Source organism: Spea bombifrons, chromosome 3 (genome assembly GCF_027358695.1).
Source record: "Spea bombifrons isolate aSpeBom1 chromosome 3, aSpeBom1.2.pri, whole genome shotgun sequence".
Taxonomy (NCBI): Eukaryota; Metazoa; Chordata; class Amphibia; order Anura; family Pelobatidae; genus Spea; species Spea bombifrons.
Genome location: NC_071089.1, coordinates 120,766,322 through 120,838,410, shown reverse-complemented (window position 1 = coordinate 120,838,410; position 72,089 = coordinate 120,766,322). Strand labels below are relative to the sequence as shown.

Sequence of the window (72,089 nt, the reverse complement as noted above, 5' to 3'; positions counted from 1 at the left end):
AGCAGTGAGGATTATGACTTTAAACCTTCAGCATTCCAGAGGGCTTAGTGACCATAGCAGAAGAATTGACAGTTGTATCTCAACTGTTTATACATTATATCATGATGGTGAGAACTTGTACTCCTAAATTGTCTTTACGAATCTTGAAGAAGAGATTTGGGAAAAAAAAGTCAGATATTCATGGTTTTTTATCATTTGGGAAGAAAGTGGCAAAAAGTTGGCACTTTCGAAGCTTGAAGAAGAGATTTGGAGAAAAAAAGTCAGGAATTAATGTGTTTTTATCATTTGTGAAGAAAGTGCCGCGAAAAGCAGAGTGGCGCAGCGGAAGCGTGCTGGGCCCATAACCCAGAGGTCGATGGATCGAAACCATCCTCTGCTAGATGTCATTTTTACATAGGGTTAATAACTTCTGTCATTGATGATATTGCATGAAAACAGCATTCTCCCCTCGGACAAACAGCTGTACAGAAAGCAGAGTGGCGCAGCGGAAGCGTGCTGGGCCCATAACCCAGAGGTCGATGGATCGAAACCATCCTCTGCTAGATGTCATTTTTACATAGGGTTAATAACTTCTGTCATTGATGATATTGCATTAAAACAGCATTCTCCCCTCGGACAAACCACTATACGAAAAGCAGAGTGGCGCAGCGGAAGCGTGCTGGGCCCATAACCCAGAGGTCGATGGATCGAAACCATCCTCTGCTAATTTTGTTTTCATTATATCACTTTTCTGTTTAAGCACAACTGGCGTTGCATAAGATTATTTGGCACGTAGGGTTAACAACTTGTGTCATTTATGATATTGTATGAAAACGGCATTCTCCCCTTGCCAGCCACTATTTTGGTAACGGCTGCCCGAATTATTAACAACATGTAGTATTGTAGACGTGGCCTAAGTTAAAAAACAAAAAATTAATAATAATAATCTAAGCATTCCAAAATTGGCACTATGCCAAGAAGTTTTTCCTGTGTTTTTTCATGGAAGGATTGGCATGCTTTGTCTGGAAAATAACTTTCCACAAGTGGAATAAGAAGATTTAGCTTAATGTTGGAAAGCTTTAAGGATTTTGCATTTCTGTCTTTCAATGTAATCATTAGCTCATTGGTGTTGCAAACACAGGAATGAAAGTTTTCAGGAAAACATCCCACTCGTCCCTGGGTGGGCTTGAACCACCAACCTTTCGGTTAACAGCCGAACGCGCTAACCGATTGCGCCACAGAGACAACCACATGTGAGTGTTTTCAGAGAAGCAGTGAGGATTATGACTTTAAACCTTCAGCATTCCAGAGGGCTTAGTGACCATAGCAGAAGAATTGACAGTTGTATCTCAACTGTTTATACATTATTTCATGATGGTGAGAACTTGTACTCCTAAATTGTCTTTACGAATCTTGAAGAAGAGATTTGGAAAAAAAAGTCAGATATTCATGGTTTTTTATCATTTGGGAAGAAAGTGGCAAAAAGTTGGCACTTTCGAAGCTTGAAGAAGAGATTTGGAGAAAAAAAAGTCAGGAATTAATGTGTTTTATCATTTGTGAAGAAAGCACCATGAAAAGCAGAGTGGCGCAGCGGAAGCGTGCTGGGCCCAGAGGTCGATGGATCGAAACCATCCTCTGCTAGATGTCATTTTTACATAGGGTTAATAACTTCTGTCATTGATGATATTGCATGAAAACAGCATTCTCCCCTCGGACAAACAGCTGTACAGAAAGCAGAGTGGTGCAGCGGAAGCGTGCTGGGCCCATAACCCAGAGGTCGATGGATCAAAACCATCCTCTGCTAGATGTCATTTTTACATAGGGTTAATAACTTCTGTCATTGATGATATTGCATTAAAACAGCATTCTCCCCTCGGACAAACAGCTATATGAAAAGCAGAGTGGCGCAGCGGAAGCGTGCTGGGCCCATGACCCAGAGGTCGATGGATCGAAACCATCCTCTGCTAATTTTGTTTTCATTATGTCACTTTTCTGTTTAAGCACAACTGGCGTTGCATAAGATTAATTGGTACGTAGGGTTAACAACTTGTGTCATTTATGATATTGTATGAAAACGGCATTCTCCCCTTGCCAGCCACTATTTTGGTAACGGCTGCCCGAATTATTAACAACATGTAGTATTGTAGACGTGGCCTAAGTTAAAAAACGAAAAATTAATAATAATAATCTAAGCATTCCAAAATTGGCACTATGCCAAGAAGTTTTTCCTGTGTTTTTCCATGGAAGGATTGGCATGCTTTGTCTGGAAAATAACTTTCCACAAGTGGAATAAGAAGATTTAGGCTAGGTTTCCACTTGGTTTTTTTTTGCTAAAAACGCCCATAAAAACGCCAATAGCGCCACCTGGCGTTTTTTTAGTGAAAAACGGCTGCAGCCAGATGTTAGCTGTTCTTCAATAGGAAATCGCAAAATGCCATTTCCACTTGGCCTTTTTCTGTTTGGCGTTTTTTCAGTCCTCTTTGGCGTTTGTCTGCTTTTTTGGGCTCTGTGGCAGTTTTTCAAAATCGCAGCATGTTGACACTCTGGCGTTTTTTGCAAGGAAATCTTGGCGTTTTTCTCCAATAGAAGTCTATGGGAGAGAAAAAACGCCATGAAAAAGCCATGTGGGTTTATTGCCTTGGCGTTTTTTATGACGTTTTTTCCACAGTTACAATGCAGAGGATGGACCCAGTATCCGTGTGTCCTACGAGAAATAGGCTGAAAACAAACAGTTTCACACAAAACAAAGTCCTGGACTGGTTCATATTGAATTTTACACCATTTGGAACAAACATGCCATTACAAACAAACATACCCGACGCATCAACTGGATCCTGCGTGCCAAAAGCAACAGCAAACAATTTGCACCATCATTTGGGGCCAATCTTCCCAGAGGAGCAGACATTCGGAATAAAGCATGCCTTACAAACCACAGAAAAGAGACAAAAGGGTCTACCAAGTAAATGACATCAGGAGGGGGCAGATACTTGCCATTTATCCTAATCCCTTTTAGCTGGGTGAAACTTCTAACTTGTAAAGGCTGGAAAAACTGCCTAAGGTCAAAAAAAGCAATTTCCACAGAAAGGCTAAAACGCCAGAAAAAACGCCGAAACGCAGGTAAATGCAGTGGCAGTTTTCTTGGCGTTTTTCCTGGCGTTTTTCATCAAGAAAAAAACGCAGGACAAAAACCCAAGTGGAAACCTAGCCTTAGCTTAATGTTGGAAAGCTTTAAGGATTTTGCATTTCTGTCTTTCAATGTAATCATTAGCTCATTGGTGTTGCAAAGACAGGAATGAAAGTTTTCAGGAAAACATCCCGCTCGTCCCTGGGTGGGCTTGAACCACCAACCTTTCGGTTAACAGCCGAACGCTCTAACCGATTGCGCCACAGAGACAAACACATGTGACTGTTTTCAGAGAAGCAGTGAGGATTATGACTTTAAACCTTCAGCATTCCAGAGGGCTTAGTGACCATAGCAGAAGAATTGACAGTTGTATCTCAACTGTTTATACATTATTTCATGATGGTGAGAACTTGTACTCCTAAATTGTCTTTACGAATCTTGAAGAAGAGATTTGGGAAAAAAGTCAGATATTCATGGTTTTTTATCATTTGGGAAGAAAGTGGCAAAAAGTTGGCACTTTCGAAGCTTGAAGAAGAGATTTGGAGAAAAAAAAGTCAGTAATTAATGTGTTTTTATCATTTGTGAAGAAAGAGCCACGAAAAGCAGAGTGGCGCAGCGGAAGCGTGCTGGGCCCATAACCCAGAGGTCGATGGATCGAAACCATCCTCTGCTAGATGTCATTTTTACATAGGGTTAATAACTTCTGTCATTGATGATATTGCATTAAAACAGCATTCTCCCCTCGGACAAACCACTATATGAAAAGCAGAGTGGCGCAGCGGAAGCGTGCTGGGCCCATAACCCAGAGGTCGATGGATCGAAACCATCCTCTGCTAGATGTCATTTTTACATAGGGTTAATAACTTCTGTCATTGATGATATTGCATTAAAACAGCATTCTCCCCTCGGACAAACAGCTTCACAGAAAGCAGAGTGGCGCAGCGGAAGCGTGCTGAGCCCATAACCCAGAGGTCGATGGATCGAAACCATCCTCTGCTAATTTTGTTTTTATAATGTCACTTTTCTGTTTAAGCACAACTGGCGTTGCATAAGATTAATTGGCACGTAGGGTTAACAACTTGTGTCATTTATGATATTATATGAAAACGGCATTCTCCCCTTGCCAGCCACTATTTTGGTAACGGCTGCCCACATTATTAACAACATGTAGTATTGTAGACGTGGCCTAAGTTAAAAAACAAAAAATTAATAATAATAATCTAAGCATTCCAAAATTGGCACTATGCCAAGAAGTTTTCCCTGTGTTTTTTCATGGAAGGATTGGCATGCTTTCTCTGGAAAATAACTTTTCACAAATGGAATAAGAAGATTTAGCTTAATGTTGGAAAGCTTTAAGGATTTTGCATTTCTGTCTTTCAATGTAATCATTAGCTCGTTTGTGTTGCAAACACAGGAATGAAAGTTTTCAGGAAAACATCCCACTCGTCCCTGGGTGGGCTTGAATCACCAACCTTTCAGTTAACAGCCGAACGCACTAACCGATTGCGCCACAGAGACAACCACTTGTGACTGTTTTCAGAGAAGCAGTGAGGATTATGACTTTAAACCTTCAGCATTCCAGAGGGCTTAGTGACCATAGCAGAAGAATTGACAGTTGTATCTCAACTGTTTATACATTATTTCATGATGGTGAGAACTTGTACTCCTAAATTGTCTTTACGAATCTTGAAGAAGAGATTTGGAAAAAAAAGTCAGATATTCATGGTTTTTTATCATTTGGGAAGAAAGTGGCAAAAAGTTGGCACTTTCGAAGCTTGAAGAAGAGATTTGGAGAAAAAAAAGTCAGGAATTAATGTGTTTTATCATTTGTGAAGAAAGCACCATGAAAAGCAGAGTGGCGCAGCGGAAGCGTGCTGGGCCCATAACCCAGAGGTCGATGGATCGAAACCATCCTCTGCTAGATGTCATTTTTACATAGGGTTAATAACTTCTGTCATTGATGATATTGCATGAAAACAGCATTCTCCCCTCGGACAAACAGCTTTACAGAATATTTCACAGCCAAGATTTGTCTCAGTCATGCTACAATCACCCTTCGGTTACGACGCAGACATGTTGCATTAAATTGCACTGGTTGACATCAAGATACCGTAAGATGAACAGATTTTAAGCTACTGAGACATAAAACTTTATCTATCTGCAACAAGCTGATTAAAGATGTACTAAGCTATATTAAAGCTGTGCCAGGTACATCTACCTATTAATCTGCACTAAACTGTACCAAATTGCATAAAGCCGTACAAGACATACTGAGATGCTTTAAACTGCCGGTAAGACAAAACTATATTTCTGCACCGTGCTGACCGCAACGATAATATTGGCGATATTTTGCACTAATATATCAAAAATTTACCGTATTGCTGCAAGCCTATTTGAAATCTGTAAAACACATAGCAGAAAGGATATCGCTGACAGCTGATTTCTAAATGACTTATGATTGATTGGTGAGCTATTTATCTCTCCTCTTTGAACAAGAAGGTAGAAAAGAGAAAATAAACTACTATATCTATATTCATTATTTTTTTATTTTTACTTTATTGCCAATATTATATAAGAATGCCTCCTAAACAACAGACATCCAAAAGCCGGGAAAAGGATAAGAAAGAGCTAAAATCCAATAAAGGAGGAACTTCCTTCTTTTCTCCCAGGCAATTAAAAGAGACTCTAGATTATTCACAAGCTGAGTCATTATCCTCTATGGAAGACACATTGTCTAGTCCGGTAAGATCTGACTCTATACTAGTTACGAAAGACATTCTGAAAAATGCCTTGGATGATTTAATGCAAAATATAAAACAAGAGGTACACAATAGCTTCAAAGAAATTAAGGCTGATATAGCTACTCTAACAGAAAAAATTATAAAGATTGAAACTAAACACGAGGAATTGGAGGCTAATCAGAAAAGGATCATAGAGTCTGTCACCAATTTAGAAAATAAATATCAAGCTCTACTAATTAAAACATCTGATCTTGAGGACCGCTCACGAAGATTTAATTTACGGTTTAGAAATATCCCAGAGACTTATTTCAACGATAAATTACAAACATTCATACTCGAATTAATACAAGATATGCATATAGAAGATAATCCTCCAGCTAATATAATTGATAGATTTCATCGTTTGCGGAAACCAAAGGAGCTAGCAGAAGAAATTCCAAGAGATGTTATTGTATGTTTTTCTTCTACCTATTGGAAAGAGTCTATACTAAGATCCAGAAGAAATAAAACTTCAAATGACCCAAGATTTGCAGAAATTCAAATATTTGCTGACCTTTCACCGACTACAAGGAGCTGGAGAAGATCCTTTCAATTAGATTTAAAAATACTTCGTGATAAGAACATTAGATACATTTGGATTCTTCCGAGAGCGATAAAAGTTTTTTGGAACAATGCTGCCGAATCATTTACAAATTCAATTCAACTGAGAGACTGGATCAAAAAGAAAGAGATATAAGCATTTTTTTTTTCTCTCTTAAAGGAGTACTATCACCGCTTAACAAGGATATAGTTAGACTAATTTCATGATTGACTGATACATATGTATTAGTATCTTTATATGATCTGCACTATCTACGGCACATGAATTGTAAAATATGTAATTTTTTTTTTTTTCTTTCTTTCTTTTCTCTCTTTCTTAAAGGAGTATTATCACTGTTCAACAAGTATTTAGCTAGACTAATTTCAGGATTAACTGATACATATAAATTAGTATCTTTATATGATCTGCACTATCTATGACACATAAATTGTTAAATATGTATCTTTAATTTTTTTTTTTTTTTTTTAATTCACGATTATTTGTTTCACACTCATTAGTATGTTTACATTTTTATACAACCCACATGAAATATGGCGCAGTAACGTTTGAACACGTAGTTTTTTTTTTTTTTTTGTTTTTTTTTTGTTTGTTTTTTTTTCTCTTCTTTTAGAAATCTTCACATTTTAGCTCCACTAGAAGATATTTAACACTTTATTATGTCTTCTTATAATACAAGCACTTTAATATTAACACTTGGACTTTATCACAATTCTCTGAGATAGAATCCTCACTTTTTCTGAATAGAAATTAACACATATGGAATATGACGCATATCAATCAGTACACTAGACTTCATATAAATACACTAGATACTGATATAGATACACTTAGAATATATATACACAGATTATGATGTATATCATAATCAGTTAGTTTATTAGAGTTTATATAAAGACACAAGATATTGATATAGATACACTTACACCTATAGATTAAGTGGTTTAAATTTTTTTTTTTTTTTTTCCTACAGTCACTGGTGGATTAGAATTTACACACATGGAGTATGATGTATATCAGTTAATACACTAGACTTCATATAAATACACAAGATACTGATATAGATACACTTACACTTATAGATTAAGTGGTTTATGTTTTTTTTTTTTTTTTTTTTTTTTTTTTATCTATGTTCACAGGTGGAATAGAATTTATATACACAGATTATGATGTATATCATAATCAGTCAGTATATTAGAGTTTATATAAAGATACAAGATATTGATATAGATACACTTACACCTATAGATTTATTTTATTTTATTTTTTTTTTATTTTTTTTACACTAAAGATGGATATATTAATTCTTTATATTTCTCTATGACATTAATTTTTATTTTCTATATTTTTTGGCTAGTAATATTTTTATTATTATTTTGAGTATGAGTATTATATTATGTTTCTTATAGATATAGCTTCCGACTCGAAGATATTTATAGAATTTCATGAGAAAGTTATGCAGAATATATTGTTGTTCAAAAATCTTAGCGTTAAACTGAATGTCTGTTTAATATATATTTATAGACCTTTTATGAATTTTTTTTTTTTTTTTTTTTCCTTCTTCAATAAGCATATGTATAGTTATTCTATATAATATATTGGTCTATAACTATGTATTTTAGTATTATTATATGGCTGTCAGGAGGACTGTTGAAACAGCAATGCACTCCTTTATAAATAATTGAACTTATATATGCTAATAATTTAATATAGCCATGTATCAGAATAATTACTAATTAATTCTCTGAACAGATTTTTTTTTTTTTTTTTTTTTTTTGTCTTTCTCCCTCTCTGCAAGAATGTCATCTAAGGGGCTCTCCCTCACTCCTCCTTTTGGTTCATTATGAACCTAAGTATGTATTTAGATACTATGTGCAGCTTTAAAATACATAAGTCTTGTTTATTTATGTGGAGATTAACTCCTTTTTATGTCTGTTTTATGTTTACCTTTGTATACGAGAGTATTCGGAATGGAGTCATAAGCTTTGAGGTTAAGAATTTATATTTTGATAAAGTGCGGGATACAGCTCCTGAAGTAAATCGATCTAAAGATAAAAAAGATAGCCTTCATATAAATGGGGGTTAAATGCATATCAGTTAATACTCAGGGGCTGAACTCGCCAACTAAAAGAAATAGGGTTTATGCCTGTTTACGAAAAGAAAAAATTGATGTCGCATTTTTCCAAGAAACTCATTGGAGGGATACTGATAAAATTAGATGGGGCGGTAGACTATACCCACACACATTTCAAGCCTCAATGCCAAATAAGAAAAAAAGAGGGGTGGCAATTACATTTTCCAATAGGATACAAATTAAAATGAAGTTTTTTGAACAAGACAAAGAAGGTCGTTACCTTATCTGGGTTGGCACACTAAATGATATAAAATATACTTTAGTCAATATCTATTTTCCTAATACAGAGCCTCTCTCGCATCTCCAATTTATTTTGGATAGAGTTGATAAAGTGAAAACAGGGGCCCTTATAGTGGCCGGAGATTATAACTGCTTTCTTGATGATAAAATGGATAAAGAAATAGGTAGAATTAAATCTATCACCAAAAGTTTAAAGAATAGAGCCAAGTCCTTTTGTAAAATAATACAAAGAGCTAATCTCTATGATTTATGGAGAATTCATCATCCTACAACAAGAGATTATTCACATCTATCAAGAGTTCATAATACTTTTTCTAGAATTGATATGGTTTATGATAAGACACTAAAACAACTAGTACAAATTAATATGAGGGAGAACTTCTGGTCAGACCATAGTCTTATTCACTTCGAACTCCAGGACAAGTGGGATCCACTCCCTTTTACAACTTGGCGCCTAGATGACTCTATTCTCTACTCTGAGGAAAATAGACAATACATCTCGGAGACTACTAAGAATTTCTTTGTAGAAAATACAATAGGACAAACATCATTAGCTACTAGATGGTGTGCTTATAAAGCGGTTATAAGGGGACATTTTATCAAATTAAAAAAAAAGATGAGATTGACTATGAACAACCATTGAATGATCTATATATTTCATATTATAACCTAGCCACAAAAGCAAAGCTTGACCCCACTCAAGAATATAAAAATCAGCTTCAACTTCTCAGAGAAAAAATTAATCAAAAAGAATTAGAAAAAACTAAGTATTCCATGCAAAAACTGAGAGTAAAATATTATTATAAAAGCAACAGACCCGATAAAATAATGACTAATCAGTTAAAAAAAAAAGAGCTAACGATAAAATTATTAAAATTGTGTCTGATGACATTATACGAACGACCCCAGAGACAGTGGCAGATGGCTTTAGATTATACTATGAAAAACTGTATAGCATCCCAACAACAACTAATGATAAAGCTATAGAGGAATATTTGGAATCTGCGAATCTGCCAGCTCTAACAGACGTCCAGAAAGACACATTGTATAAACCAATTGATAAAAAAGAACTTAGTAGGGTTATTGATAAACTCCAAAAATATAAAACTCCAGGTCCGGATGGATTTACTAACTTTTTTTATAAAACCTTAAAAACAGATATAATAGATCATCTACTGGGAATGTTTGAGGAAATTACGGAAGTAGGCCACTGCCCTAAAGAGATTTTGCATTCAAATATTATCCCAATATTTAAAAAAAATAAGAACCCAGAGGACCCAAAAAGCTATCGCCCTATCTCATTAATCAATGTCGATATCAAACTGTTTTCTGCGATATTGGCAGAAAGATTAAAACCCATGTTAAACACTTTGATCCACCCGGATCAAGTGGGCTTTATCCCTGGTAGAGATTCTACCAATAATACTAGACGATTAATTGATGGACTCCATTACGCTGAAAAAGCGGGATGCCCCCTACTGACCCTGTCACTAGATGCCGAAAAGGCTTTTGACAGGGTCAGTTGGGGATTTCTTAAAGCTACTCTTAGATCCTTTGGAATTACCGGTTGGTTTTATAAAGCTATTTGCTCGCTATATTTAAATCCAAGTGCACGGGTTGTCGGTCAAGGACTATGCTCTAGTTGGTTCAATCTAGAAAATGGCACTAGACAAGGGTGCCCTTTATCACCTATTTTATACATCCTTACGCTTGAATCCTTTGCCAATAAAGTAAGAAATAATCAGAATATAACGGGCATTAATATTAACAATGAAGATTTTAAAATATCATTATATGCAGATGATGTGATTATCTCTCTATCCAATCCAATAAATTCAATGAAAAACTTTCTTCAAGAAGTGGATAAATATAGTATAGTCTCTAATTACAAATTAAATCTAAATAAATCTATAGCTCAAGTTAGAAATATTAATCGAGGGACTATTGATAACTTACACGAATGTTTTTCTTTAAATTTAAATCAAAAGGAATTCGAATACCTAGGAATCCTTATCCCTGAAAAAATTGGAAATGTTGTGGAGAAAGATTTCCTCCGTCTTTTAAGAACATCAAATGAAGCCATCAGAGAATGGCGTAAACTTAATCTTTCTTGGTGGGGCCGGGTCAATGCTCTCAATTCTTATTTGATGCCGAAATGGATTTACCTCTTTAGAATGCTCCCATTAAAGTTCCCCCAAAACTGGCTTGATATTGCACATACGTGTTTTATCAACTTTGTCTGGAGAGGAAAGGTTCCAAGAACCAATGGCAGATTGATGGGAGCTCGAATCAGAGATGGTGGTATGGGTTTTCCTCAAATAAAGCAACACTATGAAGCCAGCATAGTGTACCATATCACTAAAACCTATCAAGAATCATCTAAGCAAGAGGTTTGGTATAAAATAGAACAAAAAACTACTGAAACTAGTAGCTTAAACAAATTTATTTGGTCTCTAAAAGATAGAGACATAACAATTTATATTAAAGATAAAAATATAGTGCTACAAAATATTATACCAGAATGGCTAAAAATCAAAAAGCGATTGGGTATTAAGGATAGTTTAATCGAGTCCTTAAATTTTAAGCTACTTGAAGATGTTATAGAAGACATCTCACTGATAAACTGGACACAGGCTGGTGTTAATGTAATCTCAGATATCTTGTTATATGGTAAGATGTCTCCTTTTCCTACTCTAGTAAATAAATTTGGGTTAATGAAAACAACTATCTTCAATTATTTAAGAGTTAAAAACTGTATAAATAAACATTTGGTTGGATCACAAGATGCTATCCTTCAGAAATTAGCCCAAATTTTTTGTCCAAATCCCCCAATAAAACTTTTCTCCAAATGTTTAGAGTTAATGAGGCTAAAAGAAGGAAATAAGGCAATTAAAAAAGTGATAACAAGATGGGAAAAGGAATTAGACACTCCAATCTCGTCCGATGACTGGTTAAAGGAGATTAGAAAATTATCCTCTAGAGTGCATGACCTCTCCCTTTTGGAGACCCAATTTAAAGTCCTAAACAAATGGTACTTAGTACCAACTAGATTGGCAAAAATGTCCTCAGATAAATCTAATGTATGTTGGCGTTGCCACCAGGCAATAGGGTCCTACCTACATATTTGGTGGTCCTGCCCCAGGGTTAATAACTTTTGGAATGAGATTTTGTGTTTTTTGAAATCTATAGATAATATTATTATACCAGACTCTCCTCTTTCTCTGTTATTTCATTTAGGTTGGCCCTCTATGACTGAGGCACAATTAAATCTAAGTATTCACACATGTTTAACAGCCAAAAGATTGATAGCCAGGGAATGGAAAAATGATAACCAATTTAATATGTCTCAGTTGATAAATCAACTAAAATTTCAGGTTATAATGGAGAAGGAGGTCTCCCAAATTTTGTATACTTCATTTAAAAAACCCAAATATGGGAAAAATGCCTCCAAATAATAAATAAGATAAATTAGGCAGCCAAATCCTCTTTGCATAGACTTACCTCTTTTCCTTCTCTCCATGACCGAATACCTCATTGTCTTTTTTTTTTTTTTTCTATTTTGTATTTGCTGTACGTATTTATTCGTTTAATTATGTGTATGTAAATTTGTCTTCCATACCTTTTATATAAGAAAATAAAGAATATTTAAAAAAAAAAAAAAAAAAAAAAAAAGAAAACAGCATTCTCCCCTCGGACAAACTGCTTTACAGAAAGCAGAGTGGCGCAGCGGAAGCGTGCTGGGCCCATAACCCAGAGGTCGATCGGTCGAAGCCATCCTCTGCTAGATGTCATTTTTACATAGGGTTAATAACTTCTTTCATTGATGATATTGCATTAAAACAGCATTCTCCCATCGGACATAACATAATACGAAAAGCAGAGTGGCGCAGCGGAAGCGTGCTGGGCCCATAACCCAGAGGTTGATGGATCGAAACCATCCTCTGCTAGATGTCATTTTTACATAGGGTTAATAACTTCTGTCATTGATGATATTGCATGAAAACAGCATTCTCCCCTCAGACAAACCACTACATGAAAAGCAGAGTGGCGCAGCGGAAGCGTGCTGGGCCCATAACCCAGAGGTCGATGGATCGAAACCATCCTCTGCTAATTTTGTTTTTATAATGTCACTTTTCTGTTTAAGCACAACTGGCGTTGCATAAGATTAATTGGCACGTAGGGTTAACAACTTGTGTCATTTATGATATTGTATGAAAACGGCATTCTCCCCTTGCCAGCCACTCTTTTGGTAACGGCTGCCCGAATTATTAACAACATGTAGTATTGTAGACGTGGCCTAAGTTAAAAAACATAAAATTTTAAATAATAATAATCTAAGCATTCCAAAATTGGCACTATGCCAAGAAGTTTTTCCTGTGTTTTTTCATGGAAGGATTGGCATGCTTTGTCTGGAAAATAACTTTCCACAAGTGGAATAAGAAGATTTAGCTTAATGTTGGAAAGCTTTTTTAAATAGGGTTAATAACTTCTGTCATTGATGATATTGCATGAAAACAGCATTCTCCCCTCGGACAAACAGCTTTACAGAAAGCAGAGTGGCGCAGCGGAAGCGTGCTGGGCCCATAACCCAGAGGTCGATGGATCGAAACCATCCTCTGCTAGATGTCATTTTTACATAGGGTTAATAACTTCTGGCATTGATGATATTGCATTAAAACAGCATTCTCCCCTCGGACAAACCACTATAAGAAAAGCAGAGTGGCGCAGCGGAAGCGTGCTGGGCCCATAACCCAGAGGTCGATGGATTGAAACCATCCTCTGCTAATTTTGTTTTTATAATGTCACTTTTCTGTTTAAGCACAACTGGCGTTGCATAAGATTAATTGGCACGTAGGGTTAACAACTTGTGTCATTTATGATATTGTATGAAAACGGCATTCTCCCCTTGCCAGCCACTATTTTGGTAACGGCTGCCCGAATTATTAACAACATGTAATATTGTAGACGTGGCCTAAGTTAAAAAACAAAAAATTAATAATAATAATCTAAGCATTCCAAAATTGGCACTATGCCAAGAAGTTTTTCATGTGTTTTTTCATGGAAGGATTGGCATGCTTTGTCTGGAAAATAACTTTCCACAAGTGGAATAAGAAGATTTAGCTTAATGTTGGAAAGCTTTAAGGATTTTGCATTTCTGTCTTTCAATGTAATCATTAGCTCATTGGTGTTGCAAACACAGGAATGAAAGTTTTCAGGAAAACATCCCACTCGTCCCTGGGTGGGCTTGAACCACCAACCTTTCAGTTAACATCCGAACGCGCTAACCGATTGCGCCACAGAGACAACCACTTGTGGCTGTTTTCAGAGAAGCAGTGAGGATTATGACTTTAAACCTTCAGCATTCCAGAGGGCTTAGTGACCATAGCAGAAGAATTGACAGTTGTATCTCAACTGTTTATACATTATATCATGATGGTGAGAACTTGTACTCCTAAATTGTCTTTACGAATCTTGAAGAAGAGATTTGGGGAAAAAAAGTCAGATATTCATGGTTTTTTATCATTTGGGAAGAAAGTGGCAAAAAGTTGGCACTTTCGAAGCTTGAAGAAGAGATTTGGAGAAAAAAAGTCAGGAATTAATGTGTTTTTATCATTTGTGAAGAAAGTGCTACGAAAAGCAGAGTGGCGCAGCGGAAGCGTGCTGGGCCCATAACCCAGAGGTCGATGGATCGAAACCATCCTCTGCTAGATGTCATTTTTACATAGGGTTAATAACTTCTGTCATTGATGATATTGCATGAAAACAGCATTCTCCCCTCGGACAAACAGCTGTACAGAAAGCAGAGTGGCGCAGCGGAAGCGTGCTGGGCCCATAACCCAGAGGTCGATGGATCGAAACCATCCTCTGCTAGATGTCATTTTTACATAGGGTTAATAACTTCTGTCATTGATGATATTGCATTAAAACAGCATTCTCCCCTCGGACAAACCACTATATGAAAAGCAGAGTGGCGCAGCGGAAGCGTGCTGGGCCCATAACCCAGAGGTCGATGGATCGAAACCATCCTCTGCTAATTTTGTTTTTATAATGTCACTTTTCTGTTTAAGCACAACTGGCGTTGCATAAGATTATTTGGCACGTAGGGTTAACAACTTGTGTCATTTATGATATTGTATGAAAACGGCATTCTCCCCTTGCCAGCCACTATTTTGGTAACGGCTGCCCGAATTATTAACAACATGTAGTATTGTAGACGTGGCCTAAGTTAAAAAACAAAAAATTAATAATAATAATCTAAGCATTCCAAAATTGGCACTATGCCAAGAAGTTTTTCCTGTGTTTTTTCATGGAAGGATTGGCATGCTTTGTCTGGAAAATAACTTTCCACAAGTGGAATAAGAAGATTTAGCTTAATGTTGGAAAGCTTTAAGGATTTTGCATTTCTGTCTTTCAATGTAATCACTAGCTCATTGGTGTTGCAAAGACAGGAATGAAAGTTTTCAGGAAAACATCCCACTCGTCCCTGGGTGGGCTTGAACCACCAACCTTTCGGTTAACAGCCGAACGCGCTAACCGATTGCGCCACAGAGACAACCACATGTGACTGTTTTCAGAGAAGCAGTGAGGATTAGGACTTTAAACCTTCAGCATTCCAGAGGGCTTAGTGACCATAGCAGAAGAATTGACAGTTGTATCTCAACTGTTTATACATTATTTCATGATGGTGAGAACTTGTACTCCTAAATTGTCTTTACGAATCTTGAAGAAGAGATTTGGGAAAAAAAGTCAGATATTCATGGTTTTTTATCATTTGGGAAGAAAGTGGCAAAAAGTTGGCACTTTCGAAGCTTGAAGAAGAGATTTGGAGAAAAAAAAGTCAGGAATTAATGTGTTTTTATCATTTGTGAAGAAAGTGCCAAGAACAGCAGAGTGGCGCAGCGGAAGCGTGCTGGGCCCATAACCCAGAGGTCGATGGATCGAAACCATCTTCTGCTAGATGTCGTTTTCACATAGGGTTAATAACTTCTGTCATTGATGATATTGCATAAAAACAGCATTCTCCCCTCGGACAAACAGCTGTACAGAAAGCAGAGTGGCGCAGCGGAAGCGTGCTGGGCCCAGAGGTCGATGGATCGAAACCATCCTCTGCTAGATGTCATTTTTACATAGGGTTAATAACTTCTGTCATTGATGATATTGCATGAAAACAGCATTCTCCCCTCGGACAAACAGCTGTACAGAAAGCTGAGTGGTGCAGCGGAAGCGTGCTGGGCCCATAACCCAGAGGTCGATGGATCGAAACCATCCTCTGCTAGATGTCATTTTTACATAGGGTTAATAACTTCTGTCATTGATGATATTGCATTAAAACAGCATTCTCCCCTCGGACAAACAGCTATATGAAAAGCAGAGTGGCCCAGCGGGAGCGTGCTGGGCCCATGACCCAGAGGTCGATGGATCGAAACCATCCTCTGCTAATTTTGTTTTCATTATGTCACTTTTCTGTTTAAGCACAACTGGCGTTGCATAAGATTAATTGGTACGTAGGGTTAACAACTTGTGTCATTTATGATATTGTATGAAAACGGCATTCTCCCCTTGCCAGCCACTATTTTGGTAACGGCTGCCCGAATTATTAACAACATGTAGTATTGTAGACGTGGCCTAAGTTAAAAAACGAAAAATTAATAATAATAATCTAAGCATTCCAAAATTGGCACTATGCCAAGAAGTTTTTCCTGTGTTTTTCCATGGAAGGATTGGCATGCTTTGTCTGGAAAATAACTTTCCACAAGTGGAATAAGAAGATTTAGGCTAGGTTTCCACTTGGGTTTTTTTTGCTAAAAACGCCCATAAAAACGCCAATAGCGCCACCTGGCGTTTTTTTAGTGAAAAACGGCTGCAGCCAGATGTTAGCTGTTCTTCAATAGGAAATCGCAAAATGCCATTTCCACTTGGCCTTTTTCTGTTTGGCGTTTTTTCAGTCCTCTTTGGCGTTTGTCTGCTTTTTTGGGCTCTGTGGCAGTTTTTCAAAATCGCAGCATGTTGACACTCTGGCGTTTTTTGCAAGGAAATCTTGGCGTTTTTCTCCAATAGAAGTCTATGGGAGAGAAAAAACGCCATGAAAAAGCCATGTGGGTTTATTGCCTTGGCGTTTTTTATGACGTTTTTTCCACAGTTACAATGCAGAGGATGGACCCAGTATCTGTGTGTCCTACGAGAAATAGGCTGAAAACAAACAGTTTCACACAAAACAAAGTCCTGGACTGGTTCATATTGAATTTTACACCATTTGGAACAAACATGCCATTACAAACAAACATACCCGACGCATCAACTGGATCCTGCGTGCCAAAAGCAACAGCAAACAATTTGCACCATCATTTGGGGCCAATCTTCCCAGAGGAGCAGACATTCGGAATAAAGCATGCCTTACAACCCACAGAAAAGAGACAAAAGGGTCTACCAAGTAAATGACATCAGGAGGGGGCAGATACTTGCCATTTATCCTAATCCCTTTTAGCTGGGTGAAACTTCTAACTTGTAAAGGCTGGAAAAACTGCCTAAGGTCAAAAAAAGCAATTTCCACAGAAAGGCTAAAACGCCAGAAAAAACGCCAAAACGCAGGTAAATGCAGTGGCAGTTTTCTTGGCGTTTTAACTGGCGTTTTTCATCAAGAAAAAAACGCAGGACAAAAACCCAAGTGGAAACCTAGCCTTAGCTTAATGTTGGAAAGCTTTAAGGATTTTGCATTTCTGTCTTTCAATGTAATCATTAGCTCATTGGTGTTGCAAAGACAGGAATGAAAGTTTTCAGGAAAACATCCCACTCGTCCCTGGGTGGGCTTGAACCACCAACCTTTCGGTTAACAGCCGAACGCGCTAACCGATTGCGCCACAGAGACAACCACATGTGACTGTTTTCAGAGAAGCAGTGAGGATTATGACTTTAAACCTTCAGCATTCCAGAGGGCTTAGTGACCATAGCAGAAGAATTGACAGTTGTATCTCAACTGTTTATACATTATATCATGATGGTGAGAACTTGTACTCCTAAATTGTCTTTACGAATCTTGAAGAAGAGATTTGGGAAAAAAAAGTCAGATATTCATGGTTTTTTATCATTTGGGAAGAAAGTGGCAAAAAGTTGGCACTTTCGAAGCTTGAAGAAGAGATTTGGAGAAAAAAAGTCAGGAATTAATGTGTTTTTATCATTTGTGAAGAAAGTGCCACGAAAAGCAGAGTGGCGCAGCGGAAGCGTGCTGGGCTCATAACCCAGAGGTCGATGGATCGAAACCATCCTCTGCTAGATGTCATTTTTACATAGGGTTAATAACTTCTGTCATTGATGATATTGCATGAAAACAGCATTCTCCCCTCGGACAAACAGCTGTACAGAAAGCAGAGTGGCGCAGCGGAAGCGTGCTGGGCCCATAACCCAGAGGTCGATGGATCGAAACCATCCTCTGCTAGATGTCATTTTTACATAGGGTTAATAACTTCTGTCATTGATGATATTGCATTAAAACAGCATTCTCCCCTCGGACAAACCACTATATGAAAAGCAGAGTGGCGCAGCGGAAGCGTGCTGGGCCCATAACCCAGAGGTCGATGGATCGAAACCATCCTCTGCTAATTTTGTTTTTATAATGTCACTTTTCTGTTTAAGCACAACTGGCGTTGCATAAGATTATTTGGCACGTAGGGTTAACAACTTGTGTCATTTATGATATTGTATGAAAACGGCATTCTCCCCTTGCCAGCCACTATTTTGGTAACGGCTGCCCGAATTATTAACAACATGTAGTATTGTAGACGTGGCCTAAGTTAAAAAACAAAAAATTAATAATAATAATCTAAGCATTCCAAAATTGGCACTATGCCAATAAGTTTTTCCTGTGTTTTTTCATGGAAGGATTGGCATGCTTTGTCTGGAAAATAACTTTCCACAAGTGGAATAAGAAGATTTAGCTTAATGTTGGAAAGCTTTAAGGATTTTGCATTTCTGTCTTTCAATGTAATCACTAGCTCATTGGTGTTGCAAAGACAGGAATGAAAGTTTTCAGGAAAACATCCCACTCGTCCCTGGGTGGGCTTGAACCACCAACCTTTCGGTTAACAGCCGAACGCGCTAACCGATTGCGCCACAGAGACAACCACATGTGACTGTTTTCAGAGAAGCGGTGAGGATTATGACTTTAAACCTTCAGCATTCCAGAGGGCTTAGTGACCATAGCAGAAGAATTGACAGTTGTATCTCAACTGTTTATACATTATTTCATGATGGTGAGAACTTGTACTCCTAAATTGTCTTTACGAATCTTGAAGAAGAGATTTGGGAAAAAAAGTCAGATATTCATGGTTTTTTATCATTTGGGAAGAAAGTGGCAAAAAGTTGGCACTTTCGAAGCTTGAAGAAGAGATTTGGAGAAAAAAAAGTCAGGAATTAATGTGTTTTTATCATTTGTGAAGAAAGTGCCATGAAAAGCAGAGTGGCGCAGCGGAAGCGTGCTGGGCCCATAACCCAGAGGTCGATGGATCGAAACCATCTTCTGCTAGATGTCGTTTTCACATAGGGTTAATAACTTCTGTCATTGATGATATTGCATAAAAACAGCATTCTCCCCTCAGACAAACAGCTGTACAGAAAGCAGAGTGGCGCAGCGGAAGCGTGCTGGGCCCAGAGGTCGATGGATCGAAACCATCCTCTGCTAGATGTCATTTTTACATAGGGTTAATAACTTCTGTCATTGATGATATTGCATGAAAACAGCATTCTCCCCTCGGACAAACAGCTGTACAGAAAGCTGAGTGGTGCAGCGGAAGCGTGCTGGGCCCATAACCCAGAGGTCGATGGATCGAAACCATCCTCTGCTAGATGTCATTTTTACATAGGGTTAATAACTTCTGTCATTGATGATATTGCATTAAAACAGCATTCTCCCCTCGGACAAACAGCTATATGAAAAGCAGAGTGGCCCAGCGGAAGCGTGCTGGGCCCGTGACCCAGAGGTCGATGGATCGAAACCATTCTCTGCTAATTTTGTTTTCATTATGTCACTTTTCTGTTTAAGCACAACTGGCGTTGCATAAGATTAATTGGTACGTAGGGTTAACAACTTGTGTCATTTATGATATTGTATGAAAACGGCATTCTCCCCTTGCCAGCCACTATTTTGGTAACGGCTGCCCGAATTATTAACAACATGTAGTATTGTAGACGTGGCCTAAGTTAAAAAACGAAAAATTAATAATAATAATCTAAGCATTCCAAAATTGGCACTATGCCAAGAAGTTTTTCCTGTGTTTTTCCATGGAAGGATTGGCATGCTTTGTCTGGAAAATAACTTTCCACAAGTGGAATAAGAAGATTTAGGCTAGGTTTCCACTTGGGTTTTTTTTGCTAAAAACGCCCATAAAAACGCCAATAGCGCCACCTGGCGTTTTTTTAGTGAAAAACGGCTGCAGCCAGATGTTAGCTGTTCTTCAATAGGAAATCGCAAAATGCCATTTCCACTTGGCCTTTTTCTGTTTGGCGTTTTTTCAGTCCTCTTTGGCGTTTGTCTGCTTTTTTGGGCTCTGTGGCAGTTTTTCAAAATCGCAGCATGTTGACACTCTGGCGTTTTTTGCAAGGAAATCTTGGCGTTTTTCTCCAATAGAAGTCTATGGGAGAGAAAAAACGCCATGAAAAAGCCATGTGGGTTTATTGCCTTGGCGTTTTTTATGACGTTTTTTCCACAGTTACAATGCAGAGGATGGACCCAGTATCTGTGTGTCCTACGAGAAATAGGCTGAAAACAAACAGTTTCACACAAAACAAAGTCCTGGACTGGTTCATATTGAATTTTACACCATTTGGAACAAACATGCCATTACAAACAAACATACCCGACGCATCAACTGGATCCTGCGTGCCAAAAGCAACAGCAAACAATTTGCACCATCATTTGGGGCCAATCTTCCCAGAGGAGCAGACATTCGGAATAAAGCATGCCTTACAACCCACAGAAAAGAGACAAAAGGGTCTACCAAGTAAATGACATCAGGAGGGGGCAGATACTTGCCATTTATCCTAATCCCTTTTAGCTGGGTGAAACTTCTAACTTGTAAAGGCTGGAAAAACTGCCTAAGGTCAAAAAAAGCAATTTCCACAGAAAGGCTAAAACGCCAGAAAAAACGCCAAAACGCAGGTAAATGCAGTGGCAGTTTTCTTGGCGTTTTAACTGGCGTTTTTCATCAAGAAAAAAACGCAGGACAAAAACCCAAGTGGAAACCTAGCCTTAGCTTAATGTTGGAAAGCTTTAAGGATTTTGCATTTCTGTCTTTCAATGTAATCATTAGCTCATTGGTGTTGCAAAGACAGGAATGAAAGTTTTCAGGAAAACATCCCACTCGTCCCTGGGTGGGCTTGAACCACCAACCTTTCGGTTAACAGCCGAACGCGCTAACCGATTGCGCCACAGAGACAACCACATGTGACTGCTTTCAGAGAAGCAGTGAGGATTATGACTTTAAACCTTCAGCATTCCAGAGGGCTTAGTGACCATAGCAGAAGAATTGACAGTTGTATCTCAACTGTTTATACATTATATCATGATGGTGAGAACTTGTACTCCTAAATTGTCTTTACGAATCTTGAAGAAGAGATTTGGGAAAAAAAAGTCAGATATTCATGGTTTTTTATCATTTGGGAAGAAAGTGGCAAAAAGTTGGCACTTTCGAAGCTTGAAGAAGAGATTTGGAGAAAAAAAGTCAGGAGTTAATGTGTTTTTATCATTTGTGAAGAAAGTGCCACGAAAAGCAGAGTGGCGCAGCGGAAGCGTGCTGGGCCCATAACCCAGAGGTCGATGGATCGAAACCATCCTCTGCTAGATGTCATTTTTACATAGGGTTAATAACTTCTGTCATTGATGATATTGCATGAAAACAGCATTCTCCCCTCGGACAAACAGCTGTACAGAAAGCAGAGTGGCGCAGCGGAAGCGTGCTGGGCCCATAACCCAGAGGTCGATGGATCGAAACCATCCTCTGCTAGATGTCATTTTTACATAGGGTTAATAACTTCTGTCATTGATGATATTGCATTAAAACAGCATTCTCCCCTTGGACAAACCACTATATGAAAAGCAGAGTGGCGCAGCGGAAGCGTGCTGGGCCCATAACCCAGAGGTCGATGGATCGAAACCATCCTCTGCTAATTTTGTTTTTATAATGTCACTTTTCTGTTTAAGCACAACTGGCGTTGCATAAGATTATTTGGCACGTAGGGTTAACAACTTGTGTCATTTATGATATTGTATGAAAACGGCATTCTCCCCTTGCCAGCCACTATTTTGGTAACGGCTGCCCGAATTATTAACAACATGTAGTATTGTAGACGTGGCCTAAGTTAAAAAACAAAAAATTAATAATAATAATCTAAGCATTCCAAAATTGGCACTATGCCAAGAAGTTTTTCCTGTGTTTTTTCATGGAAGGATTGGCATGCTTTGTCTGGAAAATAACTTTCCACAAGTGGAATAAGAAGATTTAGCTTAATGTTGGAAAGCTTTAAGGATTTTGCATTTCTGTCTTTCAATGTAATCACTAGCTCATTGGTGTTGCAAAGACAGGAATGAAAGTTTTCAGGAAAACATCCCACTCGTCCCTGGGTGGGCTTGAACCAACAACCTTTCGGTTAACAGCCGAACGCGCTAACCGATTGCGCCACAGAGACAACCACATGTGACTGTTTTCAGAGAAGCAGTGAGGATTATGACTTTAAACCTTCAGCATTCCAGAGGGCTTAGTGACCATAGCAGAAGAATTGACAGTTGTATCTCAACTGTTTATACATTATTTCATGATGGTGAGAACTTGTACTCCTAAATTGTCTTTACGAATCTTGAAGAAGAGATTTGGGAAAAAAAGTCAGATATTCATGGTTTTTTATCATTTGGGAAGAAAGTGGCAAAAAGTTGGCACTTTCGAAGCTTGAAGAAGAGATTTGGAGAAAAAAAAGTCAGGAATTAATGTGTTTTTATCATTTGTGAAGAAAGTGCCATGAAAAGCAGAGTGGCGCAGCGGAAGCGTGCTGGGCCCATAACCCAGAGGTCGATGGATCGAAACCATCTTCTGCTAGATGTCGTTTTCACATAGGGTTAATAACTTCTGTCATTGATGATATTGCATAAAAACAGCATTCTCCCCTCGGACAAACAGCTGTACAGAAAGCAGAGTGGCGCAGCGGAAGCGTGCTGGGCCCAGAGGTCGATGGATCGAAACCATCCTCTGCTAGATGTCATTTTTACATAGGGTTAATAACTTCTGTCATTGATGATATTGCATGAAAACAGCATTCTCCCCTCGGACAAACAGCTGTACAGAAAGCTGAGTGGTGCAGCGGAAGCGTGCTGGGCCCATAACCCAGAGGTCGATGGATCGAAACCATCCTCTGCTAGATGTCATTTTTACATAGGGTTAATAACTTCTGTCATTGATGATATTGCATTAAAACAGCATTCTCCCCTCGGACAAACAGCTATATGAAAAGCAGAGTGGCCCAGCGGAAGCGTGCTGGGCCCATGACCCAGAGGTCGATGGATCGAAACCATCCTCTGCTAATTTTGTTTTCATTATGTCACTTTTCTGTTTAAGCACAACTGGCGTTGCATAAGATTAATTGGTACGTAGGGTTAACAACTTGTGTCATTTATGATATTGTATGAAAACGGCATTCTCCCCTTGCCAGCCACTATTTTGGTAACGGCTGCCCGAATTATTAACAACATGTAGTATTGTAGACGTGGCCTAAGTTAAAAAACGAAAAATTAATAATAATAATCTAAGCATTCCAAAATTGGCACTATGCCAAGAAGTTTTTCCTGTGTTTTTCCATGGAAGGATTGGCATGCTTTGTCTGGAAAATAACTTTCCACAAGTGGAATAAGAAGATTTAGGCTAGGTTTCCACTTGGGTTTTTTTTGCTAAAAACGCCCATAAAAACGCCAATAGCGCCACCTGGCGTTTTTTTAGTGAAAAACGGCTGCAGCCAGATGTTAGCTGTTCTTCAATAGGAAATCGCAAAATGCCATTTCCACTTGGCCTTTTTCTGTTTGGCGTTTTTTCAGTCCTCTTTGGCGTTTGTCTGCTTTTTTGGGCTCTGTGGCAGTTTTTCAAAATCGCAGCATGTTGACACTCTGGCGTTTTTTGCAAGGAAATCTTGGCGTTTTTCTCCAATAGAAGTCTATGGGAGAGAAAAAACGCCATGAAAAAGCCATGTGGGTTTATTGCCTTGGCGTTTTTTATGACGTTTTTTCCACAGTTACAATGCAGAGGATGGACCCAGTATCTGTGTGTCCTACGAGAAATAGGCTGAAAACAAACAGTTTCACACAAAACAAAGTCCTGGACTGGTTCATATTGAATTTTACACCATTTGGAACAAACATGCCATTACAAACAAACATACCCGACGCATCAACTGGATCCTGCGTGCCAAAAGCAACAGCAAACAATTTGCACCATCATTTGGGGCCAATCTTCCCAGAGGAGCAGACATTCGGAATAAAGCATGCCTTACAACCCACAGAAAAGAGACAAAAGGGTCTACCAAGTAAATGACATCAGGAGGGGGCAGATACTTGCCATTTATCCTAATCCCTTTTAGCTGGGTGAAACTTCTAACTTGTAAAGGCTGGAAAAACTGCCTAAGGTCAAAAAAAGCAATTTCCACAGAAAGGCTAAAACGCCAGAAAAAACGCCAAAACGCAGGTAAATGCAGTGGCAGTTTTCTTGGCGTTTTAACTGGCGTTTTTCATCAAGAAAAAAACGCAGGACAAAAACCCAAGTGGAAACCTAGCCTTAGCTTAATGTTGGAAAGCTTTAAGGATTTTGCATTTCTGTCTTTCAATGTAATCATTAGCTCATTGGTGTTGCAAAGACAGGAATGAAAGTTTTCAGGAAAACATCCCACTCGTCCCTGGGTGGGCTTGAACCACCAACCTTTCGGTTAACAGCCGAACGCGCTAACCGATTGCGCCACACAGACAACCACATGTGACTGCTTTCAGAGAAGCAGTGAGGATTATGACTTTAAACCTTCAGCATTCCAGAGGGCTTAGTGACCATAGCAGAAGAATTGACAGTTGTATCTCAACTGTTTATACATTATATCATGATGGTGAGAACTTGTACTCCTAAATTGTCTTTACGAATCTTGAAGAAGAGATTTGGGAAAAAAAAGTCAGATATTCATGGTTTTTTATCATTTGGGAAGAAAGTGGCAAAAAGTTGGCACTTTCGAAGCTTGAAGAAGAGATTTGGAGAAAAAAAGTCAGGAGTTAATGTGTTTTTATCATTTGTGAAGAAAGTGCCACGAAAAGCAGAGTGGCGCAGCGGAAGCGTGCTGGGCCCATAACCCAGAGGTCGATGGATCGAAACCATCCTCTGCTAGATGTCATTTTTACATAGGGTTAATAACTTCTGTCATTGATGATATTGCATTAAAACAGCATTCTCCCCTCGGACAAACCACTATACGAAAAGCAGAGTGGCGCAGCGGAAGCGTGCTGGGCCCATAACCCAGAGGTCGATGGATCGAAACCATCCTCTGCTAATTTTGTTTTCATTATATCACTTTTCTGTTTAAGCACAACTGGCGTTGCATAAGATTAATTGGTACGTAGGGTTAACAACTTGTGTCATTTATGATATTGTATGAAAACGGCATTCTCCCCTTGCCAGCCACTATTTTGGTAACGGCTGCCCGAATTATTAACAACATGTAGTATTGTAGACGTGGCCTAAGTTAAAAAACAAAAAATTAATAATAATAATCTAAGCATTCCAAAATTGGCACTATGCCAAGAAGTTTTTCCTGTGTTTTTTCATGGAAGGATTGGCATGCTTTGTCTGGAAAATAACTTTCCACAAGTGGAATAAGAAGATTTAGCTTAATGTTGGAAAGCTTTAAAGATTTTGCATTTCTGTCTTTCAATGTAATCACTAGCTCATTGGTGTTGCAAAGACAGGAATGAAAGTTTTCAGGAAAACATCCCACTCGTCCCTGGGTGGGCTTGAACCACCAACCTTTCGGTTAACAGCCAAACGCGCTAACCGATTGCGCCACAGAGACAACCACATGTGACTGTTTTCAGAGAAGCAGTGAGGATTATGACTTTAAACCTTCAGCATTCCAGAGGGCTTAGTGACCATAGCAGAAGAATTGACAGTTGTATCTCAACTGTTTATAAATTATATCATGATGGTGAGAACTTGTACTCCTAAATTGTCTTTACGAATCTTGAAGAAGAGATTTGGGGAAAAAAAGTCAGATATTCATGGTTTTTTATCATTTGGGAAGAAAGTGGCAAAAAGTTGGCACTTTCGAAGCTTGAAGAAGAGATTTGGAGAAAAAAAGTCAGGAATTAATGTGTTTTTATCATTTGTGAAGAAAGAGCCACGAAAAGCAGAGTGGCGCAGCGGAAGCGTGCTGGGCCCATAACCCAGAGGTCGATGGATCGAAACCATCCTCTGCTAGATGTCATTTTTACATAGGGTTAATAACTTCTGTCATTGATGATATTGCATGAAAACAGCATTCTCCCCTCGGACAAACAGCTATATGAAAAGCAGAGTGGCCCAGCGGAAGCGTGCTGGGCCCATGACCCAGAGGTCGATGGATCGAAACCATCCTCTGCTAATTTTGTTTTCATTATGTCACTTTTCTGTTTAAGCACAACTGGCGTTGCATAAGATTAATTGGTACGTAGGGTTAACAACTTGTGTCATTTATGATATTGTATGAAAACGGCATTCTCCCCTTGCCAGCCACTATTTTGGTAACGGCTGCCCGAATTATTAACAACATGTAGTATTGTAGACGTGGCCTAAGTTAAAAAACGAAAAATTAATAATAATAATCTAAGCATTCCAAAATTGGCACTATGCCAAGAAGTTTTTCCTGTGTTTTTCCATGGAAGGATTGGCATGCTTTGTCTGGAAAATAACTTTCCACAAGTGGAATAAGAAGATTTAGGCTAGGTTTCCACTTGGGTTTTTTTTGCTAAAAACGCCCATAAAAACGCCAATAGCGCCACCTGGCGTTTTTTTAGTGAAAAACGGCTGCAGCCAGATGTTAGCTGTTCTTCAATAGGAAATCGCAAAATGCCATTTCCACTTGGCCTTTTTCTGTTTGGCGTTTTTTCAGTCCTCTTTGGCGTTTGTCTGCTTTTTTGGGCTCTGTGGCAGTTTTTCAAAATCGCAGCATGTTGACACTCTGGCGTTTTTTGCAAGGAAATCTTGGCGTTTTTCTCCAATAGAAGTCTATGGGAGAGAAAAAACGCCATGAAAAAGCCATGTGGGTTTATTGCCTTGGCGTTTTTTATGACGTTTTTTCCACAGTTACAATGCAGAGGATGGACCCAGTATCTGTGTGTCCTACGAGAAATAGGCTGAAAACAAACAGTTTCACACAAAACAAAGTCCTGGACTGGTTCATATTGAATTTTACACCATTTGGAACAAACATGCCATTACAAACAAACATACCCGACGCATCAACTGGATCCTGCGTGCCAAAAGCAACAGCAAACAATTTGCACCATCATTTGGGGCCAATCTTCCCAGAGGAGCAGACATTCGGAATAAAGCATGCCTTACAACCCACAGAAAAGAGACAAAAGGGTCTACCAAGTAAATGACATCAGGAGGGGGCAGATACTTGCCACTTATCATAATCCCTTTTAGCTGGGTGAAACTTCTAACTTGTAAAGGCTGGAAAAACTGCCTAAGGTCAAAAAAAGCAATTTCCACAGAAAGGCTAAAACGCCAGAAAAAACGCCAAAACGCAGGTAAATGCAGTGGCAGTTTTCTTGGCGTTTTAACTGGCGTTTTTCATCAAGAAAAAAACGCAGGACAAAAACCCAAGTGGAAACCTAGCCTTAGCTTAATGTTGGAAAGCTTTAAGGATTTTGCATTTCTGTCTTTCAATGTAATCATTAGCTCATTGGTGTTGCAAAGACAGGAATGAAAGTTTTCAAGAAAACATCCCACTCGTCCCTGGGTGGGCTTGAACCACCAACCTTTCGGTTAACAGCCGAACGCGCTAACCGATTGCGCCACAGAGACAACCACATGTGACTGTTTTCAGAGAAGCAGTGAGGATTATGACTTTAAACCTTCAGCATTCCAGAGGGCTTAGTGACCATAGCAGAAGAATTGACAGTTGTATCTCAACTGTTTATACATTATTTCATGATGGTGAGAACTTGTACTCCTAAATTGTCTTTACGAATCTTGAAGAAGAGATTTGGGAAAAAAAGTCAGATATTCATGGTTTTTTATCATTTGGGAAGAAAGTGGCAAAAAGTTGGCACTTTTGAAGCTTGAAGAAGAGATTTGGAGAAAAAAAAGTCAGGAATTAATGTGTTTTTATCATTTGTGAAGAAAGTGCCATGAAAAGCAGAGTGGCGCAGCGGAAGCGTGCTGGGCCCATAACCCAGAGGTCGATGGATCGAAACCATCCTCTGCTAATTTTGTTTTTATAATGTCACTTTTCTGTTTAAGCACAACTGGCGTTGCATAAGATTAATTGGCACGTAGGGTTAACAACTTGTGTCATTTATGATATTGTATGAAAACGGCATTCTCCCCTTGCCAGCCACTATTTTGGTAACGGCTGCCCGAATTATTAACAACATGTAGTATTGTAGACGTGGCCTAAGTTAAAAAACAAAAAATTAATAATAATAATCTAAGCATTCCAAAATTGGCACTATGCCAAGAAGTTTTTCCTGTGTTTTTTCATGGAAGGATTGGCATGCTTTGTCTGGAAAATAACTTTCCACAAGTGGAATAAGAAGATTTAGCATAATGTTGGAAAGCTTTAAGGATATTGCATTTCTGTCTTTCAATGTAATCATTAGGTCATTGGTGTTGCAAACACAGGAATGAAAGTTTTCAGGAAAACATCCTACTCGTCCCTGGGTGGGCTTGAACCACCAACCTTTCGGTTAACAGCCGAACGCGCTAACCGATTGCGCCACAGAGACAACCACTTGTGAATGTTTTCAGAGAAGCAGTGAGGATTATGACTTTAAACCTTCAGCATTCCAGAGGGCTTAGTGACCATAGCAGAAGAATTGACAGTTGTATCTCAACTGTTTATACATTATTTCATGATGGTGAGAACTTGTACTCCTAAATTGTCTTTACGAATCTTGAAGAAGAGATTTGGAAAAAAAAGTCAGATATTCATGGTTTTTTATCATTTGGGAAGAAAGTGGCAAAAAGTTGGCACTTTCGAAGCTTGAAGAAGAGATTTGGAGAAAAAAAAGTCAGGAATTAATGTGTTTTATCATTTGTGAAGAAAGCACCATGAAAAGCAGAGTGGCGCAGCGGAAGCGTGCTGGGCCCATAACCCAGAGGTCGATGGATCGAAACCATCCTCTGCTAGATGTCATTTTTACATAGGGTTAATAACTTCTGTCATTGATGATTTTGCATGAAAACAGCATTCTCCCCTCGGACAAACAGCTTTACAGAATATTTCACAGCCAAGATTTGTCTCAGTCATGCTACAATCACCCTTCGGTTACGACGCAGACATGTTGCATTAAATTGCACTGGTTGACATCAAGATACCGTAAGATGAACAGATTTTAAGCTACTGAGACATAAAACTTTATCTATCTGCAACAAGCTGATTAAAGATGTACTAAGCTATATTAAAGCTGTGCCAGGTACATCTACCTATTAATCTGCACTAAACTGTACCAAATTGCATAAAGCCGTACAAGACATACTGAGATGCTTTAAACTGCCGGTAAGACAAAACTATATTTCTGCACCGTGCTGACCGCAACGATAATATTGGCGATATTTTGCACTAATATATCAAAAATTTACCGTATTGCTGCAAGCCTATTTGAAATCTGTAAAACACATAGCAGAAAGGATATCGCTGACAGCTGATTTCTAAATGACTTATGATTGATTGGTGAGCTATTTATCTCTCCTCTTTGAACAAGAAGGTAGAAAAGAGAAAATAAACTACTATATCTATATTCATTATTTTTTTATTTTTACTTTATTGCCAATATTATATAAGAATGCCTCCTAAACAACAGACATCCAAAAGCCGGGAAAAGGATAAGAAAGAGCTAAAATCCAATAAAGGAGGAACTTCCTTCTTTTCTCCCAGGCAATTAAAAGAGACTCTAGATTATTCACAAGCTGAGTCATTATCCTCTATGGAAGACACATTGTCTAGTCCGGTAAGATCTGACTCTATACTAGTTACGAAAGACATTCTGAAAAATGCCTTGGATGATTTAATGCAAAATATAAAACAAGAGGTACACAATAGCTTCAAAGAAATTAAGGCTGATATAGCTACTCTAACAGAAAAAATTATAAAGATTGAAACTAAACACGAGGAATTGGAGGCTAATCAGAAAAGGATCATAGAGTCTGTCACCAATTTAGAAAATAAATATCAAGCTCTACTAATTAAAACATCTGATCTTGAGGACCGCTCACGAAGATTTAATTTACGGTTTAGAAATATCCCAGAGACTTATTTCAACGATAAATTACAAACATTCATACTCGAATTAATACAAGATATGCATATAGAAGATAATCCTCCAGCTAATATAATTGATAGATTTCATCGTTTGCGGAAACCAAAGGAGCTAGCAGAAGAAATTCCAAGAGATGTTATTGTATGTTTTTCTTCTACCTATTGGAAAGAGTCTATACTAAGATCCAGAAGAAATAAAACTTCAAATGACCCAAGATTTGCAGAAATTCAAATATTTGCTGACCTTTCACCGACTACAAGGAGCTGGAGAAGATCCTTTCAATTAGATTTAAAAATACTTCGTGATAAGAACATTAGATACATTTGGATTCTTCCGAGAGCGATAAAAGTTTTTTGGAACAATGCTGCCGAATCATTTACAAATTCAATTCAACTGAGAGACTGGATCAAAAAGAAAGAGATATAAGCATTTTTTTTTTTCTCTCTTAAAGGAGTACTATCACCGCTTAACAAGGATATAGTTAGACTAATTTCATGATTGACTGATACATATGTATTAGTATCTTTATATGATCTGCACTATCTACGGCACATGAATTGTAAAATATGTAATTTTTTTTTTTCTTTCTTTCTTTTCTCTCTTTCTTAAAGGAGTATTATCACTGTTCAACAAGTATTTAGCTAGACTAATTTCAGGATTAACTGATACATATAAATTAGTATCTTTATATGATCTGCACTATCTATGACACATGAATTGTTAAATATGTATCTTTAATTTTTTTTTTTTTTTTTAATTCACGATTATTTGTTTCACACTCATTAGTATGTTTACATTTTTATACAACCCACGTGAAATATGGCGCAGTAACGTTTGAACACGTAGTTTTTTGTTTTTTTTTTGTTTTTTTTTTGTTTGTTTTTTTTTCTCTTCTTTTAGAAATCTTCACATTTTAGCTCCACTAGAAGATATTTAACACTTTATTATGTCTTCTTATAATACAAGCACTTTAATATTAACACTTGGACTTTATCACAATTCTCTGAGATAGAATCCTCACTTTTTCTGAATAGAAATTAACACATATGGAATATGACGCATATCAATCAGTACACTAGACTTTATATAAATACACTAGATACTGATATAGATACACTTAGAATATATATACACAGATTATGATGTATATCATAATCAGTTAGTTTATTAGAGTTTATATAAAGACACAAGATATTGATATAGATACACTTACACCTATAGATTAAGTGGTTTAAATTTTTTTTTTTTTTTTTTCCTACAATCACTGGTGGATTAGAATTTACACACATGGAGTATGATGTATATCAGTTAATACACTAGACTTCATATAAATACACAAGATACTGATATAGATACACTTACACTTATAGATTAAGTGGTTTATGTTTTTTTTTTGTTTTTTTTTATCTATGTTCACAGGTGGAATAGAATTTATATACACAGATTATGATGTATATCATAATCAGTCAGTATATTAGAGTTTATATAAAGATACAAGATATTGATATAGATACACTTACACCTATAGATTTATTTTATTTTATTTTTTTATTATTTTTTTTACACTAAAGATGGATATATTAATTCTTTATATTTCTCTATGACATTAATTTTTATTTTCTATATTTTTTGGCTAGTAATATTTTTATTATTATTTTGAGTATGAGTATTATATTATGTTTCTTATAGATATAGCTTCCGACTCGAAGATATTTATAGAATTTCATGAGAAAGTTATGCAGAATATATTGTTGTTCAAAAATCTTAGCGTTAAACTGAATGTCTGTTTAATATATATTTATAGACCTTTTATGAATTTTTTTTTTTTTTTTTTTCCTTCTTCAATAAGCATATGTATAGTTATTCTATATAATATATTGGTCTATAACTATGTATTTTAGTATTATTATATGGCTGTCAGGAGGACTGTTGAAACAGCAATGCACTCCTTTATAAATAATTGAACTTATATATGCTAATAATTTAATATAGCCATGTATCAGAATAATTACTAATTAATTCTCTGAACAGATTTTTTTTTTTTTTTTTTTTTTTTTTTTTGTCTTTCTCCCTCTCTGCAAGAATGTCATCTAAGGGGCTCTCCCTCACTCCTCCTTTTGGTTCGTTATGAACCTAAGTATGTATTTAGATACTATGTGCATCTTTAAAATACATAAGTCTTGTTTATTTATGTGGAGATTAACTCCTTTTTATGTCTGTTTTATGTTTACCTTTGTATACGAGAGTATTCGGAATGGAGTCATAAGCTTTGAGGTTAAGAATTTATATTTTGATAAAGTGCGGGATACAGCTCCTGAAGTAAATCGATCTAAAGATAAAAAAGATAGCCTTCATATAAATGGGGGTTAAATGCATATCAGTTAATACTCAGGGGCTGAACTCGCCAACTAAAAGAAATAGGGTTTATGCCTGTTTACGAAAAGAAAAAATTGATGTCGCATTTTTCCAAGAAACTCATTGGAGGGATACTGATAAAATTAGATGGGGCGGTAGACTATACCCACACACATTTCAAGCCTCAATGCCAAATAAGAAAAAAAGAGGGGTGGCAATTACATTTTCCAATAGGATACAAATTAAAATGAAGTTTTTTGAACAAGACAAAGAAGGTCGTTACCTTATCTGGGTTGGCACACTAAATGATATAAAATATACTTTAGTCAATATCTATTTTCCTAATACAGAGCCTCTCTCGCATCTCCAATTTATTTTGGATAGAGTTGATAAAGTGAAAACAGGGGCCCTTATAGTGGCCGGAGATTATAACTGCTTTCTTGATGATAAAATGGATAAAGAAATAGGTAGAATTAAATCTATCACCAAAAGTTTAAAGAATAGAGCCAAGTCCTTTTGTAAAATAATACAAAGAGCTAATCTCTATGATTTATGGAGAATTCATCATCCTACAACAAGAGATTATTCACATCTATCAAGAGTTCATAATACTTTTTCTAGAATTGATATGGTTTTTGGAGATGATAAGACACTAAAACAACTAGTACAAATTAATATGAGGGAGAACTTCTGGTCAGACCATAGTCTTATTCACTTCGAACTCCAGGACAAGTGGGATCCACTCCCTTTTACAACTTGGCGCCTAGATGACTCTATTCTCTACTCTGAGGAAAATAGACAATACATCTCGGAGACTACTAAGAATTTCTTTGTAGAAAATACAATAGGACAAACATCATTAGCTACTAGATGGTGTGCTTATAAAGCGGTTATAAGGGGACATTTTATCAAATTAAAAAAAAAAGATGAGATTGACTATGAACAACCATTGAATGATCTATATATTTCATATTATAACCTAGCCACAAAAGCAAAGCTTGACCCCACTCAAGAATATAAAAATCAGCTTCAACTTCTCAGAGAAAAAAATAATCAAAAAGAATTAGAAAAAACTAAGTATTCCATGCAAAAACTGAGAGTAAAATATTATTATAAAAGCAACAGACCCGATAAAATAATGACTAATCAGTTAAAAAAAAAGAGCTAACGATAAAATTATTAAAATTGTGTCTGATGACATTATACGAACGACCCCAGAGACAGTGGCAGATGGCTTTAGATTATACTATGAAAAACTGTATAGCATCCCAACAACAACTAATGATAAAGCTATGGAGGAATATTTGGAATCTGCGAATCTGCCAGCTCTAACAGACGTCCAGAAAGACACATTGTATAAACCAATTGATAAAAAAGAACTTAGTAGGGTTATTGATAAACTCCAAAAATATAAAACTCCAGGTCCGGATGGATTTACTAACTTTTTTTATAAAACCTTAAAAACAGATATAATAGATCATCTACTGGGAATGTTTGAGGAAATTACGGAAGTAGGCCACTGCCCTAAAGAGATTTGGCAGGCAAATATTATCCCAATATTTAAAAAAAATAAGAACCCAGAGGACCCAAAAAGCTATCGCCCTATCTCATTAATCAATGTCGATATCAAACTGTTTTCTGCGATATTGGCAGAAAGATTAAAACCCATGTTAAACACTTTGATCCACCCGGATCAAGTGGGCTTTATCCCTGGTAGAGATTCTACCAATAATACTAGACGATTAATTGATGGACTCCATTACGCTGAAAAAGCGGGATGCCCCCTACTGACCCTGTCACTAGATGCCGAAAAGGCTTTTGACAGGGTCAGTTGGGGATTTCTTAAAGCTACTCTTAGATCCTTTGGAATTACCGGTTGGTTTTATAAAGCTATTTGCTCGCTATATTTAAATCCAAGTGCACGGGTTGTCGGTCAAGGACTATGCTCTAGTTGGTTCAATCTAGAAAATGGCACTAGACAAGGGTGCCCTTTATCACCTATTTTATACATCCTTACGCTTGAATCCTTTGCCAATAAAGTAAGAAATAATCAGAATATAACGGGCATTAATATTAACAATGAAGATTTTAAAATATCATTATATGCAGATGATGTGATTATCTCTCTATCCAATCCAATAAATTCAATGAAAAACTTTCTTCAAGAAGTGGATAAATATAGTATAGTCTCTAATTACAAATTAAATCTAAATAAATCTATAGCTCAAGTTAGAAATATTAATCGAGGGACTATTGATAACTTACACGAATGTTTTTCTTTAAATTTAAATCAAAAGGAATTCGAATACCTAGGAATCCTTATCCCTGAAAAAATTGGAAATGTTGTGGAGAAAGATTTCCTCCGTCTTTTAACAACATCAAATGAAGCCATCAGAGAATGGCGTAAACTTAATCTTTCTTGGTGGGGCCGGGTCAATGCTCTCAATTCTTATTTGATGCCGAAATGGATTTACCTCTTTAGAATGCTCCCATTAAAGTTCCCCCAAAACTGGCTTGATATTGCACATACGTGTTTTATCAACTTTGTCTGGAGAGGAAAGGTTCCAAGAACCAATGGCAGATTGATGGGAGCTCGAATCAGAGATGGTGGTATGGGTTTTCCTCAAATAAAGCAACACTATGAAGCCAGCATAGTGTACCATATCACTAAAACCTATCAAGAATCATCTAAGCAAGAGGTTTGGTATAAAATAGAACAAAAAACTACTGAAACTAGTAGCTTAAACAAATTTATTTGGTCTCTAAAAGATAGAGACATAACAATTTATATTAAAGATAAAAATATAGTGCTACAAAATATTATACCAGAATGGCTAAAAATCAAAAAGCGATTGGGTATTAAGGATAGTTTAATCGAGTCCTTAAATTTTAAGCTACTTGAAGATGTTATAGAAGACATCTCACTGATAAACTGGACACAGGCTGGTGTTAATGTAATCTCAGATATCTTGTTATATGGTAAGATGTCTCCTTTTCCTACTCTAGTAAATAAATTTGGGTTAATGAAAACAACTATCTTCAATTATTTAAGAGTTAAAAACTGTATAAATAAACATTTGGTTGGATCACAAGATGCTATCCTTCAGAAATTAGCCCAAATTTTTTGTCCAAATCCCCCAATAAAACTTTTCTCCAAATGTTTAGAGTTAATGAGGCTAAAAGAAGGAAATAAGGCAATTAAAAAAGTGATAACAAGATGGGAAAAGGAATTAGACACTCCAATCTCGTCCGATGACTGGTTAAAGGAGATTAGAAAATTATCCTCTAGAGTGCATGACCTCTCCCTTTTGGAGACCCAATTTAAAGTCCTAAACAAATGGTACTTAGTACCAACTAGATTGGCAAAAATGTCCTCAGATAATTCTAATGTATGTTGGCGTTGCCACCAGGCAATAGGGTCCTACCTACATATTTGGTGGTCCTGCCCCAGGGTTAATAACTTTTGGAATGAGATTTTGTGTTTTTTGAAATCTATAGATAATATTATTATACCAGACTCTCCTCTTTCTCTGTTATTTCATTTAGGTTGGCCCTCTATGACTGAGGCACACATGTTTAACAGCCAAAAGATTGATAGCCAGGGAATGGAAAAATGATAACCAATTTAATATGTCTCAGTTGATAAATCAACTAAAATTTCAGGTTATAATGGAGAAGGAGGTCTCCCAAATTTTGTATACTTCATTTAAAAAAACCCAAATATGGGAAAAATGCCTCCAAATAATAAATAAGATAAATTAGGCAGCCAAATCCTCTTTGCATAGACTTACCTCTTTTCCTTCTCTACATGACCGAATACCTCATTGTCTTTGTTTTTTTTTTTTTTCTGTTTTGTATTTGCTGTACGTATTTATTCGTTTAATTATGTGTATGTAAATTTGTCTTCCATACCTTTTATATAAGAAAATAAAGAATATTTAAAAAAAAAAAAAAAAAAAAAAAAAAGAAAACAGCATTCTCCCCTCGGACAAACTGCTGTACAGAAAGCAGAGTGGCGCAGCGGAAGCGTGCTGGGCCCATAACCCAGAGGTCTATCACTTGTTGCACTCAGCAGTATTTCAGGAACTTTTAGAGAAATTGCCATAAAAACCACATCTTTGCCCAATGTGGGGCTCGAACCCACGACCCTGTGATTAAGAGTCTCATGTTCTACCGACTGAGCTAGCCGGGCTGTGACATCTGCATGTTACCCACAGAATCGGGGCTACTATCACTTGTTGCACTCAGCAGTATCTCAGGAACTTTTAGAGAAATTGCCATAAAAACCACATCTTCGCCCAACGTGGGGCTCGAACCCACGACCCTGAGATTAAGAGACTCATGCTCTAACGACTGAGCTAGCCGGGCTGTGACATCTGTGTCGACTCCACAGAATCGGGGCTACTATCACTTGTTGCACTCAGTGCTATCTTAGGAACGTTTAGAGAAATTGCCAGGACTCAAGATGGTCACCAGCTCCATTTGACATAGAAGAAAGAAGCCAAAAGCTTTATCAAAGTAGGGAAAAATCTTTTGTCATATTATTTCCCCTAGGCTCTGTCATCTGAAGGTTTAAGCTTAGGCCCACCAGTAAACATCAGAAAAAGCTGGCATGAATTCTGCCTATGACACCTGCCAAGCTCATAAGTAGTGCAATGGATGCTGTATAAATACATCCTAATTTGAAGCTGAACGCCTTTGGCTTTTTCATATTATCACTCTTATTGGTGTTGGGAGGAATACGGGCGTAGGCTGTGAACTGCAATTTTCAAAGGTTGACATAAAAGCTGTATCTTCGCCCAACGTGGGGTTCGAACCCACGACCCTGAGATTAAGAGTCTCATGCTCTACCGACTGAGCTAGCCGGGCTGTGATCTTGCATGTGCCCCACAAAATCGGGGCTACTATCACTTGTTGCACTCAGCAGTATCTCAGGAACTTTTAGAGAAATTGCCATAAAAACCACATCTTCGCCCAATGTGGGGCTCGAACCCACGACCCTGAGATTAAGAGTCTCATGTTCTACCGACTGAGCTAGCCAGGCTGTGATATCTGCGTGTTGCCCACAGAATCGGGGCTACTATCACTTGTTGCACTCAGCAGTATCTCAGGAACTTTTAGAGAAATTGCCATAAAAACCACATCTTCGCCCAACGTGGGGCTCGAACCCACGACCCTGAGATTAAGAGTCTCATGCTCTACCGACTGAGCTAGCCAGGCTGCGATAGCTGCTTTGCCCACAGAATCGGGGCTACTATCACTTGTTGCACTCAGCTCTATCTTAGGAACGTTTAGAGAAATTGCCAGGACTCGAGATGGTCACCAGTTCCATTTGACATAGAAGAAAGAAGTCAAAAGCTTTATCAAAGAAGGGAAAAATATTTTGTCATATTATTTCCCCTAGGCTCTGTCATCTGAAGGTTTAATCTTAGGCCCACCAGCAAACATCAGAAAAAGCTGGCATGAAATCTGCCTATGACACCTGCCAAGCTCATAAGTAGTGCAATGGATGCTGTATAAATACATCCTAATTTGAAGCTGAACGCCTTTGGCTTTTTCATATTATCACTCTTATTGGTGTTGGGAGGAATACGGGCGTAGGCTGTGAACTGCAATTTTCAAAGGTTGACATAAAAGCTATATCTTCGTCCAACGTGGGACTCGAACCCACGACCCTGAGATTAAGAGTCTCATGCTCTACCGACTGAGCTAGCCAGGCTGTGATCTTGCTTGTTCCCCACAAAATCGGGGCTACTATCACTTGTTGCACTCAGCAGTATTTCAGGAACTTTTAGAGAAATTGCCATAAAAACCACATCTTCGCCCAATGTGGGGCTCGAACCCACGACCCTGAGATTAAGAGTCTCATGTTCTACCGACTGAGCTGGCCCGGGCTGTGACATCTGCATGTTACCCACAGAATTGGGGCTACTATCACTTGTTGCACTCAGCAGTATCTCAGGAACTTTTAGAGAAATTGCCATAAAAACCACATCTTCGCACAACGTGGGGCTCGAACCCACGACCCTGAGATTAAGAGTCTCATGCTCTACCGACTGAGCTAGCCAGGCTGCGATATCTGTGTTGCCCACAGAATCGGGGCTACTATCACTTGTTGCACTCAGCGCTATCTTAGGAACGTTTAGAGAAATTGCCAGGACTCGAGATGGTCACCAGTTCCATTTGACATAGAAGAAAGAAGTCAAAAGCTTTATCAAAGAAGGGAAAAATCTTTTGTCATATTATTTCCCCTAGGCTCTGTCATCTGAAGGTTTAAGCTTAGGCCCACCAGCAAACATCAGAAAAAGCTGGCATGAAATCTGCCTATGACACCTGCCAAGCTCATAAGTAGTGCAATGGATGCTGTATAAATACATCCTAATTTGAAGCTGAACGCCTTTGGCTTTTTCATATTATCACTCTTATTGGTGTTGGGAGGAATACGGGCGTAGGCTGTGAACTGCAATTTTCAAAGGTTGACAAAAAAACTTTATCTTCGCCCAACGTGGGGCTCGAACCCACGACCCTGAGATTAAGAGTCTCATGCTCTACCGACTGAGCTAGCCGGGCTGTGATCTTGCATGTTCCCCACAAAATCGGGGCTACTATCACTTGTTGCACTCAGCAGTATTTCAGGAACTTTTAGAGAAATTGCCATAAAAAACACATCTTCGCCCAATGTGGGGCTCGAAGCCACGACCCAAAGATTAAGAGTCTCATGCTCTACCGACTGAGCTAGCCGGGCTGTGACATCTGCATGTCACCCACAGAATCGGGGCTACTATCACTTGTTGCACTCAGCAGTATCTCAGGAACTTTTAGAGAAATTGCCATAAAAACCACATCTTCGCCCAACGTGGGGCTCGAACCCACGACCCTGAGATTAAGAGTCTCATGCTCTACCGACTGAGCTAGCCGGGCTGTGACGTCTGTGTCGGCTCCACAGAATCGGGGCTACTATCACTTGTTGCACTCAGCGCTATCTTAGGAACGTTTAGAGAAATTGCCAGGACTCGAGATGGTCACCAGCTCCATTTGACATAGAAGAAAGAAGTCAAAAGCTTTATCAAAGAAGGGAAAAATCTTTTGTCATATTATTTCCCCTAGGCTCTGTCATCTGAAGGTTTAATCTTAGGCCCACCAGCAAACATCAGAAAAAGCTGGCATGAAATCTGCCTATGACACCTGCGAAGCTCATAAGTAGTGCAATGGATGCTGTATAAATACATCCTAATTTGAAGCTGAACGCCTTTGGCTTTTTCATATTATCACTCTTATTGGTGTTGGGAGGAATACGGGCGTAGGCTGTGAACTGCAATTTTCAAAGGTTGACAAAAAAACTTTATCTTCGCCCAACGTGGGGCTCGAACCCACGACCCTGAGATTAAGAGTCTCATACTCTACCGACCGAGCTAGCCGGGCTGTGATCTTGCATGTTCCCCACAAAATCGGGGCTACTATCACTTGTTGCACTCAGCAGTATCTCAGGAACTTTTAGAGAAATTGCCATAAAAACCACATCTTCGCCCAACGTGGGGCTCGAACCTACGACCCTGAGATTAAGAGTCTCATGCTCTACCGACTGAGCTAGCCGGGCTGTGACATCTGTGTCGACTCCACAGAATCAGGGCTACTATCACTTGTTGCACTCAGTGCTATCTTAGGAACGTTTAGAGAAATTGCCAGGACTCAAGATGGTCACCAGCTCCATTTGACATAGAAGAAAGAAGCCAAAAGCTTTATCAAAGAAGGGAAAAATCTTTTGTCATATTATTTCCCCTAGGCTCTGTCATCTGAAGGTTTAAGCTTAGGCCCACCAGTAAACATCAGAAAAAGCTGGCATGAAATCTGCCTATGACACCTGCCAAGCTCATAAGTAGTGCAATGGATGCTGTATAAATACATCCTAATTTGAAGCTGAACGCCTTTGGCTTTTTCATATTATCACTCTTATTGGTGTTGGGAGGAATACGGGCGTAGGCTGTGAACTGCAATTTTCAAAGGTTGACATAAAAGCTGTATCTTCGCCCAACGTGGGGTTCGAACCCACGACCCTGAGATTAAGAGTCTCATGTTCTACCGACTGAGCTAGCCGGGCTGTGATCTTGCGTGTTCCCCACAAAATTGGGGCTACTATCACTTGTTGCACTCAGCAGTATTTCAGGAACTTTTAGAGAAATTGCCATAAAAACCACATCTTCGCCCAATGTGGGGCTCGAACCCACGACCCTGAGATTTAGAGTCTCATGCTCTACCGACTGAGCTAGCCGGGCTGTGATCTTGCATGTTCCCCACAAAATCGGGGCTACTATCACTTGTTGCACTCAGCAGTATCTCAGGAACTTTTAGAGAAATTGCCATAAAAGCCACATCTTCGCCCAACGTGGGGCTCGAACCCACGACCCTGAGATTAAGAGTCTCATGCTCTACCGACTGAGCTAGCCGGGCTGTGACATCTGTGTTGGCTCCACAGAATCGGGGCTACTATCACTTGTTGCACTCAGCGCTATCTTAGGAACGTTTAGAGAAATTGCCAGGACTCCAGATGGTCACCAGTTCCATTTGACATAGAAGAAAGAAGTCAAAAGCTTTATCAAAGAAGGGAGAAATCTTTTGTCATATTATTTCCCCTAGGCTCTGTCATCTGAAGGTTTAATCTTAGGCCCACCAGCAAACATCAGAAAAAGCTGGCATGAAATCTGCCTATGACACCTGCGAAGCTCATAAGTAGTGCAATGGATGCTGTATGAATACATCCTAATTTGAAGCTGAACGCCTTTGGCTTTTTCATATTATCACTCTTATTGGTGTTGGGAGGAATACGGGCGTAGGCTGTGAACTGCAATTTTCAAAGGTTGACATAAAAGCTATATCTTCGCCCAACGTGGGGCTCGAACCCACGACCCTGAGATTAAGAGTCTCATGCTCTACCGACTGAGCTAGCCGGGCTGTGATCTTGCACGTTCCCAAAAAAATCGGGGCTACTATCACTTGTTGCACTCAGCAGTATTTCAGGAACTTTTAGAGAAATTGCCATAAAAACCACATCTTCGCCCAACGTGGGGCTCAATCCCACGACCCTGAGATTAAGAGTCTCATGCTCTACCGACTGAGCTAGCCGGGCAGTGACATCTGTGTCAACCACACAGAATCGGGGCTACTATCACTTGTTGCACTCAGCGCTATCTTACGAACGTTTAGAGAAATTGCCAGGACTCGAGATGGTCACCAGCTCCATTTGACATAGAAGAAAGAAGCCAAAAGCTTTATCAAAGAAGGGAAAAATCTTTTGTCATATTATTTCCCCTAGGCTCTGTCATCTGAAGGTTTAAGTTTTGGCCCACCAGTAAACATCAAAAGAATCTGGCATGAAATCTGCCTATGACACCTGCCAAGCTCATAAGTAGTGCAATGGATGCTGTATAAATACATCCTAATTTGAAGCTTTTGGCTTTTTCATATTATCAGTCTTATTGGTGTTGGGAGGAATACCGGCGTAGGCTGTGAACTGCAATTTTCAAAGGTTGACATAAAAACTATGTCTTCGCCCAACGTGGGGCTCAAATCCACGACCTTGAGATTAAGAGTCTCATGCTCTACCGACTGAGCTAGCCGGGCTGTGATCTTGCATGTCCCCCACAAAATTGGGGCTACTATCACTTGTTGCACTCAGCGCTATCTTAGGAACGTTTAAAGAAATTGCCAGGACTCGAGATGGTCACCAGCTCCATTTGACATAGAAGAATGAAGCCAAAAGCATTATCAAAGAAGGGAAAAATCTTTTGTCATATTATTTCCCCTAGGCTCTGTCATCTGAAGGTTTAAGTTTAGGCCCACCAGTAAACATCAAAAAAATCTGGCATGGAATTAGCAGGCTTCATTGACGCTTGGTTGTGACGTAGAACGTTGCACGCGTCGTGCTATGCGTGCTGGGTAATACGCCTGCGGCTGGTGCCGACCGCTGGAGACGCATGAAGATGCTCGGTTTTCCCGGGTAATGGCGTAGCTGCCGAGATGAAAATCTAGCGGTTCTGAGCCTCAGAACTTCCTCAGGAGAGCGGACTGTTCCAGAACAGTGGACCTAGCCTGGGGGATCAACCTGGTATTTGGCGTTCACTTACCTATACAACTCGGCTCACTTCCTGCATATCGTTATCTGCTTGGACGAAAGGAGCAGGACATATGGCGTTTTACTGCTGAACAGGAAACTTTGATGCAGAGATATATGGATATATTCCTCGACCACGATTACAACTATGACTCTGCTCTGCTCTGCACCGTCCGGCTCTCAATGCAAGATAAGTGACGTTTCTAATATAAATATATTATTATTAGCCGAGATCCAAAGAAACTTTTGGAAGTATTAACATACTGCACTACTAACATACTGCACTACGCCATTACCTGGAGACATATATACCTATAAATATCCGGAGGCTTAAATTTATGAGGTCCCTGGAAATTTCACTGTTCATCACGGAATATTCTGTTTTCACTGAACTGTTGCAAACTTTTTTTTTTTTTTTTTTTAAATATTCTCGGACTTAATATGAAATAATATGAATTAAAGCGAAACAAATTAAATAAAGGACGAGAGGTACAAATTTTAGGAGACTAAGGAATATACATGGAGGGTGTTAAGAAGTTAAGGAAAGAAAGGAGACAAAAGGGAAAAAAAGGGGAGAAAAAAAACAGTAAAAAAGAGAAACAAAAAAAAAAGGGAAAAAAACAGAAAAAAAAAAAAACAGGGGAGAAACACCATATAAAAAACCAACGGCTACAAACGGATTTAGAACACTTGTATCTAAAACACTAAGATGCCACCAAAAAAAGATAAAGATAAAGACAGAGAAAGGGACAGAGAAAAGGACAGAAGATTGAGTCACGAAAAATCTAAAGTTCTAACTACATATTACTCTCCCAAAACGATTCTCACTACACCTATATCCAAACATCCCTCAAAAGACTCCTCGGATATATCAGTTGACTCCTCTCTTGACACCTATTCCGAATTGCCACAAACTGAATTAATTAATCCAATCAAGATCAACAATATAAGTGACTTATACTCTAAACTTACTATCGAGATGAAAACTAATACAATCTCTCTGAAACAAGACATTGCATTAATTTCAGAAAAACTTATCTCACAATCAAACTTAATCCAGGCACTGCAGGATGAACTAGAGAACCTTAGAATGGAGAACAGTGATCTCAGATCTAATTATCAAGCTATAGAAATGAAACTAACACTCTTGGAAGATAGATCTAGACGGAAAAATGTGCGGATACGGGGGATACCTGAAGAAACCAGTAATTTGGAGAAATATTTACAGGATCTTCTATCAACTTTTATTAAAGAAGACAGTCTAGGCCATTTTTTGCTGGAAAACTTTCATAGACTTCCTAAACCAAAAGATCTGATCACCAGCACCCCAAGGGAGGTAATAGTCCGTTTCAACAATCTATATATCAAGAATCTCTTCACCACACAATTTAACAAAAATTCTGCACAAAGTGTGCAATATAAAGCTCTGAAACTTCTTCCTGATTTTTCAATGGCAACACGAAAGTTTAGAAGTCAATTTTTTGAGGGCACTAAGAAACTCCGTGACCTGAACATTAAATATAAATGGGGATTACCCCTTAAGCTGATTATATATAACGAGGGAGAAACGCTAGTATTTAATAAACCTCCAGAACTTGAAGATTTTATATCTACATTTTCCCATAAGAAAAGTACCTTGGAGGGACGATGATGGCAGCTATTCCATTATGAATTGAACTTTTTATAAATAAGTATTTATTTAATTTATCTATTTTATTTATTTATTTTCTTTATTTTTTTTTTTTTCTGAATTTAGGACGCTTGTCACTTTAAATTAAGAGAACTGCCACATTATCTGCTGATTTGCACATTTTCAGTTATAATTGCACGTATATGAAACACATTTGGAAAAACCTGAGGTTTCTCATCTTATATTGATTTTGACTAGCTAATATATTATGAATTGAATTGTGCGTAGATATATTTATTTAAACTATTTATAATATCCATTTCTATAATATTTTTTATTTTTTTTCTTTGGATAGTTTTTTTTGTGTTTTTTTTTTTTTAGGACACTTGTCACTTTAAAATTATGTGTAGCTGTACACTATAAGAAGATTTGCACATTTTTTACCACTTTAAATTAAGAGAACTGCCACTTTAATTGCTGCTCTGTACATTCTTTTTATAATTGTATGTATTAGAAACACCTCAGGTTTTCCATTTTATATTGATTTTGATTATTTAACACATTATGAATTGAACTGTATGTAGATTTTCAAACGCTTGCTACTTTAAATTATTTAAGAGAATTTGTACAATACCTGTAGATTTGCACATTTTATACTATAAATGTACCTATTAGAAACACATAGGGAAAACTAGAAGTTCCTTAGGTTTCTATTAATAATGAATTTACCATAAAATAATGAAGTGGCAGTACACTAAATCTCGTTAGCACTTTATACTTGCTTATTTGCACTTAATTACTATTTATAATAATATTAGTACTTTACATCTGTGTACTTGCACTTAATTACTATTCATAATAATGTATCTATTTGATGAAATAATTTATTGATTATTATTACCATTGATTAATATTATTAATAATGAAAATATTATATAATAATCAAATTGTGGTACATTATACGCTTTAGACACTTTATTTTTGTTTATTGTACTTAACTTCACTTACAATGATTAATGTCTAAATTTATTAATAATGAAAGTATTATATAATAGTGAAATGGCGGTACACGAAATGCTTCGAGCACTTTATTTTGTCCACTTGCACTTTATTATAACTTAATAATTAAAAAAGAATAAGCCTGAGGAAATATTAATGAATTTACCATTTAGTAATGAAGTGGCAGCATACTAAAACTTGTTAGCATATTTGCACTAAACTACTATCTATAATAATGTTATTTATTTATTAAATTTATATTTAATTTTGTAATAATTTACTTATTAACAAAAATTTATTTATTATTGATTCTCATTAATATTATTAATAATGACTTTATTAAACAACAAAGTAAGGGTTGCACATTAAATTTCTTTAGCACTTTACACTTGTTTATTTGCACTTAATTATTAATTAAAATAATGTATTTATTTGATGAAATAATTTATTTATTATTACTACTACTGATAAATTTACTTTATTAATAACGAAAGCATTATATAATAATAAAATTGTGGTATATTAAATATTTTGAATAATATATTTTTGCTTATTTGCACTTAATTTGCACTTAATTATCATATACAACAATTAATGATTAATTTTATTAACAATCTAAGCATTATATAATAATGAAATGGTGGTACACTAAATGCTTCTAGCACCTTACTTATGTCTATTTGCACTTAATTATTACTTATAATAATCAAAAAATAATAAATTTATCACTTAGCAATGAAGTGGCAGTACATTAAATTTCTTTAGCACTTTATACTTCTCCATTTTAATTTAATTATTATTTATAATAATGTATTTTTTGGACGAAAAAATTTACTTATTAATATTTTTATTGATTGATTAATCTTAATAATAACGAGAGTGTCACTTAATAATGACGTTTTAGCATCATTTAGTATCTTGCTTCTGGTTATCAGTTCTTAATATTATTCATAATAATCTATCTATTTATTTAATTTATACTTCTATTTTTATTAACTTATTTATTATTACTATTTTTACACTAAAACCGGATTTATAATATCTTGATGAAAATAGAAGTGTATTAATTAATTAATTAATATACTAAGATATAATTACATCATTTTAGTATATTGCACTAAATTATTGTTTAATAAATACTATTTATGAACTTATTTGGTTAAATTTACTCAAGATTTATCTATCTTTTATTACCTTATTTATTAATTAATATGGCCAAAAGATTTACCAAAGTTAAAGAAGCAGCAGTATATTAACTTATTAATATGACAAATTTAAATCATATGAAGCGGATCTAATGGTGCCTCGATATTATTTAAAATATATATATATACACGTTTTTTTTTTTTTTTCTCCTTTTCTTCGTTTATTTATCGTATAGCTCTCCTTAACGTCGGCACCTACGCATGAACTCGCCCAATCTAATGAAGGGGCAAAGGACGAATGCAAGATTTTCATGCGTAAATTGTATAAATGCTTTGTTTTTTGTTGTTTGTGTATGTTCTGACAGTGAATCAGAGTTGAGGAGGGAGGAAGAGGGTCCAATATTATTTTACATTTATGACACTTAAACTTGTTTCTATTAATTGCCAAGGTTTAAATTCCCCATACAAAAGAGGTTTCTTATACGATATGTTAATTAGAGAACAAATAGACATATGTTTTGTGCAAGAAAAACATTGGAAAGAAGGAGTTTCCCATTATTGGACTTATAAGAAATACCGCATATTACGCATGCTAGTTTAAGAGGGGAAAAAAAAGAGGAGTTGCAATCTTGATAAACAAAAATATTAAGTTTGAACAGATATATATGGAATCTGACCATGAAGCTAGATATACAATTCTCCTTTGTAAATTGAACGACGTGACCTACACTCTAGTTAATATATATGCACCAAATATCTCTACAGTTAAATTTTTGGATAAAACTTTTGAAAAAATTCATGCTATTTCAAAAGGCTTTTTAGTAATCGGAGGAGATATGAATTGTATATTAGACGTCAAACTGGATAAGAGTTTTATGCATGGTACATATCCAAATTTAAAGTTGAAATCCTTAGCTAATTTATTTTCTTTGTGTCTTGCTCGTAATAATTTGTTCGATATCTGGAGAACGCATAATCCATCTGTGAAGGAGTTTACGTTTTATTCTGTTAGGCACCACTCGTATTCTAGAATTGATATGTTTCTTTCAGACAACAAATCCTTAGAAATTTATGAGTCGCCTACTATAGGAAATTTGACTTGGTCCGATCACGCACCTATCTTCATAAAAATTAAAAATAATGAAGAATTTAAAATAAAATCTATTTGGAGGCTTAACGAATCTCTTCTGCTCCTAAGTGACTTTAAGGAACAACTTAGGAATCTGGCCAAAAATTTTATTGAGACCAACGATAATGGCACAGTCTCGCTTGCTACTCTATGGTGCGCTTTTAAATGCACCATGCGGGGCTATCTTATAAAACAGGGAGCACACATAAAGAAAATGAAAGGCGCGACTCTAACAGATTTATATATCAAGTTGGCACAATTAGAAGCTAGTAATAAAATAAGACCTTCAAACCTCTTATATACAGATATAAAAGAAACTCAATGTAAGATTAAAGAGTGATTTACGGAGAACATCAATAAAAATCTTTTATTCCTTAAACAGGATTGGTATTACAGTAGTAATAGGGCCAGTAAGAATTTAACTAAAAAACTCAAAAATAAGTTAGCTAAAAGTAGAATTAATAAGATCATATATAACGGTAAAATTTGCCTATCCCCAAAATTAATTGGAGAAGCTTTTAAAGAATACTATAGCACGTTATATAATTTACCTATAGCAAATAAGGATAAAATACAGATAAGTTCATTTCTTAAAAATCTAAATTTACCTAAATTATCTAAAGAAAAGTTGGAAAATTTAAATCTACCTATTCAACTCTCTGAGATAAATACCATAATAAGGAACTTACCTAAATCTAAGGCTCCCGGTCCAGATGGATTTTCAGCTCCTTTTTATCAATTATTGGACCCTGTAATATCTCCATTATTATTGAAAGTATTTAGAGAAATTCCTTTGGGGAAGGAGCTGCTGTTATGCAGGACTTGATCCATTCAGACCAAACGGGCTTTATACTGGGTAGGAGTGGAAAAGATAATACCCGCAGGATACTAAATCTAATACACGAAATACACCTTAATAATACGCCGGCAGTCTTCTTAGCCTTAGATGCGGAGAAGGCTTTTGACCGGGTGAGTTGGCCCTTTTTGGAAGAAACTTTAAAAATGTTTGGCCTGAATGGACAATTTCTGGATAACATTATGGCACTGCATAAAAATCTGCAAGCTAAGATCTCAGGTTCAAATTTAAACTCGACTATTTTTCCTATCAATAATGGGACAAGACAAGGATGCCCTCTAGCTCCATTACTGTATGCCCTCTCTATCGAACCCCTTGCGACGATAATACGTAGGTCAGAAAAAATCTCTGGAATAACAACAGGTCCATATGAACATAAAATCTCTTTATACGCAGATGACATTCTCCTTACTTTATCTTTACCTGAAATATCACTTTCAGAGACATTGGAAAGTATTGAGGAATACGCAATATATTCTAATTATAAATTGAATTTAGACAAATCTCAGATCATTGACTTTAATATGGATTGTCCTAGATTTGATGAAATCAAAAGTAATTTTGCTTTTTTATGGGGACAAAACTATATTGACTACCTAGGTATTAAGATATATCAGAACCTTAGAGATACTGTAATTAATAACTATACTATTCTTTTGGAAACTCTTAGAAATCAACTTACACAATGGAAAGGCTTAGAAATATCATGGTTAGGTAGATTAAACACATTAAAGTCGTATGTTCTTCCAAAATTAATTTATTTATTTAGAGTTATTCCTTTATCAGTTCCACTAAGAATTTTAAATCAATTTGAAAAATTATTTTATTCATTCGTATGGCTCGGTAAAAAAACGAGGATTTCACGAATAATACTTACCAAAAGTCTCTCACAGATTGGTCTTAATTTTCCCAATTTACGTATTCTCCATCAAATTTGTCTCTTTGGTCATTTTTTGGCATGGGATATAAAACGAGAACTGAATCTTCCATGGTATAGATACGAGAGGTGGAAATGTCATAATTTAGATCCATATTATCTGTATTTGTCACGAGCTGAGAACACAGGTTGATAAGGAGCCCAGGTGCAGGGGATACGAGGGGCTCTGTCTGTACCCCACGATGCATGATGGCCTGGGGGTTGGTACAGACAGGCGCAGGAATAAACCACAGACAACAGATCAGGATTAAGAGTTGTATTGAATGCGATGGTACAACAATAGATATGCAATGGAAGTTACTTGGCAGGAAGCCCTCTTGCGGGGCACACAGCAGATAAGCCCTCTTGCGGGGCACACGGCAGATAAGCCCTCTTGCGGGGCACACGGCAGATAAGCCCTCTTGCGGGGCACACGGCAGATAAGCCCTCTTGCGGGGCACACGGCAGATAAGCCCTCTTGCGGGGCACACGGCAGATAAGCCCACTTGCGGGGCACACGGCAGATAAGCCCACTTGCGGGGCACACGGCAGATAAGCCCACTTGCGGGGCACACGGCAGATAAGCCCACTTGCGGGGCACACGGCAGATAAGCCCACTTGCGGGGCACACGGCAGATAAGCCCACTTGCGGGGCACACGGCAGGTACTGGAGCAAGGCAAGGTACTGGAGCAAGGCAAGGTACTGGAGCAAGGCAAGGTACTGGAGCAAGGCAAGGTACTGGAGCAAGGCAAGGTACTGGAGCACGGCAAGGTACTGGAGCACGGCAAGGTACTGGAGCACGGCAAGGTACTGGAGCACGGCAAGGTACTGGAACAAATCAGGAACCAAACAGGTAGTCCTCAAACATTACAATGTCAAGGCCCAGACTGCAGGGCTGGGCAGGTTTATGAAGGCTGTCATGATCAGGTAGCAAGGTGCACCTGGACATGATAATCAGCCAGAGTGGTCTGAGTGGCAAGGGCGGCCACTAGTGGTCGGCAAATGAAAATGAACAACAAAGTTTGAACAAGTCCAGCTAGCGCATCTTGAAACGTGACATACCCCCACCGCAAGGAGCAGCCTCCGGATGCTTACGGAACCATGGTCTCACTGTCTGCGGTGAGACTTCTTCTTTTTCTTCTTCTTCTCCTCCTCTCTAGCACGTAGTGCTTTCTCATACGCTTCCAGTCCTTCACGGCATATCACATTTCCGTTGGAAGTCACTACGAGGTCGGATGGCAGTGGTTCTGTTGTGCCGAGTTGGGCTGGATAGACTTCAGCTACTGGATACACAGATGTGATGGTCCCGGTATGTGCTAGTCTTGTCCTACTTCTACTCCTGTGAGTGGTAGGAGTGGTGCTTCTGACTGCACAAACAGCCGGGGGGTTGATCTCCATGGATGTGTCCATGACCTCTGCATCCGATGACGCACTGTCCATATAGGACCACTCGGGGGTGTCAGACAAGGTCTGGAGGTCTTCTGACATTGTGATGGAGGGTGTAGGAGTCACAGGTGCCGAGGACTGGTTAACCCCTGCATCACCTGTCTGTGGATGTGACAGGGTATGCTCCTGCTTTGTGACGTTGCTGGCGTCATGTGCAGGTTCCGGGGCATGGGGTTTCTCCAGGTGGGTTGCAGATGGCTTGACTGGTCTGTGCGGACAATATGTAATCCTGTGGCCAGTCCCTCCGCAATAAAAGCATAAGTCGTCCTCTTGTCTCCTTTGTATTTCTTTTTTGGTGAGCGGCTCTCGCTTAAAGCTCTTAGCAGCCTTCTTTCTTGGTGTCTGGGTCTTGGTTTTTGTGTCCACGCACTCAGCTTCTACCACAGTCCTTACTGACTTGCATAGGTGGAGTACACATTCTGCCAACAATTCCAGTACTGCAGGTATCCCCGCGAACTCCTTGTATTGGCCTTGACATTCTGTCACGAGCTGAGAACACAGGTTGATAAGGAGCCCAGGTGCAGGGGATACGAGGGGCTCTGTCTGTACCCCACGATGCATGATGGCCTGGGGGTTGGTACAGACAGGCGCAGGAATAAACCACAGACAACAGATCAGGATTAAGAGTTGTATTGAATGCGATGGTACAACAATAGATATGCAATGGAAGTTACTTGGCAGGAAGCCCTCTTGCGGGGCACACAGCAGATAAGCCCTCTTGCGGGGCACACGGCAGATAAGCCCTCTTGCGGGGCACACGGCAGATAAGCCCTCTTGCGGGGCACACGGCAGATAAGCCCTCTTGCGGGGCACACGGCAGATAAGCCCTCTTGCGGGGCACACGGCAGATAAGCCCTCTTGCGGGGCACACGGCAGATAAGCCCTCTTGCGGGGCACACGGCAGATAAGCCCACTTGCGGGGCACACGGCAGATAAGCCCACTTGCGGGGCACACGGCAGATAAGCCCACTTGCGGGGCACACGGCAGATAAGCCCACTTGCGGGGCACACGGCAGATAAGCCCACTTGCGGGGCACACGGCAGATAAGCCCACTTGCGGGGCACACGGCAGATAAGCCCACTTGCGGGGCACACGGCAGATAAGCCCACTTGCGGGGCACACGGCAGGTACTGGAGCAAGGCAAGGTACTGGAGCAAGGCAAGGTACTGGAGCAAGGCAAGGTACTGGAGCAAGGCAAGGTACTGGAGCAAGGCAAGGTACTGGAGCAAGGCAAGGTACTGGAGCAAGGCAAGGTACTGGAGCAAGGCAAGGTACTGGAGCACGGCAAGGTACTGGAGCACGGCAAGGTACTGGAGCACGGCAAGGTACTGGAGCACGGCAAGGTACTGGAGCACGGCAAGGTACTGGAACAAATCAGGAACCAAACAGGTAGTCCTCAAACATTACAATGTCAAGGCCCAGACTGCAGGGCTGGGCAGGTTTATGAAGGCTGTCATGATCAGGTAGCAAGGTGCACCTGGACATGATAATCAGCCAGAGTGGTCTGAGTGGCAAGGGCGGCCACTAGTGGTCGGCAAATGAAAATGAACAACAAAGTTTGAACAAGTCCAGCTAGCGCATGTTGAAACGTGACAGTATTGGTTTAATATAAAGGGAATAAATGATTTAGAGATTGATAATCCTATCGTTTTGAATATCTTGACCAACATGATTAGTTTTAAGAAAAAATTTGGTATAACTGAGTCTTCTTTGATATTTACCCCTTTAATAGTTTTGCAAATTTTGATAAAAGATTTAAGACTCTGGTTCTCCCAAGGAGCATCTACATTAGAGGATATCTGGTCCTCTACGGACCTAGCATCCTTTGAAGAACTACAAACTAAATATTCTTTCTTAAGTAAAGAATTTTTCTTATATCTAAGGATTAGAAACTTTATTAAATATAATCCGCTCAGACCTTTGACTAATCTAGATAGGTTTCTGAATAGACATCATAAAAGAAATACAACTATGCGAATAACTAAATTGCTTGAACAAGAATTTAATCCAGATAAACCTAATACTATTTTAAAATGGGAAACGGATTTGGGAATTTCTTATCCACTTGATATCTGGGCCGCAGCTTGGATTAACACAAGGAAGGCGATACATTGCATAAATTTGCACAAACAATTTTTTAAACTCCTTCACAGATGGTATTATGTTCCGACATCTATACATAAAATGTATGGTTCCACTTCTAACAAATGTTGGAGATGTAAACTAGAACTAGGAACCATGTTACATATCTGGTGGGAATGTGACAAACTTTCCAATATGAAATTTAAAGTTGTTGAACTATTTAGGAACTTATTTGGATTTGACTTAACACTGTATCCTCAAACTTTCTTATTTCATATTGATATATCCCTGCAAAATAAATCAAATAGATATTTGGCCATTAATATTCTGGCCGCTATTAAAATCTGTATTGCAAGAAATTGGAAAATGGAACAAGTACCGTCATGGTCCCAAGTAATTACCCAGGTAAATTATCAATATAAAATGGAAAAACAATTTTATAGGATATATAGTAACATCCAAAACTATGAGGCAATCTGGCTTCCTTGGCAAAATATGATCTTGGAGACTGATTTAATATAATTGAGACTCCTTCTATTTTCTTTACCTTGGCAAATTATTATTATTAATTTTATCATTAGTAAATTAATGATATTCTCTCTTCCTCCCTCCTGCAGCTCTGGTTAAAATATTAGATTATGATAACTTCAATTCACTGTCATTTGTATGAGTATGTTGTATGTTAGATATTTTATCTTGTAAAATTTTATTCTCGAGACATAGAAATGGAAGATTATGTCTTGTTATATGTTTGTAATGGTCAAATTTTATATGTAATAAAATAAAAAAAAAAAAAAAAAGGAAAACATCCTGCTCGTCCCTGGGTGGGCTTGAACCACCAACCATTCGGTTAACAGCCGAATGCACTAACCGATTGCGCCATAGAGACAACCACATGTGACTGTTTTCAGAGAAGCAGTGAGGATTATGACTTTAAACCTTCAGCATTCCAGAGGGCTTAGTGACCATAGCAGAAGAATTGACAGTATCTCAACTGTTTATACATTATTTCATGATGGTGAGAACTTGTACTCCTAAATTGTCTTTACAAATCTTGAAGAAGAGATTTGGAGAAAAAAAGTCAGGAATTAATGTGTTTTATCATTTGTGAAAAAAGTGCCACAAAAAGCAGAGTGGCGCAGCAGAAGCGTGCTGAGCCCAAAACCCAGAGGTCGATGGATCGAAACCTTCCTCTGCTAGATGTCATTTTTACATAGGGTTAATAACTTCAGTCATTGATGATATTGCATGAAAACAGCATTCTCCCCTCAAACAAACAGCTTTACAGAAAGCAGAGTGGCGCAGCGGAAGCGTGCTGGGTCCATAACCCAGAGGTTGATGGATCGAAACCGTCCTCTGCTAGTTGTCATTTTTACATAGGGTTAATAACGTCTGTCATTGATGTTATTGCATTAAAACAGCATTCTCCCCTCGGACATACTGCTACACAAAAAGCAGAGTGGTGCAGGGTGGCGCAGCAGAAATGTGCTAGGCCCAGAGGTCGATGGATCGAAACCACCCTTTGCTAATTTTGTTTTTATAATGTCACTTTTCTGTTTAAGCACAACTGGCGTTGCATAAGATTAATTGGCACGTAGGGTTAACAACTTGTGTCATTTATGATATTGTATGAAAACGGCATTCTCCTCTTGCCAGCCACTATTTTGGTAACGGCTGCCCGAATTATTAACAACATGTAGTATTGTAGACGTGGCCTAAGTTAAAAAAACAAAAAATTAATAATAATAATCTAAGCATTCCAAAATTGGCACTATGCCAAGAAGTTTTTCCTGTGTTTTTTCATGGAAGGATTGGCATGCTTTGTCTGGAAAATAACTTTCCACAAGTGGAATAAGAAGATTTAGCTTAATGTTGGAAAGCTTTAAGGATTTTGCATTTCTGTCTTTCAATGTAATCATTAGGTCATTGGTGTTGCAAACACAGGAATGAAAGTTTTCAGGAAGACATCCCACTCTTCCCTGGGTGGGCTTGAACCACCAACCTTTCAGCTAACAGCCAAACACGCTAACCAATTGCGCCACAGAGACAACCACTTGTGACGGTTTTCAGAGAAGCAGTGAGGATTTTGACTTTAAACCTTCAGCATTCCAGAGGGCTTAGTGACCATAGCAGAAGAATTGACAGTTGTATCTCAACTGTTTATACATTATTTCATGATGGTGAGAACTTGTACTCCTAAATTGTCTTTACGAATCTTGAAGAAGAGATTTGGGAAAAAAGTCAGATATTCATGGTTTTTTATCATTTGGGAAGAAAGTGGCAAAAAGTTGGCACTTTCGAAGCTTGAAGAAGAGATTTGGAGAAAAAAAAGTCAGGAATTAATGTGTTTTATCATTTGTGAAGAAAGTGCCACAAAAAACAGAGTGGCGCAGCGGACGCGTGCTGGGCCCATAACCCAGAGGTCGATGGATCGAAACCATCCTCTGCTAGATGTCATTTTTACATAGGGTTAATAACTTAGGTCATTGATGATATTGCATTAAAACAGCATTCTCCCATTGGACAAACCACTATAAGAAAAGCAGAGTGGCGCAGCGGAAGCGTGCTGGGCCCATAACCCAGAGGTCGATGGATCGAAACCATCCTCTGCTAATTTTGTTTTTATAATGTCACTTTTCTGTTTAAGCACAACTGGCGTTGCATAAGATTAATTGGCACGTAGGGTTAACAACTTGTGTCATTTATGATATTGTATGAAAACGGCATTCTCCCCTTGCCAGCCACTATTTTGGTAACGGCTGCCCGAATTATTAACAACATGTAGTATTGTAGACGTGGCCTAAGTTAAAAAACAAAAAATTAATAATAATAATCTAAGCATTCCAAAATAGGCACTATGCCAAGAAGTTTTTCCTGTGTTTTTTCATGGAAGGATTGGCATGCTTTGTCTGGAAAATAACTTTCCACAAGTGGAATAAGAAGATTTAGCTTAATGTTGGAAAGTTTTAAGGATTTTGCATTTCTGTCTTTCAATGTAATCATTAGGTCATTGGTGTTGCAAACACAGGAACGAAAGTTTTCAGGAAAACATCCCACTCGTCCCTGGGTGGGCTTGAACCACCAACCTTTCGGTTAACAGCCGAACGCGCTAACCGATTGCGCCACAGAGACAACCACTTGTGACTGTTTACAGAGACAACCACTTGTGGCGGTTTTCAGAGAAGCAGTGAGGATTATGACTTTAAACCTTCAGCATTCCAGAGGGCTTAGTGACCATAGCAGAAGAATTGACAGTTGTATCTCAACTGTTTATACATTATTTCATGATGGTGAGAACTTGTACTCCTAAATTGTCTTTACGAATCTTGAAGAAGAGATTTGGAAAAAAAAGTCAGATATTCATGGTTTTTTATCATTTGGGAAGAAAGTGGCAAAAAGTTGGCCCTTTCGAAGCTTGAAGAAGAGATTTGGAGAAAAAAAAGTCAGGAATTAATGTGTTTTATCATTTGTGAAGAAAGCACCATGAAAAGCAGAGTGGCGCAGCGGAAGCGTGCTGGGCCCATAACCCAGAGGTCGATGGATCGAAACCATCCTCTGCTAGATGTCGTTTCTACATAGGGTTAATAACTTCTGTCATTGATGATATTGCATGAAAACAGCATTCTCCCCTCGGACAAACAGCTTTACAGAAAGCAGAGTGGTGCAGCAGAAGCGTGCTGGGCCCATAACCCACGGGTCGATGGATCGAAACCGTCCTCTGCTAGATGTCATTTTTACATAGGGTTAATAACTTCTGTCATTGATGATATTGCATTAAAACAGCATTCTCCCCTCGGACAAACCATTATACGAAAAGCAGAGTGGCGCAGCGGAACCGTGCTGGGCCCATAACCCAGAGGTCGATAGATCGAAACCATCCTCTGCTGATTTTGTTTTTATAATGTCACTTTTCTGTTTAAGCACAACTGGCGTTGCATAAGATTAATTGGCACGTAGGGTTAACAACTTGTGTCATTTATGATATTGTATGAAAACGGCATTCTCCCCTTGCCAGCCACTATTTTGGTAACGGCTGCCCGAATTATTAACAACATGTAGTATTGTAGACGTGGCCTAAGTTAAAAAACAAAAAATTAATAATAATAATCTAAGCATTCCAAAATAGGCACTATGCCAAGAAGTTTTTCCTGTGTTTTTTCATGGAAGGATTGGCATGCTTTGTCTGGAAAATAACTTTCCACAAGTGGAATAAGAAGATTTAGCTTAATGTTGGAAAGTTTTAAGGATTTTGCATTTCTGTCTTTCAATGTAATCATTAGGTCATTGGTGTTGCAAACACAGGAACGAAAGTTTTCAGGAAAACATCCCACTCGTCCCTGGGTGGGCTTGAACCACCAACCTTTCGGTTAACAGCCGAACGCGCTAACCGATTGCGCCACAGAGACAACCACTTGTGACTGTTTACAGAGACAACCACTTGTGGCGGTTTTCAGAGAAGCAGTGAGGATTATGACTTTAAACCTTCAGCATTCCAGAGGGCTTAGTGACCATAGCAGAAGAATTGACAGTTGTATCTCAACTGTTTATACATTATTTCATGATGGTGAGAACTTGTACTCCTAAATTGTCTTTACGAATCTTGAAGAAGAGATTTGGAAAAAAAAGTCAGATATTCATGGTTTTTTATCATTTGGGAAGAAAGTGGCAAAAAGTTGGCCCTTTCGAAGCTTGAAGAAGAGATTTGGAGAAAAAAAAGTCAGGAATTAATGTGTTTTATCATTTGTGAAGAAAGCACCATGAAAAGCAGAGTGGCGCAGCGGAAGCGTGCTGGGCCCATAACCCAGAGGTCGATGGATCGAAACCATCCTCTGCTAGATGTCGTTTCTACATAGGGTTAATAACTTCTGTCATTGATGATATTGCATGAAAACAGCATTCTCCCCTCGGACAAACAGCTTTACAGAAAGCAGAGTGGTGCAGCAGAAGCGTGCTGGGCCCATAACCCACGGGTCGATGGATCGAAACCGTCCTCTGCTAGATGTCATTTTTACATAGGGTTAATAACTTCTGTCATTGATGATATTGCATTAAAACAGCATTCTCCCCTCGGACAAACCATTATACGAAAAGCAGAGCGGCGCAGCGGAACCGTGCTGGGCCCATAACCCAGAGGTCGATAGATCGAAACCATCCTCTGCTGATTTTGTTTTTATAATGTCACTTTTCTGTTTAAGCACAACTGGCGTTGCATAAGATTAATTGGCACGTAGGGTTAACAACTTGTGTCATTTATGATATTGTATGAAAACGGCATTCTCCCCTTGCCAGCCACTATTTTGGTAACGGCTGCCCGAATTATTAACAACATGTAGTATTGTAGACGTGGCCTAAGTTAAAAAACAAAAAATGAATAATAATAATCTAAGCATTCCAAAATTGGCACTATGCCAAGAAGTTTTTCATGTGTTTTTTCATGGAAGGATTGGCATGCTTTGTCTGGAAAATAACTTTCCACAAGTGGAATAAGAAGATTTAGCTTAATGTTGGAAAGCTTTAAGGATTTTGCATTTCTGTCTTTCAATGTAATCATTAGGTCATTGGTGTTGCAAACACAGGAATGAAAGTTTTCAGGAAAACATCCCACTCGTCCCTGGGTGGGCTTGAACCACCAACCTTTCGGTTAACAGCCGAACGCGCTAACCGATTGCGCCACAGAGACAACCACTTGTGACCCATTTCAGAGAAGCAGTGAGGATTATGACTTTAAACCTTCAGCATTCCAGAGGGCTTAGTGACCATAGCAGAAGAATTGACAGTTGTATCTCAACTGTTTATACATTATTTCATGATGGTGAGAACTTGTACTCCTAAATTGTCTTTACGAATCTTGAAGAAGAGATTTGGAAAAAAAAGTCAGATATTCATGGTTTTTTATCATTTGGGAAGAAAGTGGCAAAAAGTTGGCACTTTCGAAGCTTGAAGAAGAGATTTGGAGAAAAAAAAAGTCAGGAATTAATGTGTTTTATCATTTGTGAAGAAAGCACCATGAAAAGCAGAGTGGCGCAGCGGAAGCGTGCTGGGCCCATAACCCAGAGGTCGATGGATCGAAACCATCCTCTGCTAGATGTCGTTTTTACATAGGGTTAATAACTTCTGTCATTGATGATATTGCATTAAAACAGCATTCTCCCCTCGGACAAACAGCTTTACAGAAAGCAGAGTGGCGCAGCGGAAGCGTCCTGAGCCCATAACCCAGAAGTCGATGGATCGAAACCATCCTCTGCTAGATGTCATTTTTACATAGGGTTAATAACTTCTGTCATTGATGATATTGCATTAAAACAGCATTCTCCCCTCGGACAAACCACTATAAGAAAAGCAGAGTGGCGCAGCGGAAGCGTGCTGGGCCCATAACCCAGAGGTCGATGGATCAAAACCATACTCTGCTAATTTTGTTTTTATAATGTCACTTTTCTGTTTAAGCACAACTGGCGTTGCATAAGATTAATTGGCACGTAGGGTTAACAACTTGTGTCATTTATGATATTGTATGAAAACGGCATTCTCCCCTTGCCAGCCACTATTTTGGTAACGGCTGCCCGAATTATTAACAACATGTAGTATTGTAGACGTGGCCTAAGTTAAAAAACAAAAAATTAATAATAATAATCTAAGCATTCCAAAATAGGCACTATGCCAAGAAGTTTTTCCTGTGTTTTTTCATGGAAGGATTGGCATGCTTTGTCTGGAAAATAACTTTCCACAAGTGGAATAAGAAGATTTAGCTTAATGTTGGAAAGCTTTAAGGATTTTGCATTTCTGTCTTTCAATGTAATCATTAGCTCATTTGTGTTGCAAACACAGGAATGAAAGTTTTCAGGAAAACATCCCACTCGTCCCTGGGTGGGCTTGAACCACCAACCTTTCGATTAACAGCCGAACGCGCTAACCGATTGCGCCAGAGAGACAACCACTTGTGACTGTTTTCAGAGAAGCAGTGAGGATTATGACTTTAAACCTTCAGCATTCCAGAGGGCTTAGTGACCATAGCAGAAGAATTGACAGTTGTATCTCAACTGTTTATACATTATTTCATGATGGTGAGAACTTGTACTCCTAAATTGTCTTTACGAATCTTGAAGAAGAGATTTGGAAAAAAAAGTCAGATATTCATGGTTTTTTATCATTTGGGAAGAAAGTGGCAAAAAGTTGGCCCTTTCGAAGCTTGAAGAAGAGATTTGGAGAAAAAAAAGTCAGGAATTAATGTGTTTTATCATTTGTGAAGAAAGCACCATGAAAAGCAGAGTGGCGCAGCGGAAGCGTGCTGGGCCCATAACCCAGAGGTCGATGGATCGAAACCATCCTCTGCTAGATGTCATTTTTACATAGGGTTAATAACTTCTGTCATTGATGATATTGCATGAAAACAGCATTCTCCCCTCGGACAAACAGCTTTACAGAAAGCAGAGTGGCGCAGCGGAAGCGTGCTGGGCCCATAACCCAGAGGTCGATGGATCGGAACCGTCCTCTGCTAGATGTCATTTTTACATAGGGTTAATAACTTCTGTCATTGATGATATTGCATTAAAACAGCATTCTCCCCTCGGACAAACCATTATACGAAAAGCAGAGTGGCGCAGCGGAACCGTGCTGGGCCCATAACCCAGAGGTCGATAGATCGAAACCATCCTCTGCTGATTTTGTTTTTATAATGTCACTTTTCTGTTTAAGCACAACTGGCGTTGCATAAGATTAATTGGCACGTAGGGTTAACAACTTGTGTCATTTATGATATTGTATGAAAACGGCATTCTCCCCTTGCCAGCCACTATTTTGGTAACGGCTGCCCGAATTATTAACAACATGTAGTATTGTAGACGTGGCCTAAGTTAAAAAACAAAAAATTAATAATAATAATCTAAGCATTCCAAAATAGGCACTATGCCAAGAAGTTTTTCATGTGTTTTTTCATGGAAGGATTGGCATGCTTTGTCTGGAAAATAACTTTCCACAAGTGGAATAAGAAGATTTAGCTTAATGTTGGAAAGCTTTAAGGATTTTGCATTTCTGTCTTTCAATGTAATCATTAGCTCATTGGTGTTGCAAACACAGGAATGAAAGTTTTCAGGAAAACATCCCACTCGTCCCTGGGTGGGCTTGACCCACCAACCTTTCGGTTAACAGCCGAACGCGCTAACCGATTGCGCCACAGAGACAACCTCTTGTGACTGTTTTCAGAGAAGCAGTGAGGATTATGACTTTAAACCTTCAGCATTCCAGAGGGCTTAGTGACCATAGCAGAAGAATTGACAGTTGTATCTCAACTGTTTATACATTATTTCATGATGGTGAGAACTTGTACTCCTAAATTGTCTTTACGAATCTTGAAGAAGAGATTTGGAAAAAAAAGTCAGATATTCATGGTTTTTTATCATTTGGGAAGAAAGTGGCAAAAAGTTGGCACTTTCGAAGCTTGAAGAAGAGATTTGGAGAAAAAAAAGTCAGGAATTAATGTGTTTTATCATTTGTGAAGAAAGCACCATGAAAAGCAGAGTGGTGCAGCGGAAGCGTGCTGGGCCCATAACCCAGAGGTCTATGGATCGAAACCATCCTCTGCTAGATGTCATTTTTACATAGGGTTAATAACTTCTGTCATTGATGATATTGCATTAAAACAGCATTCTCCCCTCGGACAAACCACTATAAGAAAAGCAGAGTGGTGCAGCGGAAGCGTGCTGGGCCCATAACCCAGAGGTCGATGGATCGAAACCATCCTCTGCTAATTTTGTTTTTATAATGTCACTTTTCTGTTTACGAAAAGCAGAGTGGCGCAGCGGAACCGTGCTGGGCCCATAACCCAGAGGTCGATGGATCAAAACCATCCTCTGCTAATTTTGTTTTTATAATGTCACTTTTCTGTTTAAGCACAACTGGCGTTGCATAAGATTAATTGGCACGTAGGGTTAACAACTTGTGTCATTTATGATATTGTATGAAAACGGCATTCTCCCCTTGCCAGCCACTATTTTGGTAACGGCTGCCCGAATTATTAACAACATGTAGTATTGTAGACGTGGCCTAAGTTAAAAAACAAAAAATTAATAATAATAATCTAAGCATTCCAAAATAGGCACTATGCCAAGAAGTTTTTCATGTGTTTTTTCATGGAAGGATTGGCATGCTTTGTCTGGAAAATAACTTTCCACAAGTGGAATAAGAAGATTTAGCTTAATGTTGGAAAGCTTTAAGGATTTTGCATTTCTGTCTTTCAATGTAATCATTAGCTCATTTGTGTTGCAAACACAGGAATGAAAGTTTTCAGGAAAACATCCCACTCGTCCCTGGGTGGGCTTGAACCACCAACCTTTCGGTTAACAGCCGAACGCGCTAACCGATTGCGCCACAGAGACAACCACTTGTGACTGTTTTCAGAGAAGCAGTGAGGATTATGACTTTAAACCTTCAGCATTCCAGAGGGCTTAGTGACCATAGCAGAAGAATTGACAGTTGTATCTCAACTGTTTATACATTATTTCATGATGGTGAGAACTTGTACTCCTAAATTGTCTTTCCGAATCTTGAAGAAGAGATTTGGAAAAAAAAAGTCAGATATTCATGGTTTTTTATCATTTGGGAAGAAAGTGGCAAAAAGTTGGCACTTTCGAAGCTTGAAGAAGAGATTTGGAGAAAAAAAAAGTCAGGGATTAATGTGTTTTATCATTTGTGATGAAAGCACCATGAAAAGCAGAGTGGCGCAGCGGAAGCGTGCTGGGCCCATAACCCAGAGGCCGATGGATCGAAACCATCCTCTGCTAGATGTCGTTTTTACATAGGGTTAATAACTTCTGTCATTGATGATATTGCATTAAAACAGCATTCTCCCCTCGGACAAACAGCTTTACAGAAAGCAGAGTGGCGCAGCGGAAGCGTGCTGGGCCCATAACCCAGAGGTCGATGGATCGAAACCAACCTCTGCTAGATGTCTTTTTTACATAGGGTTAATAACTTCTGTCATTGATGATATTGCATTAAAACAGCATTCTCCCCTCGGACAAACCACTATAAGAAAAGCAGAGTGGCGCAGCGGAAGCGTGCTGGGCCCATAACCCAGAGGTTGATGGATCGAAACCATTCTGCTAATTTTGTTTTTATAATGTCACTTTTCTGTTTAAGCACAACTGGCGTTGCATAAGATTAATTGGCACGTAGGGTTAACAACTTGTGTCATTTATGATATTGTATGAAAACGGCATTCTCCCCTTGCCAGCCACTATTTTGGTAACGGCTGCCCGAATTATTAACAACATGTAGTATTGTAGACGTGGCCTAAGTTAAAAAACAAAAAATTAATAATAATAATCTAAGCATTCCAAAATTGGCACTATGCCAAGAAGTTTTTCATGTGTTTTTTCATGGAAGGATTGGCATGCTTTGTCTGGAAAATAACTTTCCACAAGTGGAATAAGAAGATTTGGCTTAATGTTGGAAAGCTTTAAGGATTTTGCATTTCTGTCTTTCAATGTAATCATTAGCTCATTTGTGTTGCAAACACAGGAATGAAAGTTTTCAGGAAAACATCCCACTCGTCCCTGGGTGGGCTTGAACCACCAACCTTTCGGTTAACAGCCGAACGCGCTAACCGATTGCGCCACAGAGACAACCACTTGTGACTGTTTTCAGAGAAGCAGTGAGGATTATGACTTTAAACCTTCAGCATTCCAGAGGGCTTAGTGACCATAGCAGAAGAATTGACAGTTGTATCTCAACTGTTTATACATTATTTCATGATGGTGAGAACTTGTACTCCTAAATTGTCTTTACGAATCTTGAAGAAGAGATTTGGAAAAAAAAGTCAGATATTCATGGTTTTTTATCATTTGGGAAGAAAGTGGCAAAAAGTTGGCACTTTCGAAGCTTGAAGAAGAGATTTGGAGAAAAAAAAGTCAGGAATTAATGTGTTTTATCATTTGTGAAGAAAGCACCATGAAAAGCAGAGTGGCGCAGCGGAAGCGTGCTGGGCCCATAACCCAGAGGTCGATGGATCGTAACCATCCTCTGCTAGATGTCGTTTTTACATAGGGTTAATAACTTCTGTCATTGATGATATTGCATTAAAACAGCATTCTCCCCTCGGACAAACAGCTTTACAGAAAGCAGAGTGGCGCAGCGGAAGCGTGCTGGGCCCATAACCCAGCGGTCGATGGATCGAAACCATCCTCTGCTAGATGTCATTTTTACATAGGGTTAATAACTTCTGTCATTGATGATATTGCATTAAAACAGCATTCTCCCCTCGGACAAACCACTATAAGAAAAGCAGAGTGGCGCAGCGGAAGCGTGCTGGGCCCATAACCCAGAGGTCGATGGATCGAAACCATCCTCTGCTAATTTTGTTTTTATAATGTCACTTTTCTGTTTAAGCACAACTGGCGTTGCATAAGATTAATTGGCACGTAGGGTTAACAACTTGTGTCATTTATGATATTGTATGAAAACGGCATTCTCCCCTTGCCAGCCACTATTTTGGTAACGGCTGCCCGAATTATTAACAACATGTAGTATTGTAGACGTGGCCTAAGTTAAAAAACAAAAAAATAATAATAATAATCTAAGCATTCCAAAATAGGCACTATGCCAAGAAGTTTTTCATGTGTTTTTTCATGGAAGGATTGGCATGCTTTGTCTGGAAAATAACTTTCCACAAGTGGAATAAGAAGATTTAGCTTAATGTATGAAAGCTTTAAGGATTTTGCATTTCTGTCTTTCAATGTAATCATTAGCTCATTGGTGTTGCAAACACAGGAATGAAAGTTTTCAGGAAAACATCCCACTCGTCCCTGGGTGGGCTTGAACCACCAACCTTTCGGTTAACAGCCGGAAGCGCTAACCGATTGCGCCACAGAGACAACCACTTGCAACTGTTTTCAGAGAAGCAGTGAGGATTATGACTTTAAACCTTCAGCATTCCAGAGGGCTTAGTGACCATAGCAGAAGAATTGACAGTTGTATCTCAACTGTTTATACATTATTTCATGATGGTGAGAACTTGTACTCCTAAATTGTCTTTACGAATCTTGAAGAAGAGATTTGGAAAAAAAAGTCAGATATTCATGGTTTTTTATCATTTGGGAAGAAAGTGGCAAAAAGTTGGCACTTTCGAAGCTTGAAGAAGAGATTTGGAGAAAAAAAAGTCAGGAATTAATGTGTTTTATCATTTGTGAAGAAAGCACCATGAAAAGCAGAGTGGCGCAGCGGAAGCGTGCTGGGCCCATAACCCAGAGGTCGATGGATCGAAACCATCCTCTGCTAGATGTCGTTTTTACATAGGGTTAATAACTTCTGTCATTGATGATATTGCATTAAAACAGCATTCTCCCCTCGGACAAACAGCTTTACAGAAAGCAGAGTGGCGCAGCGGAAGCGTGCTGGGCCCATAACCCAGAGGTCGATGGATCGAAACCATCCTCTGCTAGATGTCATTTTTACATAGGGTTAATAACTTCTGTCATTGATGATATTGCATTAAAACAGCATTCTCCCCTCGGACAAACCACTATAAGAAAAGCAGAGTGGCGCAGCGGATGCGTGCTGGGCCCATAACCCAGAGGTCGATGGATCGAAACCATCCTCTGCTAATTTTGTTTTTATAATGTCACTTTTCTGTTTAAGCACAACTGGCGTTGCATAAGTTTAATTGGCACGTAGGGTTAACAACTTGTGTCATTTATGATATTGTATGAAAACGGCATTCTCCCCTTGCCAGCCACTATTTTGGTAACGGCTGCCCGAATTATTAACAACATGTAGTATTGTAGACGTGGCCTAAGTTAAAAAACAAAAAATTAATAATAATAATCTAAGCATTCCAAAATAGGCACTATGCCAAGAAGTTTTTCATGTGTTTTTTCATGGAAGGATTGGCATGCTTTGTCTGGAAAATAACTTTCCACAAGTGGAATAAGAAGATTTGGCTTAATGTTGGAAAGCTTTAAGGATTTTGCATTTCTGTCTTTCAATGTAATCATTAGCTCATTTGTGTTGCAAACACAGGAATGAAAGTTTTCAGGAAAACATCCCACTCCCTGGGTGGGCTTAAACCACCAACCTTTCAGTTAACAGCCGAAAGCGCTAACCGATTGCGCCACAGAGACAACCACTTGTGACTGTTTTTAGAGAAGCAGTGAGGATTATGACTTTAAACCTTCAGCATTCCAGAGGGCTTAGTGACCATAGCAGAAGAATTGACAGTTGTATCTCAACTGTTTATACATTATTTCATGATGGTGAGAACTTGTACTCCTAAATTGTCTTTACGAATCTTGAAGAAGAGATTTGGAAAAAAAAGTCAGATATTCATGGTTTTTTATCATTTGGGAAGAAAGTGGCAAAAAGTTGGCACTTTCGAAGCTTGAAGAAGAGATTTGGAGAAAAAAAAGTCAGGAATTAATGTGTTTTATCATTTGTGAAGAAAGCACCATGAAAAGCAGAGTGGTGCAGTGGAAGCGTGCTGGGCCCATAACCCAGAGGTCGATGGATCGAAACCATCCTCTGCTAGATGTCGTTTTTACATAGGGTTAATAACTTCTGTCATTGATGATATTGCATTAAAACAGCATTCTCCCCTCGGACAAACAGTTTTACAGAAAGCAGAGTGGCGCAGCGGAAGCGTGCTGGGCCCATAACCCAGCGGTCGATGGATCGAAACCATCCTCTGCTAGATGTCATTTTTACATAGGGTTAATAACTTCTGTCATTGATGATATTGCATTAAAACAGCATTCTCCCCTCGGACAAACCACTATAAGAAAAGCAGAGTGGCGCAGCGGAAGCGTGCTGGGCCCATAACCCAGAGGTCGATGGATCGAAACCATCCTCTGCTAATTTTGTTTTTATAATGTCACTTTTCTGTTTAAGCACAACTGGCGTTGCGTAAGATTAATTGGCACGTAGGGTTAACAACTTGTGTCATTTATGATATTGTATGAAAACGGCATTCTCCCCTTGCCAGCCACTATTTTGGTAACGGCTGCCCGAATTATTAACAACATGTAGTATTGTAGACGTGGCCTAAGTTAAAAAACAAAAAATTAATAATAATAATCTAAGCATTCCAAAATAGGCACTATGCCAAGAAGTTTTTCATGTGTTTTTTCATGGAAGGATTGGCATGCTTTGTCTGGAAAATAACTTTCCACAAGTGGAATAAGAGGATTTGGCTTAATGTTGGAAAGCTTTAAGGATTTTGCATTTCTGTCTTTCAATGTAATCATTAGCCCATTCGTGTTGCAAACACAGGAATGAAAGTTTTCAGGAAAACATCCCACTCGTCCCTGGGTGGGCTTGAACCACCAACCTTTCGGTTAACAGCCGAACACGCTAACCGATTGCGCCACAGAGACAACCACTTGTGACTGTTTTCAGAGAAGCAGTGAGGATTATGACTTTAAACCTTCACCATTCCAGAGGGCTTAGTGACCATAGCAGAAGAATTGACAGTTGTATCTCAACTGTTTATACATTATTTCATGATGGTGAGAACTTGTACTCCTAAATTGTCTTTACGAATCTTGAAGAAGAGATTTGGAAAAAAAAGTCAGATATTCATGGTTTTTTATCATTTGGGAAGAAAGTGGCAAAAATTTGGCCCTTTCGAAGCTTGAAGAAGAGATTTGGAGAAAAAAAGTCAGGAATTAATGTGTTTTATCATTTGTGAAGAAAGCACCATGAAAAGCAGAGTGGCGCAGCGGAAGCGTGCTGGGCCCATAACCCAGAGGTCGATGGATCGAAGCCATCCTCTGCTAATTTTGTTTTTATAATTTCACTTTTCTGTTTAAGCACAACTGGCGTTGCATAAGATTAATTGGCACGTAGGGTTAACAACTTGTGTCATTTATGATATTGTATGAAAACGGCATTCTCCCCTTGCCAGCCACTATTTTGGTAACGGCTGCCCGAATTATTAACAACATGTAGTATTGTAGACGTGGCCTAAGTTAAAAAACAAAAAAATAATAATAATAATCTAAGCATTCCAAAATAGGCACTATGCCAAGAAGTTTTTCATGTGTTTTTTCATGGAAGGATTGGCATGCTTTGTCTGGAAAATAACTTTCCACAAGTGGAATAAGAAGATTTAGCTTAATGTTGGAAAGCTTTAAGGATTTTGCATTTCTGTCTTTCAATGTAATCATTAGCTCATTGGTGTTGCAAACACAGGAATGAAAGTTTTCAGGAAAACATCCCACTCGTCCCTGGGTGGGCTTGAACCACCAACCTTTCGGTTAACAGCCGAACGCGCTAACCGATTGCGCCACAGAGACAACCACTTGTGACTGTTTTCAGAGAAGCAGTGAGGATTATGACTTTAAACCTTCAGCATTCCAGAGGGCTTAGTGACCATAGCAGAAGAATTGACAGTTGTATCTCAACTGTTTATACATTATTTCATGATGGTGAGAACTTGTACTCCTAAATTGTCTTTACGAATCTTGAAGAAGAGATTTGGAAAAAAAAGTCAGATATTCATGGTTTTTTATCATTTGGGAAGAAAGTGGCAAAAAGTTGGCACTTTCGAAGCTTGAAGAATAGATTTGGAGAAAAAAAAGTCAGGAATTAATGTGTTTTATCATTTGTGAAGAAAGCACCATGAAAAGCAGAGTGGCGCAGCGGAAGCGTGCTGGGCCCATAACCCAGAGGTCGATGGATCGAAACCATCCTCTGCTAGATGTCGTTTTTACATAGGGTTAATAACTTCTGTCATTGATGATATTGCATTAAAACAGCATTCTCCCCTCGGACAAACAGCTTTACAGAAAGCAGAGTGGCGCAGCGGAAGCGTGCTGGGCCCATAACCCAGAGGTCGATGGATCGAAACCATCCTCTGCTAGATGTCATTTTTACATAGGGTTAATAACTTCTGTCATTGATGATATTGCATTAAAACAGCATTCTCCCCTCGGACAAACCACTATAAGAAAAGCAGAGTGGCGCAGCGGAAGCGTGCTGGGCCCATAACCCAGAGGTCGATGGATCAAAACCATTCTCTGCTGATTTTGTTTTTATAATGTCACTTTTCTGTTTAAGCACAACTGGCGTTGCATAAGATTAATTGGCACGTAGGGTTAACAACTTGTGTCATTTATGATATTGTATGAAAACGGCATTCTCCCCTTGCCAGCCACTATTTTGGTAACGGCTGCCCGAATTATTAACAACATGTAGTATTGTAGACGTGGCCTAAGTTAAAAAACAAAAAATTAATAATAATAATCTAAGCATTCCGAAATAGGCACTATGCCAAGAAGTTTTTCATGTGTTTTTTCATGGAAGGATTGGCATGCTTTGTCTGGAAAATAACTTTCCACAAGTGGAATAAGAAGATTTAGCTTAATGTTGGAAAGCTTTAAGGATTTTGCATTTCTGTCTTTCAATGTAATCATTAGCTCATTTGTGTTGCAAACACAGGAATGAAAGTTTTCAGGAAAACATCCCACTCGTCCCTGGGTGGGCTTGAACCACCAACCTTTCGGTTAACAGCCGAACGCGCTAACCGATTGCGCCACAGAGACAACCACTTGTGACTGTTTTCAGAGAAGCAGTGAGGATTATGACTTTAAACCTTCAGCATTCCAGAGGGCTTAGTGACCATAGCAGAAGAATTGACAGTTGTATCTCAACTGTTTATACATTATTTCATGATGGTGAGAACTTGTACTCCTAAATTGTCTTTCCGAATCTTGAAGAAGAGATTTGGAAAAAAAAAGTCAGATATTCATGGTTTTTTATCATTTGGGAAGAAAGTGGCAAAAAGTTGGCACTTTCGAAGCTTGAAGAAGAGATTTGGAGAAAAAAAAGTCAGGAATTAATGTGTTTTATCATTTGTGAAGAAAACACCATGAAAAGCAGAGTGGCGCAGCGGAAGCGTGCTGTGCCCATAACCCAGAGGTCGATGGATCGAAACCATCCTCTGCTAGATGTCGTTTTTACATAGGGTTAATAACTTCTGTCATTGATGATATTGCATTAAAACAGCATTCTCCCCTCGGACAAACCACTGTAAGAAAAGCAGAGTGCCGCAGCGGAAGCGTGCTGGGCCCCTAACCCAGAGGTCGATGGATCGAAACCATCCTCTGCTGATTTTGTTTTTATAATGTCACTTTTCTGTTTAAGCACAACTGGCGTTGCATAAGATTAATTGGCACGTAGGGTTAACAACTTGTGTCATTGATGATATTGCATGAAAACAGCATTCTCCCCTCGGACAAGCAGCTTTACAGAAAGCAGAGTGGCGCAGCGGAAGCGTGCTGGGCCCATAACCCAGAGGTCGATGGATCGAACCCGTCCTCTGCTAGATGTCATTTTTACATAGGGTTAATAACTTCTGTCATTGATGATATTGCATGAAAACAGCATTCTCCCCTCGGACAAACAGCTTTACAGAAAGCAGAGTGGCGCAGCGGGAGCGTGCTGGGCCCATAACCCAGAGGTCGATGGATCGAAACCGTCCTCTGCTAGATGTCATTTTTACATAGGGTTAATAACTTCTGTCATTGATGATATTGCATTAAAACAGCATTCTCCCCTCGGACAAACCATTATACGAAAAGCAGAGTGGCGCAGCGGAACCGTGCTGGGCCCATAACCCAGAGGTCGATAGATCGAAACCATCCTCTGCTGATTTTGTTTTTATAATGTCACTTTTCTGTTTAAGCACAACTGGCGTTGCATAAGATTAATTGGCACGTAGGGTTAACAACTTGTGTCATTTATGATATTGTATGAAAACGGCATTCTCCCCTTGCCAGCCACTATTTTGGTAACGGCTGCCCGAATTATTAACAACATGTAGTATTGTAGACGTGGCCTAAGTTAAAAAACAAAAAATTAATAATAATAATCTAAGCATTCCAAAATAGGCACTATGCCAAGAAGTTTTTCATGTGTTTTTTCATGGAAGGATTGGCATGCTTTGTCTGGAAAATAACTTTCCACAAGTGGAATAAGAAGATTTGGCTTAATGTTGGAAAGCTTTAAGGATTTTGCATTTCTGTCTTTCAATGTAATCATTAGCTCATTTGTGTTGCAAACACAGGAATGAAAGTTTTCAGGAAAACATCCCACTCGTCCCTGGGTGGGCTTGAACCACCAACCTTTCGGTTAACAGCCGAACGCGCTAACCGATTGCGCCACAGAGACAACCACTTGTGACTGTTTTCAGAGAAGCAGTGAGGATTATGACATTAAACCTTCAGCATTCCAGAGGGCTTAGTGACCATAGCAGAAGAATTGACAGTTGTATCTCAACTGTTTATACATTATTTCATGATGGTGAGAACTTGTACTCCTAAATTGTCTTTACGAATCTTGAAGAAGAGATTTGGAAAAAAAAGTCAGATATTCATGGTTTTTTATCATTTGGGAAGAAAGTGGCAAAAAGTTGGCACTTTCGAAGCTTGAAGAAGAGATTTGGAGAAAAAAAAGTCAGGAATTAATGTGTTTTATCATTTGTGAAGAAAGCACCATGAAAAGCAGAGTGGCGCAGCGGAAGCGTGCTGGGCCCATAACCCAGAGGTCGATGGATCGAAACCATCCTCTGCTAGATGTCGTTTTTACATAGGGTTAATAACTTCTGTCATTGATGATATTGCATTAAAACAGCATTCTCCCCTCGGACAAACAGCTTTACAGAAAGCAGAGTGGCGCAGCGGAAGCGTGCTGGGCCCATAACCCAGCGGTCGATGGATCGAAACCATCCTCTGCTAGATGTCATTTTTACATAGGGTTAATAACTTCTGTCATTGATGATATTGCATTAAAACAGCATTCTCCCCTCGGACAAACCACTATAAGAAAAGCAGAGTGGCGCAGCGGAAGCGTGCTGGGCCCATAACCCAGAGGTCGATGGATCGAAACCATCCTCTGCTAATTTTGTTTTTATAATGTCACTTTTCTGTTTAAGCACAACTGGCGTTGCATAAGATTAATTGGCACGTAGGGTTAACAACTTGTGTCATTTATGATATTGTATGAAAACGGCATTCTCCCCTTGCCAGCCACTATTTTGGTAACGGCTGCCCGAATTATTAACAACATGTAGTATTGTAGACGTGGCCTAAGTT

The 72,089-nt window shown here is 38.6% G+C and overlaps 7 non-coding genes across 7 annotated transcripts; all 7 read right to left on the bottom strand.

Annotated features, from left to right (window-relative positions):
• Positions 1-37,493: 37,493 nt before the first annotated feature.
• Positions 37,494-37,566, bottom strand: TRNAK-CUU (transfer RNA lysine (anticodon CUU)). The gene has a single exon. It is a non-coding gene; the product is annotated as a tRNA-Lys (tRNA).
• A 278-nt stretch (positions 37,567-37,844) lies between these two features.
• TRNAK-CUU (transfer RNA lysine (anticodon CUU)) lies at positions 37,845-37,917 on the bottom strand. The gene has a single exon. It is a non-coding gene; the product is annotated as a tRNA-Lys (tRNA).
• A 426-nt stretch (positions 37,918-38,343) lies between these two features.
• Positions 38,344-38,416, bottom strand: TRNAK-CUU (transfer RNA lysine (anticodon CUU)). Its single transcript has one exon. It is a non-coding gene; the product is annotated as a tRNA-Lys (tRNA).
• Positions 38,417-39,194: 778 nt separating this feature from the next.
• TRNAK-CUU (transfer RNA lysine (anticodon CUU)) lies at positions 39,195-39,267 on the bottom strand. Its single transcript has one exon. It is a non-coding gene; the product is annotated as a tRNA-Lys (tRNA).
• Positions 39,268-39,545: 278 nt separating this feature from the next.
• Positions 39,546-39,618, bottom strand: TRNAK-CUU (transfer RNA lysine (anticodon CUU)). The gene has a single exon. It is a non-coding gene; the product is annotated as a tRNA-Lys (tRNA).
• Positions 39,619-41,072: 1,454 nt separating this feature from the next.
• On the bottom strand, positions 41,073-41,145 carry TRNAK-CUU (transfer RNA lysine (anticodon CUU)). The gene has a single exon. It is a non-coding gene; the product is annotated as a tRNA-Lys (tRNA).
• Positions 41,146-41,573: 428 nt separating this feature from the next.
• On the bottom strand, positions 41,574-41,646 carry TRNAK-CUU (transfer RNA lysine (anticodon CUU)). Its single transcript has one exon. It is a non-coding gene; the product is annotated as a tRNA-Lys (tRNA).
• Between the last annotated feature and the right edge of the window lie 30,443 nt (positions 41,647-72,089).